The sequence below is a fragment of the Heloderma suspectum genome, chromosome 3 (assembly GCF_057233095.1).
Source record: "Heloderma suspectum isolate Gila_16-S chromosome 3, 16-S_ref, whole genome shotgun sequence".
NCBI classification, from domain to species: Eukaryota; Metazoa; Chordata; class Lepidosauria; order Squamata; family Helodermatidae; genus Heloderma; species Heloderma suspectum.
The window spans coordinates 26,308,256-26,369,342 of NC_139460.1; the positions used below are offsets into that span (position 1 = coordinate 26,308,256).

The following is a 61,087-nucleotide window of genomic DNA, read 5'->3' on the forward strand; positions in this document are numbered from 1 at the left end:
ACAACAGAATGACATTTAATAGGGATAACTGCCAAGTTCTGCACCTAGGAAAAAGAAACCAAATGCACAGTTACAAGATGGGGGATATGTTGCTCAACAACACTACAAGCGCGAAAGATCTTGGAATTGTTGTCCATCACAAGCTGAATATGAGCCAACAATGTGATGTGGCTGCAAAAAAGGCAAAGGCTCTTTTGGGCTGCATTAATAGAAGCATAGCTTCCAAATCCCGGGAAGTACTAGTTCCCCTCTACTCAGCACTGGTTAGGCCTCATCTGGAGTACTGTATCCAGTTCTGGGCACCACACTTTAAGAAGGATGCAGACAAACTGGAGAGGGTTCAGAGGAGGGCAACAAAGATGATCAGAGGACTGGAAACAAAGCCCTATGAAGAAAGACTGAAGGAACTGGGCATGTTTAGCCTTGAGAAGTCTGAGGGGAGCTATGATAGCGCTCTTCAAGGACTTGAAAGGTTGTCACAGAGAGGAAGGCCAGGATCTCTTCTCGATCATCCCAGAGTGCAGGATACGGAATAATGGGCTCAAGTGACAGGAAGCCAGATTCCGGCTGAACATCAGGAAAATCTTCACAAGTTCTGCAAAACCCCTCCAAGGGATTCCTGACTTGTGTTGTGGATAACTTCCTTCTACAGAAAAACTGGCAATATGACAATGGAACCAATGACCTAAGGAGGTAGTGGGCTCTCCCATACTGGAGGCATTCAAGACGAGGCTGGACAGCCATCTGTCAGGGATGCTCTGACTTGGATTCCTGCATTGAGCCAGGGGTTGGACTCGACAGTCTTATAGGCCCCTTCCAACCCTATTGTTCTATGATTCCAATGTGCCCAATGGATTTCAAAATGTATTGTAAGGAGCAAAAAAGGGTCTTGCACTGTCTTTGTGGCAATGAAACTGATGGCAAAATTTAATTTAGGCTGTAGTCTTATACACACTTATGTGGGAGTAAGTCCCATTGAACTCAAGGGGTTCCGTGCATAGGATTGCATGGTTAGGCTCATCCTATACCAATATATACCAAGTGAGCTCCACTATGGAAAGGTACTTTGTAATATTTTAATTGATTTCTTTTCATGGCACGCTAGTGCACCTTGGTGTGTAGTTTTGTGAATGGCTGCCTCATTCATCTTTCCTGGTGACAGCAGGTGTAGCTTTCCCTTATAGAATCATAGAATAGTAGGGTTGGAAGGGGCCTATAAGGCCATCGAGTCCAACCCCCTGCTCAATGCAGGAATCCAAGCCAGAGCATCCCTGACAGATGGCTGTCCAGCCTCGTCTTGAAGGCCTCCAGTGTGGGAGAGCCCACTACCTCCCCAGGTAATTGGTTCCATTGTCGTATTGCTCTTACGGTCAGGAAGTTTTTCCTGATGTTCAGCTGGAATCTGGCTTTATGTGCTGCTCTTGCTCAAGAAGTCACAATGACATATTTTCCCCCAGCCACCACCAACTCTGTTCTAATCACTACTTAAGAAATCTGAGAAGCTGCACAATTGCAACATTTTATTTATTCAGAGTAAGGAAGTGCTGACAATGTAAGACAAAGGGCCTCTGGACGGTTAATGTTCTCTGAACTCCAGATTGACTTCTGTAGCATTTCTGAGTTCAAGAAATGAAATGTGCAAGAGAGCCAACAGAGTTCTTGACTTACCCCTCTTTCAGATCTGGCTATTATTGTAAACCAGTGGCCTTCAACTGGTGGGTAAGTGATGACTTGATCTGAGGTGTGGCACATTCATTGTAAATTCCCAGTAACTGCGGGTCATAAACTAGCGTTAAGTCCCGGACCTTTGTAGCGCATTAGCACTAGTGAAGGGCCATCTCTCAGTGACAGAGCACATGCTTTCTGTGGAGAAGGTCCTAGGTGTGATTGCCAGAATATCCAGGTAGGGCTAGGGAAGAATCCTGCCTGAAACTCTGGAGAGCTGCTGCCAGTCAGTGTCAACAATACTGGGCTAGACGGACCCATGGTCTGACTCAGTATAAGGCAGCTTCTTGTGGAAAAAAATCAGCCACCAACTCAGATTTTCCTGGGACAAGGCATAGATTCCCGATTATTTGGCTAGTTTATAGTGCAATCCTATACACATCTACTCAGAAGTAATCCCCATTGGGTTCAGTGGGGCTTTACTCCTAGGTAAGCATGTATAGGATTGCAGCCTTAGCTGCCCTTTATCTCAGAATGAAAACTGGAGACATGAATAAACAGATGAAATATCAGTGCCTGAACACTTTAGAACACTTTTTATCTTGGCTCCAATATGGAATTAACAAAAAAGGAGCTTAAGGGCAGGGGAGGGGAAGAAGAGGAGAGGGAAAGAGGTGACTAGATAGTGTAGTCACATCATCTGTAAATACAGACTAGTTAGTCCCAGGTATAGTGTGGGAGGAGGAGTCTACAGCTCAGCAGGGTCTACCCCCTACTTTTTTAATATCTTGCCTGAAGAAGAGATATTGGAATCCCGAAAGCTTGCAACTTTTTGTGTGAGCGATCTTCAGTTGGCCTAATAAAGTTATTACAGCAACACAGATTTTGAAATTTTCTTATGATCTTTAAGAGTTCAATTATCTCTAAAGGTCCTTAAACATTCAGACTGCAAACTAACATTTTCATTAACCTTGTTTTTTTTTTGTGAGCAAGGGTGATGAAAGAGATGTGGTTAAAATCAAATATCTATCTATCTATCTATCTATCTATCTATCTATCTATCTATCTATCTATCTATCTGGTCTGTCTGTCTGTCTGTCTGTCTGTCTCTCTCACACACACACACACACACACACACAGCAACCACATATGATTTACTGGTTATTTCAAAATATTGGCTACTGCAAAACCAAAACATAAAAAACAAAATATGGCTATATTTTTATTGAATAAAGCTCTTTGTTTACAAGCTGGCAAACTGATGCAAAAAAAGTACACTCATTAAAATACAATTAAAATCACTTAAAATAATTTTCACTTAAAAAAAAGATGCAAAAATAGATGAAAACCCAAGCCTCAATCTTCTTGTTAAATGAACAAACTTAGTCATATTAAAGGGGATTACACTTGCATATTAAGTATTGATCTTGAGGTGGGGTGGGTGGGTAATTATTTCAAAACCTCCCAGAAGAATGAAGCTCTATCAATATGAGAACCTGATAACAGTATTATACCACTTTAAGGGACTACAGTATGCCAGGGCACTGAAAAATTCTATCCCCTCTTCCCAATTAAAGAACTGCAACTAAAAATGTTCCCCAGAAAAAGGGAATGACTGTTAAACCAGCTTAAATCTGTCAGTGAAGGATTTTCTAAGTAACCTGATTTTGAGTTTTCCTCAAAGCGAGAGTTTGCAAATTATTACAATCTCAACCCAAAGCATCGCCCAATCCCAGGTGGTGTCAGGGGACTTATTATACTTCACACACTTACTGATTCCTGGTCTAGGGTTGAATCCAGAGTAGAGTAGACCCACTGAAACCAATAGGACATAAGTTAGTCATGATTAACTCAAGACCCATTCATTTCAGTGGATCTACTCGAAGTATGACTAAAACTGGATCCAACCCCAAATAGGTATTAGATATTTCTTAGGCGGATATTTGTCATCAAGACAGGAGTATCTAGCCTTAGCACTGGTTGAAAGAAACATCCCATAGATACACTGACTCTGAATGCACTCATGTTGATCCTCATTGCAAGCACCTCTAATTGTTATACCCTAGGTGGGCATCTGCTTCCTAGGGGAAGGCTTTTTAATTTTTATGGAACTGCACATTTTGTGAGGGCCTTTAGTAATTAACTAGCCCCATTAGATTTTCCTTTGCTTCTTGTATCTTGATCACTGCAACTGTGGAAATATTCCTCCATTGAAGGGCTAGCCAGTGTGTGCTTTCCTGAAATGGTACTGCTGTTGTACAAGGACTGCTAACGCCTCAGTTTAATGAATTAATTAACTAGCCCCATTAGATTTTCCTTTGCTTCTTGTATCTTGATCACATGATCACTTGTTGAAATCATCCCCATATCAAATTGTATATAATTTACCATGCCTGACAGAAAATAATAAGCTTTCTCACTGATGCGTTAAGTTTGACAGATTTCACACATGGGAGGCAAATGAACACCCATGTGAAACTGATACAATCTCTGCATGGAAAGCGATGAAAGTCGGCAGGAACAGACAGGAATGGAATACTGGCAAAACAGTATAAGACTTCCAGTAAAACATTTAATCCACATCCAAAATTGCCCATGAAGACTGTATCACACCACGCCTATCTATACATTATACACCCTTGTCTCTTCCCACCTCACATCTGGGAAAAATGCATTTAAAAACTGCACTTTTCAACTATATGTTACCGGAGAGAATGTAGGATAGGAGAGACATAAGAGATTAGCACCTCAGATAATGTGTAATTTGTGCCTTGGAAGCAAACAAACAAATCATGTGAAATTGAGGTGATAAAATCCCCATGTACCATATCAGAGGCTGGTAGCTCTGATGTCTAACGGTCAGTACAGATCTACCTTCTTCCCAGTGGAGGCTGGTGGCTCCGATGTCAGTGGGGTGGTGAATCCACTCCGGGTTTCAGTCAGAACTCTAAAGGAGCTATCCAAGGTGCTTCTGCATATCAGAAATGTATGTATGAATTGGAGATGCTCTGCTCAAGGACACTACCATCTCAGGAACACATATATCAGTTTTCTTTACTGCACCTTCAGAACACAACTGAAGTTGTTAGAGGCCATCCAAGTAATGTCCACATTATAGCAAGCAAAGAAACAAGTACAATGTTCAAATTTTTTAAAAAGACACAATGGTATCACTGGCCTTGCCCAGATTTCAAAATAACTTAAGGATTAACCCCACAGCAAGCTGAGAAGTAATTTTACAGCAATGTAAAAAGAAGGAAAGTAGGGCAAATGTTAAGTGCACCTCACATTCAAGTCATGTGTGTAGGGGCAAGAGAAATCTGGTTATGTTCAGGGGCTGGGGAGGAGGCTCTGAAGATAAGAAAACAAGCAGAAGTACTACAAGGACACAACAGCCCCTGAAGATCATTTTTCAAAATGAAAAGCAGTACAATACAATACACTTCTCCCCTCCTATGAACAGTGCATAAAGCTTTTCAGTAGAAACAAAACAATACGAAGACGGATGATAATTCTTTTCTGAGAGCTGAAAGTGCTTTGAAAGAGGGATCACTGCTCGTGGGTGTGCGCTCATCCCACTTTTACATCTGGTCAGATTTCTTTTCTTCAGATTTTTGTTATTTAAAAAAACAGAATTTGCTTGTGCAGAGGCAAAAGTGGAAGAAACGTATGGGAAGGCATCAAACTTGCGGGATCTTTGTTTTTTACTAAAACCTGAGAGCCACCAATTGGGGTCTGGTGCAAAAGGCATACACTTAAGCTTAAAGAATTCTGAGGCCAGGAATTTGTTTTGAGTACCAGAACTGAATGGAGCTTACAGCTCTTCCACACAAAAATCCACTCCTGGATGCCCCAACCTTTCTTCATTTTAGCAGTATAACTTAGGATGGGCGGCAGGGCAGAGGGAGCAATTTGTTGCTACTATCATTAAAAAATTGGGAGTCAGACATCCTTGCCAATCTTCTACAAGTTACCCAGAAATCTACCGGTCAGTCCATATCTACCTTCTGCCCAGTGAGGCTGGTGGCTCCAATGTCAGTGGGGCGGTGGATCTGCTCTGGGGTTCAGTCAGAACTCCAAAGGAGCTTTACAAGGTGCTTCCACACCTTGGATAGCTCTTTTAGAGTTCTGACTGAAACCCGGAGCGGATTCAACACTCCACTGACATCAGAGTCACCAGCCTCTACTGCATTTTGCCCACCCTTGGTGTTCACCACTGGAAGCAAAGCCTCTTTCAAAACACAGTAAATTCTCTTTTTAAAAACCTGTTGTCTGTCCCCAGCTTACATTTTTAAAATGATGTATTCAAGTTTTTGAAATTCTCAGTGGAAACGTTCTAACAAATGTTTCTCCTTAACAACCTTTGCGCTTTACGTGTACAAGTATGAATACAGGCAATGCAACAATCACATAATCTGTACTACACAGGTTGCCGAAATATGGCCCACTTCCTAAGAACCGATTCATATGAAATCCTGTGGGCTTATTGCTGGCATGGTGAACTCAAGCTGAACTGGGTGACTGTTCCAACGTGCCTTCAAACTGGAAATCAACCTTGCCCTTGGAGCTTCACGAGATTCTGTCCATTCGAAATCAGAACAGGACAACTTTGCGTGAATCTGCCTTCAGGGCAAGAACAATCTTATTCATATCTTAAGTCTCAAAATACACCCCAAACCCAGTAGGGATTGGCACACCAATAATATACCATTTTCAAAAGCAAAAATGATAAAAAAAAATACCCCCCCCCCAATACAAGCCACCTCTGCCACCCAAAATCCACACATACACACACTCATCCATTTCTTGGCATTAGAAAGTAGACAAATATTTTCTTAAATGTTCAACAAGGAACACACAATGCTTGAAATTCCCCAGATTATTAACAACCCTCCCCCCTGGACCCCCACCCCATTCCACAAATCCAATACAAACAATCTGAAAATTATTACTTTTGGATCCACCTGCTGTGTTATTTGTCCAGCATGGTTTGGTTTATTTGTTTGGTTTTAAAGACCATGCAACTTACAGTAGTGGCAGAAGTAAGCATGTTCACAACACCATCATTGTAGGTTGGATTCCATTACGGAGTGGATGTCTCCGATCTTCTGCGCGAATCAGCTAAGTGGCAGCAACCTTTAACTAAGCTCTTTTCAAAAAGAACAAGTGGTCACTAAGCAGGCACCAGTTGTGTAGATATTCCTTGGAACTCTTCACACAAGACACTTTGAAGCATTCAGAATCCTTACAGAGTCCCAGAGAATCTTGCAGAGAGGTGCGTATCAAAACAGGAATTAAGCACCCTGTGTAGGCCATGATCGATTTTTCAAGGAGGCCTGTTTCCGGGGTTCAAAAGAGAGTGGTTTCACCTTTTGAGCATAGACTTTAAATAATGGCATCATGTTCATCACTGGAAAAAAGACAGAAAATCCATGTATGATCAGCAATAGGTTGAATTCAGAGCTAGTAACACATCAACAATTCTGCACCCGCCTGGTGTAGGACTGGGGAACCCTACAGTCAGATCAACAGTGCCTCAGGTTACGACTGAATCCACGAACAGCAACAAAGTACTAAGTCTCTAGAGAGGTTTGCATAATACAGGGACCACTCAGGCTACAAACAACTCCCTTTGGTTAATGCACTATATTTGATAGTTGCAATGAAAATGGCACCAGCCATCTCTTTGACAACCTGAGTGGCTGGTTAAGCCCCTCTCTTAGGGTGGGCCTTTCCAGAGGGACCTTCCCTGCGCGGCCAGTCTTTTGGAACGCCTCACGAATTGATGGTGCTCCTCTCGCCTACCCCGGCGCCTCACCCTGGGGTCCTGCATTTCTAACTCCACCGCCTCCTTCTCCTCCAGCTCTGGCATTCCAGGTGGCTGCTTTCCAGCTGATTAGCTTGCACCTGCACTATCCCCACTCTGGGACAGTTAGCCTCCTGCAATCTTGACGCTTCAGCAAACCTTTCCACTCCTCCCCCTCTGAGTCTGAATCAATTCCCACATCGTCTTGGGGTGCCTCTGCAGAGGTGCTGGGCCCAATCCCTACATTCAGCTGCCCAATACCTCTGTGCAGGGGCATTGCTAGGTTCTTAAAAGATCTGGGGCACAGGCCCATAACACAAATTTGCATATATATCTATATATATATATCTATATATATATATATCTCACCGAGTCTAAGCGGACCTCTAATATGTGTATGTGTGTGTGTGTGATGCATGTGGTATGCTTACGTGTGTGCATAGATTACATACATAAGAAGTGTGCACTGACCCCCCCCCCCCAACTCAGACCCCGATTCAGCATTTTGGAAAACATCCTGCTTCCGCTCGGGCCAGTTTGTAGTCAGCCCACTTCAGCTCAGCACCAGACTTGAGTCAAGGTTTGGAAAAATGAGTCTTTATGCTTCCTGTTGACTACCATGGGAAATTAGAAAAAAACTGTAACTTTTTTCTCTTGGTCAGAACTGGATGGTAATTTCAGGCATAGTAGCCCCCTAGAAGGGGGTTACACCTGCCCAATGTCAGAAAAAATAGGTGCAGGGTTCATATTTTGATTTTCTTTTAAAGGGAACTGCCAATAACATTGTTATTCCTTGGAAGAACTGGATAAAAAATTTCAGGATTCATTGCCCCATAAGAGATGATGCCTACCAAATTTCAGAATGATAGCCACAAGGGGTTTTGTGCAAGGGTGGCCTTGACATTTTGAAGTCTCTAAAAGAGGACATATTTCTCTATGTTTCTTGTGGACCATTGTTCTTAAAATTGCAGACGGCCTAGAGGTGTCCCCAAGTAAAAAAACCCAGTAAAGTTTCAGAAGGATAGGTGCTGCTGTTCATGTGGAAGAGTTCTCCACTTTGGAGGAGGGAGTGATTTGCTTTCCCTTCCATTCACCCCCTCCCCAATAGTTTTTGGGTAGATTTGTATGAAAATGCACAGGTCATTAGAAGTATCCCCCAGGCAAGAATCCTGCAAAATTTCTGAAGGATATACATGCCTGCAAATTTAGAATTACTAGGATTTATTTACATTTCACCAATGTTAGCAGCAGGGGAACATGGGTGGAAAGATGCTATTGCACTCATGTCCTGCTTGTGGGTTGGCCACTGTGTGAATAGAATGCTGGACTAGATGGACCTTGGTCTGATGCAGCATGGCTCTTCTTAAGTTCTTAAATAGAGAGTGCCTCTGAGCATATGCAGAATGCTTTTCTTTCACCACTGAGCACTTACAATCTCCCCCTAACAACTCTATTCCCCTCCATGCAACCATCCTTCCTCATCCTACCATCCTCCAGCAACTCCTCATAAAAACAGATGTTTCATTTTGTGCAACTCTCCTCTACCTCTTCCTTGTTGTGCACAAGCGCTCATTGTATCTTCCTCCCCATAACTTCATTTGTGCTAAGAATTCACCAGGACTCAGCCAATGAGTCTGTTTTCAAAACTCAATGAGTCTGTTTTCAAACCTAGGGCTAAGTTATGGAGAAACTCTGAGCATGTATTAAGTGCCTTTCCCTCACCACTGAAGTTCATGCAAAACCACCACCACCACCACCCACAAATGACAAAACACTGCATAGGACTGAGCTGAAAGGGTAGTCAGTTCATTAGCTGGAACTGGGTAGGCATTAAGCCTGAAGTACCATGCTCACAACTCAGGACTTATTTTTGTGTGCGCAAACCTCCCTGCAAAAGTAACTTGTGCTGGAAACCTATGCACACTTTCTTGAGGGTAAGCCTCATAAAACATAATGGGGCTTCTGAGTAGGCATACATAGGGTTGCACAAATGAGCAGTATTTATCTCCCCTCCACTTAAAAAACAAACCAAAAACTCCTATTTTTTAAATTAAAGCTTTCTGTTCATAGGTACATAGGAAGCTGCCTTATACCGAGTCAGACCCTGGGTCCCTCTAGTGTAGTATTGTTGACGCTGACTGGCAGCAGCGGCTCTCTAGGATTTCAGGCAGGATTCTTTCCTAGCCCTACCTGGAGATTGAACCTGAGACCGTCTGCATGCCAAGTATGTGTTCTATCACTGAGCTACAGCCCTTTCTATTGCTTGATAATGGCAACTGACAAACCAAACAGACCCAGATTTGTTTCTCTGCAACCCTGTGAACCCACTCTTCTCAAAGGCTTGAGTGAGGAGAAGGAGAAAAACCAACCCTTTTGTCTGTTTGTATAAAGTCAAATACAGTTCAGAACTTCTCTTGCCCATGGAAGAGAATTCTCTTTAAGAATTCCCCAATATATGCCCTGGGTGGAATAAAGAAGAGAAAGAAAGGATAGGTGAGGGAAAAAGGAATGGTGATGGGAAATGTGGGGGGTGGGGCGGCGTGGGGCATGTAGAGACAATTCCTTAAGCCAAGTGGCTCCTTTCAGAGAAATAGTACTTCAGAGGAATTTAGGAGGCTGTGGACGGTTTGTAAGGATTTCACATACTTACATTAACTTTATGACGTGAGGTGGCTGAGGGCTTTTTCTAGCTTTTCTTAAAAAAACACTAAAACCTATTTAAAAACTTCAGCAGTTCCTCGATCATGATGCCACATAGTCCTAACCCTCCTTTTGGAATAATTCAAGTCCTACAGCACTTTAGGAGAAATTAAAGTGGAGGGGGAGAAAGAAGTTTGTGGAGGCTGATTGGATAGTTTGCTGTACTGAAGCTACTAAACTTCTGCAGAAGCCAAAGATTCCAGTTTGGAGCAGTGAAATCAGATGCTGTGTGAAATACCAGTATTTCACATGGAACTCTTTCTTCCCTTCCATGTCCCTCTTCAAAATTTAATTGCAAGCAAGCTCCAAACAGTGGGTGTGTTAGACCAGAAAAGAGAGGTTTTTTGCACCTCAAAAAAACACACAAAACCCCCAAAACCCTAAACCAGAGATTAGGGATAGTGACCTCCTAATGGTCACCTTAAACACCTTCTGATTAAGATCTCTAATCCCCTGTGTCGCTTGACATTTACTTTTTGTTTTAGTCTTTGAGAAATGGAAACTTTATGCATGGCTAGCATAAAAGCCACTGGACCGAACTGTCTGAAATCTGACAGGTTCAGTCAGCTCCAGAGAGGCTGCCAGGCCCCCAAATTCCATGCACTTATGTGGAAACACTAAAAAAACCAGCCTTTCATTTTGACGGATTTTCTTGAAAGAAGCAAATTTTACCTGTGGCTAGCACTGAACCTAACTGTCTGAACTTTGGCAGGCTCAGTCAGCTCCATAGGGGCTGCCAGGTCCCCAAATCCCATGCACTTATGTGGAAGAACAAAAAAATTATAGCTCTTTGCTTTGACAGATTTTCTTAAAAATAGCAAATTTTACATGTGGCTAGCACAAAAACCACTTGGCCTGTCTGAAATTTGGCAAATTCAGTCAGCTGTATGGGGGCTGCCTGGTCCCCAAACTTTATGCACTTAAGTGGAAGCGCAAAAGAATTATAGCTCTTTGCTTGGGCAGATTTTCTTGAAAAAAGCAAATCTTACCTGTGACTAGCACAAAAGCCACTAGGGCTAACTGCCTGAAATTTGGCAGGTTCGATCAGCTCCATGGGATCTACCAGGTATCCAAATTACATGTATTTATCATACAAACCAAAAACATTATGGCCGTTCCTATTTTCCAATGCAAGTCAATGGGAAAATGTAAAAAAAAATGACCATTAGGACAGCTTAAATGATCTTGGGCACAGCCCAAAAAGATCCGGGGCCCGTGCCTAGGTGGGCCCCTCTTTAACGACGCCCCTACCTCTGTGCATCTAAGCAGCTAAGCTTTATGGGGAAGGACTGTAGCCCAGGGGTGGAGTGCTTGCTTTGCACACAGAAAGTCCTAGTTTCATTTCCTGGCATCTCCAGTTAAAAACAATGAGGTAGTAACTGATGTGGAAGACCTTTGCCTGGGGCCCAGGAGAGCCACTGCTAGAGAGAGCAGGCAGCACAAGGCTAGATGTACAGTCTGATCTTCCCAAGCCAATGCACCAGAGGGGATGTGACACTGTGGTATAAGAGAAGACGATTCACTCGCTGATCAGTGATACTCATAAGAAGGGCTGAGCTGGATCACGCCAAAGGCCCATCTAGTTCAGCATTTTGTTCCCATAGCAGCAAACCAGATGCCTCTGAGAAGCCTGCAAACAGGACGTGAGAACAATAGCACCCTCTTTCTAGTGTTTTCCAGCAACTGGCATGAAGGGGCACGCCACCACTGATCCTGCAGGTAATATACCTGCTTTTAAAGCCATCCAAGTTGGTGTCCATCACTACATCTTGTGGTCAAAACTTCCATAGTTTAACTATGCACTGGATGAAGAAGTCCTCCCTTTTATTTGTCTTGAATCCCTCACCATTCAGCTTTATGGGGACACCCCCGGTTCTAAAGACATCTCCCTATACACTTACTCCGCACTAGGCATAAGTTTATATAGCTCTATCATGTCCCCTCTTTCTCATAGCCCATGTGTTACGAACACCACGAGTGCGTCTGTGTGTATGTACATACACACACGCCAGTTCCTGGGTTTCATCTCTTTGTCACGGTCCAGTATGACCAAGAAATTGAATTCAGGGCCAAGCTATGCAAATACAATTTATTTTTCAACAGCTGCCACTGAATTCTGGGACAGAAAAGTTAATGGGTGCAATATGCAAGAAAATTGGAGAGGGGAGAAAAGTAGAATATCCCTCCCTTCATGTCACACAGTGCTGTAATAAGAATTTTGCTAGTAAATATGTACATAGAAGTAGTGAACAGATAAGGGATTTTTAAAGATTAATTTAAAAAATGAAATGAAGGAGCAGGACAAGGAAAATGTATCAAAGGAGTGTGTGTGTGTATGTATGAGAGAGAGAGAGAGAGAGAGAGAGAGAATACAGTTGATTTATTACAGCTGAAACCAAGAGAGCCTCGAATAGTCAAGAGGAGAGGAACCCCAAGATTAACCCTGCATATGACAGAACATTCCTTGCATAAATTGGAGTCAATGACCATATCGGCATTCACAACTGCGAGAGAAAAGAAGAACAAATAAAATAGTGACTGGCCTTGCTAAAAGGAATGGAAATGCCAGCAATATTTATCACATACCAATTCTATCCTTTTACTAAAGATAGTAAAAAAAGAAGAAAGAAGTATCACTGAACAGAAATGGGGTATTCCAGTATTAGAGAGAGATTCTAGTGGTAGGAAAAGAATCCAGAATGAAAGAATGTACCCTCAAAGATTAAGGTAAAAAGTAGTTACTCAAAGTTTAGATCATGCTACGTGCTCAATTGTAAGGAGGGTGTTTTGTGAACAGCAGCAGGGGGGCATGGACGTTTGCTGCTGATTAGTAAGAAAAAGGGTATGGGATCCAGCAAAGGGCTAAAATAGTTCAAAGGAGGGGATGTCGAGAGCACCTACTTAAGCAAATCAAAGGAAGTAACCTCAAATCAAACAAAAAAGCCCTCTCATTGTTACGAACAACTACAAAGCGTGTAGCAATGCAACATTTCCATTGATACAAGGGTGTGCTGGTCTTGTGTACCACAGGAACAATAACAAAGCCACAGCTGGGATGAAAGCAAACAAAGGCATTTGACCAATAAGAACTTGATTCTATGTTCCTGTTTCCACTGATGGTATAAGGGTCATGGGTCAGTCCAAGGGCACATTTGGTGTTTGGGCATCAGAAACGGAACCTAGCCCCAACTACAGAAGCAGACACATGTAGCATTGTGCTCGTTCTTGTGTTCAGCAGTGCCGCAAGAGTGCCATGGAAGGATACTTGCATGGCACAGGCAGGGCACACACACTTAAGATTTTGGGCCCCTCTAGAACTATGGAGGGTGGATGCATAGGAAGCTGCCTTCTACCAAGTCAGAAGTTGGGTCAATCCAGGACAGTGTTGTCTACATCAGCCTTCCTCAACCTGGTGCCCTCCAGATGCTTTGGACTTCCACTGCCATCAGCCCTAACCAGCATGACCAGTGGTCAGGAATACTGGGAGCACAGGCTGCTGGCTCCAATTTCAGTGGGGCTGTGAATCTGTTCTGGTTCTAACTAAAACCCAGAATGGATTCACAGGCCCACCAAAATGGGAGCCATCAAACTCCACAGGCTGGGAGTTGTAGTCCAAACTGTCTGGAAGGCATGAGGTTGGGGAACACTCGCCTACACTTCCTGGCAAATGTTCTTCAAGATTTCAGACATGGGTCTTTCCCAGCCCTACCTGGAGATGCTGGGGAGTGAACCTGGGACCTGTTGCATACAGCTTCCCCCTGCTGCTATCTCAGAGACTGGAGACAACAGTGGGGACTTCCCTGCTGGTGCATATGAGAACATGACCAGAACTAGGCACAGATGCTCACCTTAATTTGTATAGTCTTGCCCTGGAAGGGGTATGCGTGTCAAGCCTAACATCCTTATGAAGCCTCTGAGCAAGCTGGTATCTTTACTTTTTACTTACCATCTTGAAAATATGCTTCATTATTCCATATTTAATATGTGTGTATTTTAACATATTATATTTGGTCCGGAGCACAAATTTCCATCGCCTTCCCACCACTGCTGTATTTTGGTATTAGCAGGCTTATAAATTAGGAAGATCTTGGGTGTTGGCATTGTCATGTGCTCTGGCCCTTTTGCTATGCCTAACTATCTAGTCATCACAGGCCTTATGCGTTTATGGGTTTCTAACATGACTTTGCCATGGCCTCTGTGTTAGGACAGAATAAGACGTTGGTGAAGTTAAGGAAGAACTCTATACCAAAGGAAGGCTTCATTTTTAAAAAACCTGTTAAAAATTATACTACGTTCTTTTAATTCATGACTAAGAAAGGAATATCAACAAACAGGCAGCCCCCCACCCCACGTACATTGTTCGGTACTGAACACCCCTTTTCGAATGGTAGGTTCTGCATCCAACATAGCCAATGGCAAGAAGTCCCAGCGTCAATGTAATGCCACCTATGAAGCTGCCGGCACTGAACCCTGATGATGCGGCTTGAGGTGCTGCAGCTTTTGGAGTGGCTAAAAAAAGAGAGACACAAACACACACACAATGTTTATACATTTTTGCTGCAGTTTCATGTTCTCCCACATACATATTTTCTAATCTTACGTTATTTAACTTTCTAAGGGCCTATAACTGATGAGCTTGATGGATCTTGCTATTGCATCACTGCCCATTTCACACAACCAATTCTCATCAAACCATTTCTACTGAATTAATTTCTCCCAAAGCCTGTTTTAACTTTATGGTAGCCTAGGACAGGTTTTCCTTTCAGGCAATTCCTTCCTTAATGTACCTGCCTTTGGGGGTTTGTAGAATTCCAAGTTGGGCTGGGAAGGCCCTCCCAAGATCCTTTTTTCCACCATGGAGCACACCACACCCAGTAGGCACTCCTCTTTGGCTAGCTTTGAGAGGACAATTCCCATCTTCTCTCCATGCTTAATCTAGGCTGTATTAGTTGCTTCTTCTCCCGGAAACTTCGGAGCCTACTGCCAATCCTAACACTACCTGTTATGGCCCCCACTGGGTCTTCTCTACTGAGTCCATGCAAGGCAGCCTTAGTAGACTTGTCTACTTCCGGTGCATACTAGGAATATAGGAAGCTGCCTTGAACTGAGTCAGATCTTTAGTCCACCTAACTCAATATAGTCTCCATCAGGGCAGCTGAACCTCTTTCAGTCAGAGGGCCAAATTCAACTTCAGTTAAAGGGCCTCTTTCAGACAGAGGGCCTCTTTCAGTGAGAGGGCAGAATTCGATTTTGGAGAAGCTTTTGGGGCCACATTCTAGCAGTGGGTGGGCCTGAAGGCAAAGGGGACAGGGCCAAAATACCGAAAATACCAGTGTATTGTAGCGTAATGTTCTTACTGCCAGTAACTGAGCCTTGGGAGCAGCATTTCAACCTTTTAGAATGGGGAAAAACCCACAACATCTGGGAAACCACCAAATGATGGATGGTTGGTGGAAAGGGGGTGGGGCCAGGGGAAGGGGACATGTCCACCTGGGGACCCCAGAAGGTCCAGATTTGGCCTGAGGTTCTGCTCCTCTGATCTGCAGTGATTGGCAGCAGCTCTCCAGGGTTTCAGACAGAGGACCTTCCCGGCCCTCCTCAGAGATGCCAGGGATTGAACCTGGGACATTCTGGATGCAAAGCATGTCTACCATCAAACTCCACAGACTTCCAAGACCATCTGTTCCACTGCTGAATTGCTCATATCGGTATGTTTTTCATGAAGTTTACTCGAAATCCCCTTTCTTTCTATTTGAACCCACTGATTTGCATCCTACCCTCTGGAGCAAGAGAGAACAAATTTGCGCCATCACATATAGGACAGCACTTCAAATATTTGAAGATGGCTATTGTCATATCACATCTTCATTGTCTCTTCTCCAGGCTAAACCTACCCAACTCCTTCAATGTTTCCTTAAAGGACTTGGTCTCCAGGCTCCTCACCATCTTTACTCAACAGATAGACTTCCAAGACCATCTGTTCTTGTCCAAGTCCTCAATAGATGGACTTCCAAGATCATCTAGATCCAAGACCATCATTGGACTTGGTCTCCAGGCTCCTCACCATCTTTCTGATCTTCCTCTGGACACATCCTAGCTCAGATTTCCCCAACCTCCTGGTCCTGGACTGCAACTCCCATAATTGGCCATGCTGGCTGGGGCATGATGGGAATTGTAATCCAACATGAGCAAAGGGCTGGATGTGCCCAATTTTCGTCTCATCTCGGAAGCTAAGCAGGGTTGGCCCTGGTTAGTACTTGGATGGGAGACCGCCTGGGAATCAGGCTTCCTGCAGTGAGCAGGGGGTTGGACTCAATGGCCTTGTAGGCCCCTTCCAATCCTATGAGTCTATGTCTATGACATCTGGAGGGCACCAGGTTGGGAAGGCTGTTCTAGTTTGTAAATCCCAACCTGTGGTCTAAAATGGGACAGCGCAGACACCTACAAGGAACAGGTCCTTGCTCCTCAGTTTTGGAATCCTTTATGGAATTCACTTCTCAAAGAGTTCCAACAGCCTGGCTCTTTGTAGTGTTCAGGTGGTTGGTGAAAACGTTCTTATTTGGGCAGGCCTGCATGGCCCTTGCCCAATTACTATTGCTGTTACATCTTTTATCTTAACAGGTTGTTCTGCATGCCATTGGTTTTTGTTCGTACTGTTTTCTTCTTATAGCGGATTTTTAAAAAAACTATGTGTTTTTCTGGCAGGTTTTTGGGGCCATACGTAGGATACAAGTGCTAAAACAAATAGAGATGTACTTAATAAACAGAAGTCAGCCTTCCCCATGTTGGACTGCAACTCCCATTGTTCCCATTGGCCATGCTGGCTGAGAATGATGGGAGTTGTAGTTCAACACATCTGGAGGGCACCAGGTTGGGGAAGGCTGATAGAAGACCATTACTAGCACTGTTATGATCTTTGTGAAATTCAAGTGCCCATCACTGAAGTTTTCATTGTTTTTTTCCTGCAGTTCTTTAAAAATGAGAACAGTCTCGAACTTCCAAACAGGGCAAGCATAAGGCAGGTGCAACCCAGATGGTAACACCTGGAGAGCCCAGTAGGAAGTGAATGATCAGCACGTACCTGTCACAGAAATGGAAGGCAACTTGGTCACATTAGACTTGGCTGATGTGGGTTTTACGCTGGGTGATGTAGGTTTTACAGTTCTGGTGGCTTCAGTGGTTTTGTTGGTGGTGGCTGTGGTATTAGAAGGTACAGCAGCGGCGTTTGTGGTCTTCGTTGCATTTCCGGGGGTGGTGGCGGGTATAGTAGCATTGCTTGGTTTAGGAAGTCCTGCAAACGTGGTAAAATATCTATTATTTTATATCTATTAGTAGCTTTAATACACTGCCACACATATTAAAAAGGGAATGTATAACACAGAATAATAATAATGTTTTAAAATTAAATCATAAATAATAGGCATTTAAAAGGGACTTTATATCCTTTTGCCTAGCACAATGGAAAATTACTCTGCTACAATAACAGAGCACCATCATCCTTAGCAAGACTGGCTTTCCCTATAATTTTAACCCTAGTAACCCGTTTTGGATGTGTTACATCTCCTAGAAGTCAACTGCAAAGTTCCTTCTGATCTTACTGCAGCTTCCATTTTGGCAGTCCCTGTACAAAATGCAAAGGTGTCATTGCCCCTGTCTTAAGCTATCACAAATCTACACTGGATGCACCATGACAGGGGTGAAAAGAGAAGGATGGATATAGTAGAAGTGAATATGGGAAAGGGTAAAGAGCAATAGATATGAGGTCCATACAAACAATGACACTTATTCCTCCAGGCCATCACAGACAACTGTACAGAGAAGCCATAATGGGAAAAGGCCACAAAAACATTTATGTGATCATGGCCGTGTGAAAAGGGCAGCTATTAATCACATAAATTTCTATGTCAATTGTACTTGCCTACACAGCCAGTTCACGCTATAATGGCATCTGACAGCGCTTGACATTTGGGAGCTGTCACCCTTGACAGTTCCCAACTTGTATCCTCATATAATGGGATGGAGTGAGGGCAGAGAGCCGAGGCTAAAAGAACAGTGACCCATCTAAGAGCATCTATCAACTCCTTCACATAGATGAGATGGGAGCGAGAGACTTCCTGGTTCACAGCTCAAGTCATGGCCACTAAGACTACAAATTCGGTAGGTGGCCTTAGGCAAGCCAGTATTCATCACCCTCAGTTCTTTCTGCAATAATATTCATATTTGTATTTATTTCATAAACAAATGGTTATTTATTTCATGTTTTTATTATCCCACTTTTCAGTTCAAAAAATGTTTCCCAACTACATAATTAGAGAAGACTTTGTGGGAGTATGAACACATTGATGTCTGGAGAATGACACACAATTCAGAAAGAGACTATACTTTCTTTTTTGGGCATCATGATTCATATTCCCGCATAGATTATATTCTAACTTCAAAACTAAAGGGCTTAATACTTAAATCAGCAATAATAGGTCTAATTACTGTATCAGACCATGCACCAGTGTCTACAACTTTTCAAATAGACAGTGGTGTATCTCCTTTACATAGCTGGAGATTATACCCCATACTCACCCAAAGGGCAGAAATAAAAGACAGAACCACACAAACTATTATCAATTACATCAAAGACAATTCTACTCCAGATACGTCAAGTAATATATTATGGGACTAATAACAAACTGTTGTGCTATTTATATCTTAACATTTTAATATGTGCCTGGGAGGACTATTGGGCAACTCAGGGAGTCAGAGAGGTGCCACCATAACTGCGGTCACGGGCAGGAGGAGGTATGGCGTTGGGGGATTAACAGGCCAGATGAGGAGAAGAGGGGCTAGACACCTTACAGCTGTCCTCTCTTCTGGTTCTTCCCCCAACCTGATGGTTCCTGGCAGCCTTACCAGTCTGCCCTCGGGTCTGGTGGTGCTGCTGCTGAATGCCAGGTCGGCCCAAAATAAAATCTCCCTCATCCATGCTTTGATTGTGGATGAGGGGGCTGACCTGGCATGTATTACTGAGACCTGGGTGGGGGAACTGGGAGGGGTCACTCTCTCCCAGCTGTGCCCTCCTGGGTACTCGGTGCAGCACCAACACCGACTTGAGGGTCGGGGAGGGGGGGGTGCCGTGGTCTATAGGAATTCAATCTCCCTCTCCAGGCTTCCTGCTCATTCGAGTGCAGATCTTGAGTGTCTGTACCTTGTGTTGGGTACCCGGGACAGATTGGGGATTCTGTTGGTGTACCGCCCACCCCGCTGCCCATCATCAGACTCCCTGCCTGAGCTGACGGAGGTGGTCTCGGACTTGGTGTTGAGGACCCCTAGGATGATGGTCCTGGGGGATCTCAACTTCCATGCCGAGGCCGCTGTATCCGGGGCGGCTCAGGACTTCATGGCCGCCATGACAACCATGGGGCTGTCCCAACATGTCATCGGCCCAACGCATACAAAAGGACACACGCTTGATCTGGTTTTCTCGACTGGGCAGGAGGATGGTGATCTGAAAGTGGAGGAATTAACATCTGTCTCTTTGTCATGGTCAGATCACTTCCTGCTGAGGTTTAGACTCCTGGCGGCCTTTCCCCTCTGCAAGGGTGGGGGACCTATTAAAATGGTCCACCCCTGGAGATTAATGGATTCTGATGGATTCCAGAGGGCTCTGGGGGATTTTCCTGCTGGTATGGCTGGTGCTCCTGTCGAAGCCCAGGTCGCTCTGTGGAATGCAGAGATGACTCGGGCGGTTGACACGATCGCACCCAAGCGCCCTCTCCCTCTGAGCAGAGCCCGGCCAGCTCCTTGGTATACACCTGAGCTGAGGGCAATGAAGCAAGAGGGGAGACGGCTAGAACGCAGGTGGAGGAAAACTCGTGCTGAGTCTGACCGAACACAGGTAAGAGCCCACTATCGAGCCTACTCTGTGGCGGTGAGGGTGGCAAAGAGACAGTTCTTTTCCACCAGCATTGCATCTTCTCAGTGTCATCCAGCGGAGCTTTTCCGAGTGGTTCGCGGCCTGTTACATTCTGGGCCAGGGAGAGAGACGGTGGAACCCTCGGTAGCACGCTGTGACGAGTTTGCACGGCACTTTGAGGATAAAGTCGCTCAGATTTGTCATGAATTGGACACCACCATTAATGCAGTTCCATTGGCAGAGGCGTTCAGAGCACCATCTGGTCCAGTTTTATTGGATGAGTTTCAGTTACTGAGGCCTGAGGATGAGGACAAGGTGCTTGGCCAAGTCCGATCAACCACTTGTGTGCTTGACCCTTGCCCTTCATGGCTTATTAAATCAAACAAGGAGGGGTTGTCCGGCTGGGTCCAAGAGGTTGTAAATTCCTCCTTGAGAGAGGGAGTGGTGCCTGCCGCTTTAAAAGAGGCAGTAACTAGACCACTCCTGAAAAAGCCTAACCTGGACCCAGAGGATGTTAACAATTATAGGCCAGTGGCCAACATCCCCTTCCTGGGCAAGGTGCTTCAGCGGGTGGTTGTAGGACAGCTCCAGGCACCCTTGAATGAAACAGATTATCTAGATCCATTTCAATCGGGCTTCAGGCCTGGTTTTGGAACGGAAACTGCCTTGGTCGCCCTGTGGGATGACCTCTGCTGGGAGAGGGACAGGGGGAGTGCGACCCTGTTGATTCTTCTGGACCTCTCAGCGGCTTTCGATACCATCGACCATGGTATCCTTCTGGATAGGTTGTCTGGGTTGGGAGTAGGAGGCACTGCACTACAGTGGTTCCGCTCCTACTTGGATGGCCGATTCCAGAAGGTGGTGCTGGGGGATTACTGCTCTGTGCCATGGCAATTGTGCCATGGGGTTCCACAGGGCTCTATTTTATCCCCTATGCTGTTTAACATCTACATGAAACCGCTGGGGGAGGTTATCCGGAGGTGTGGGTTGAGGTGCCATCAATATGCAGATGACACCCAGCTCTACCTCTCTTTTACATCAAAACCAGGTGAGGCAGTGACTGTTCTGAATCAGTGCCTGGGCATGGTAATGGACTGGATGAGGGCTAATAAACTGAAACTCAATCCAGACAAGACGGAGGTACTGTTAGTGGGTGGTTCGTCTGCCCGGCTAGGTGATATTCAACCTGTTCTGGAGGGGGTTGCACTCCCCCTAAAGGATCAGGTCCGTAGTTTGGGGGTGCTCTTGGATCCAGAACTGTCACTTGAGGCACAGGTGAACTCAGTGGCATGGAGCACTTTTTATCAGCTTAGGCTGGTATACCAACTACGCCCTTATCTGGACAGAGATAGCCTAGCTACAGTTATCCATGCTCTGATAACTTCTCGTCTGGATTACTGCAATGCGTTATACGTGGGGCTGCCTTTGAAAACGGTCCGGAAACTTCAGCTGGTCCAAAATAGGGCAGCAAGATTGTTAACAGGGACTGGCCTGCGAGCTCATATTACGCCAGTACTTTTCCAGCTGCACTGGCTGCCAGTCCATTTCCAGGCCCGATTCAAAGTGCTGGTGTTAACATTCAAAGCCCTTAACGGCTTGGGGCCAGGTTACCTGAAGGATCACCTCCTCCCATATGTGCCTGCCCGGACCTTAAGATCATCATCAGCGGCCCTTCTCCGTGAGCCCCTGCCAAAGGAAGTGAGGTGGGTGGCTACTAGGAGGAGGGCTTTTTCTGCTGTGGCACACTGGCTCTGGAATGAGCTCCCTAGTGAGGTTCGCCTGGCACCTACATTGTATTCCTTTCGGCGCCAGGTGAAGACCTTTTTATTTTCCCAGGCATTTTAACATTTTAGCCTTCTAAATTTTTATCTTTGCTGTTTTAAATCTGTATTTTAAACTTCTGCACTGCTGCTAAGTTTTATTGTGGTTGTATTGTTATATTGTGGTTTTAATGTTCTGTATATTTTAAACTGTTTTATTGTGTGTTGTTTGGATTTAATTTTTGTGAACCACCCAGAGAGCTTCGGCTATTGGGCGGTATAGAAATGAAATAAATAAATAAATAAATAAATAAAAAATGGGACACATTAAAAGCAGTCATAAGAGGACATTTCTTAAAAGAATTCAGCATTCTCAAAAAAAAAAAGAAAGGCGAAAAAAACACAATTAGAAAGGGAAATTAAAGACCTAGAGGAAAAGCACAAAAAGGGGAGAGTGCAGCTTTTAAGTCAATTGGTGGAAAAAAGAACCTGCTTACAAACTTTAGACATATGTACAATTACAATGAATCTAAATTATGTAGATCAGAAATACTATCAATTTGGAAATAAAGCCTCTAAACTGCTAACCAATTATATAAAGAGAAAACAGAATAGAAACAGAATTCACTTGATTAAAGATAAAACTGGAAAATCATTTTTAACCCCGTAGCTATAAACGAATTATTTAGAAATTATACTTTATACATCTATAAATCTATTAATCTGGATAGAAATCAGACTACTAATAACTTCGTACAATCTAAAATAAAAAAACCTCAAAGGAACACAAACAATTTTTAAACAAAGAGATTACACCAGAAGAAATCCATCCTGGAATAAAAAAAAAACTGAAAAAAGAAAATAAGGCCCCAGGTACAGATGGATTCTCAATTTTGAACAGAATTTAATATCAATTTTAATGAAACTTTTAAATGACATTCTTGATAATAAACCTATACCAGAAACATGGGAGACTTCTAAAGTGGTTCTCATCCCCAAACCAAACAAAAATCCTGCTATTAGATAATTATCAGCTGATTTCTATATTAAATCAAGACTAAATTTTTTACAGGAATTCTGGCAACTAGATTAAATGAAATTTTACATCATTTTATCAGAGGTGATCGATTTAGTTTTATAAAAGGTTGACAAATTCCTGCATTGAGCAGGGGGTTGGACTCGATGGCCTTGTAGGCCCCTTCCAACCCTACTGTTCTATAATGCTATGAAATATCAATACCCATTAGGAGTCTGTTACATGTAATTGCACATTGTGCAGACAATAAAGCTAAAAATGTGCAATTGTTTCCTTAGATACAACCATTTGATCATTTAGAATGGGGATTTATTTACAAATTAGGTGAGATTATGGGATTACGAGGTAAATTTAATAAGGGAACAATCCTATGGCCGCTAGTCAGCGGCTAGATGGCCATAGGATACGTTGGTTTCTAGGAACCGACCTTGGAGCCCACGCTCCAAGGTCGGATCACTGAGAACTGACCTCCCCCCTCTTCCGCGCTGCCTCGCAGGCAGCGCAGAAGAGAAAAGCAGAGCAGCGAAAACAGGGCGTTCCGGGGCGGGGAAGGCGGAAAAGCTGGCACGACACATCCAACATATTGTCTGGCAGCTGCTTCCCCCACTCCGCCTTCCCACAGCTAGACAGCTGAAATCAGCTGCCTAGCTGCAAATGCAGGGTGGCTAAAGCATGGACGGGACGATCCCCTCCATGCTTCTCCTGCCCTGCATTGGATAGGCGGTCACCTCCAAGTTCGGAGGCGGCCGCCTATCCCGGTAATATTGCTCCCTAAGCCACTTAAAGCTATATACAGTTCCAACTATGCTATAATAAGAACAAATGATAGGGATTCTGTTTCAATACCAATCCACAGGGGCACAAAGCAGGCTTGTCCACCATCTCCCCTTCTTTTTGTATTATCATTGGAACTATTAGCAAATGTCATTAGACAGGCCCCTACAATACGTCGAATACAGATAGGAAAAGAAAAATTATTGACTCATTTATATGCAGACAACATAGCATTAACCTTGTCAGATCCTATACAAGACCTAAATAAAATATTAGACACGATAACTAATTATGGCAACAAATCAGGTTTCATAATTTATAAGGGAAAATCAAAATACTCTTATTAAATGTAGCAAATATGAAAAAACGAGACTGAAAAAAAGATCAGGAATCTTGGCTGATGATAAAACAATAAAATTCCTGGGGAGATGCTTTTACCAAGAACTCTATCACAAATCATGACATACTCTACCAAAGATCATGAAATACTATTTCAAACCTATACGCAAAAGTATTGCAAGCCTTCTCAAATCATGGGGAAAATTAAAGCTGTCATGGCTAGGGAAGACTGCCACAGTAAAAATGACAATTCTACCCAAAACCTTATATCTATTTAGAACTTTGCCAATTATTTAGATATTGTGTCAGTAGAAAAATAGGTGATCTCACCTGACCGATTTAATTCATGTAAATAAAAAAGCACATATACCAAATCAAGCTTTATATAAACGAAGCAGACATGGAGGATTTGGTATCCCAGAAAAAGGCATGTATTATGACACATACCACCTCATACAACTTATACAAATACTAACCAATAATTCTGATGATAGCTGGACCACATGAGAAGCGAGAGAAGAGGATATCGCTGAAATTAGAGGATTACCTTTTCAGTTTGACAAATGGAAAGCTCTAAAAATTAATGATAATCCCTTTATTCAAGCAGCATTAGAAACCTGGAAGAAATGGGGTCAAATCCTCATCCCCAATAATCCTATTTGTACATCATCCACTCTTTTAAGAACCAGATAAATTGAAAATATATGCCAATTGGAAACAAGCATGTTTATATAGACTATGGGATTTATATAAAGGCACTAGTCCAAAATCAAGTCAACAAATTAAAGAAATGTTATAAAATAGAACTATAAGCTGGCTATAATATATTTCATAGCAAGCCCACAACTCAGAGAACAAACATTATACTAATTTTTGTATAATACTAGTGTAGTTCCCACTAACAAATTTTGAGCAAATTATAGTCCAATCAAAATTAGAAACAAAAGGATAGGTCTCTAAATATATATAACATGTTGAATGAAATTACATATGGATCTACAATGGGAGTAAACAAATTTGGGAAATGGAGCTAGGATGGCAAACTGAACAATGCACATAGGCTAAAATGTGGACAAATGCACCTTTTATATCAATATCTAGTAAAATTAAAGAAAATTCTTTAAAACTGGTCCACCGGTGGTATTTCACCCCAGTGAGGATGAGTAGTATTAATAAAGCTGTATCTCAAAAATACTGGAGGGGATGTTCAATGGTTCATATTTTCACATGTGCCCCGCAGTTAATCAATTCTGAGAAAATGTATTTACATTTCAGTTTTTCACAGAATTGGGTCTATTATCTTTATTTGACGGAGCACATAAAAATTTAAGACATAAAGAGCTTTTGACTTTTATGCGGTTGGCGGTTTGACTAACTAAAGCATCATCTTGGAGAAAGGAAACAGCAAATCCATTATAGAGAACTAAGTTGTGGTCCATGTCCTTGATGGACAAATCAAGTTAGACTACAAAGGCCTGAAAATGATAAAGAAAGCTTCTACAAAAATTGGGCAGCTTTCACAGATTTTGCAAATAATCCAAATAACCTCCATAATTGCATGAATCCTGCTGGAAAAATGGCATAAATGGCATAAATGAATGAACACAATCAATAATGATTTAGAAATGGAGGTGTTTAATTTTTTATATAGACTTGGAATTCTGAAATTAAATTGAAAAAATTCATTTCTAGGAATGTAATGTACCCAGTGTTTGCTTTGTTGTTATGTTCATTGGTTTATATGTTTATAGTGAAACAATGTTTATATCAATTTGTTATATGAAACTCAGTAAAAAAAATGGAAAAAGAAGTTTCCAAGGCTGCTTACAAATTAAGACCAAAACATGAACTTATCAAACAGTATGGAGACAAAAGTCGGGCACTACCCATTCAGGAAGTACAGCCAGTGGCAACCCCCCCCCCCCATTGTTGGTGGCTCATAAGTAATGGAACAAACCAACATAATTTCAAACTGAAGGATTGCCTTTAATACTGGGATGAAAATCCTTTGCAGTCAATGACTGCCTGAAGTCTGGAAACCATGGACATGACCAAATGCTGAGTGTCCTCCCTTGAGATGCTTTGCCAGGCCTTTACTGCAGCTGCCTTCAGCTGCTGCTTGTTTCTGGGTCTTTCTGCCTTCAGTCTTGTCTTCAGTAAGTGAAAAGCATGCTCTATTGGGTTGAGATCAGGTGACTGACTTGGCCATTGAAGAACATCCCACTTCTTTGCCTTGAGAAACTCTTGGGTAGCTTTTCCTGTATGTTTTGGGCCATTATTCATCTGCAATATGAAGCGGCGTCCTATCAGTTTGGAAGCATTCGGCTGAATCTGAGCAGAAAGTATAGCCCTATACACGTCAGAATTCATCCTGCTGCTTTTATCAGCAGTCAGGTCATCAAGAAACACCAGTGATCTGGTTCCATTGGCAGCCATACATGCCCATGCCATAACACTGCCTCCACCATGTTTGACAGATGATGTGGTATGCTGTGGATCATGAGCTGTTTCTTTCCTTCTCCATACTTTTCTCTTCCCATCATTCTGGTACAAGTTAAACTTGGTCTCATCAGTCCAGAGAATGTTATTCCAGAACTGGGAAGGCTTTTTTAGGTGTTTGCTGGCAAAAGCTAATCTGGCCTTTCTGTTCTTGAGCACTACCAGTGGTTTGCACCTTGTTGTGAAACCTCTGTATTTACATTCATAAAACCGTCTCTTGACTGTGGATGTTGACAATGACATGCCTACCTCCGCAAGAGCATTCTTGACCTGGCTAGATGTTGTGAAAGGCTTCCTCTTCACCATGAGCAGAATTCTGTGGTCATCCAGTTTAGTTGTCTTCCGTGGCCTTCCAGGCCTTTTGCTGTTGCTGAGCTTGCCAGTTCATTCCTTCTTTTTCAGGATGTTCCAAACTGTTGTGTTGGCCACTCCCATTGTTTTTGCGATCTCTCTGATGGGTTTATTTTGTTTCATCAGCCTAATGATGGCCTCCTTCACTCACATGGACACCTCTTTGGACCTCATGTTGGGAGTTCCAGTGAAAAGCTACCAAATGCACATGTAACACTCAGAACCACCTCCATGCCTTTTATTTGCTTGCTTGGTCATGGGGTACCCAGGAAACAGGCCACACCTGGCCATGCTGCTGCTTGTCAGCCATTCGTTCCATTACTTATGGGCCACCAACAATGGGTGTGTGTGTATGCCACTGGCTGTACTTCCTGAATGGTTAGTGCCCCCTTTTGTCAAACCCCTTGAATTACAGCTGAAAGTCCTGACTTCGCTCCCATCTGGGTGTGTTTCCTTTCAACCAATGTGATAGTGTACAGAGGCCAACTGCCAAAACAGTTATCCTTGTTTCAATATTTCTGGCCCTGACTGTAAATGCTACATAGGATTAGTAATAAATATTAAAATATCTAGCATACCTCATGGGTAAATACATTCAGTATGGACGGATCTGCCAATTTTGTTTTCTCGTTTTTCCAATCCCATTTCTGCATCAGTTTTAAAACCCACACAAAAATTCATATACACTTCCACACATATTTCCCCTAATATACCCATTTTTTGCATGCAATACAAAATATAATGCATTTTGTATTTTATCTTCACTACCATACCCATTTTTGTGAGCACTTCCCCCAATGTACACATTTATGGATGCATTTTGCATGCAAAGAACCGCTTTGCAAAATTTGTAGAAGTGCAAATACTGGAGGAGAACTGTGTTTTGGTTCCCATACTGGTCTGGGAAGTGTGAATTAGGTAGGTTCACATTAAAATGTGAATTGAACAAATGTCTCCCCCATCCCTAGGCCTCACTCCACATTATCATGATTTCATCCCCCTGCCCCCCCCATTCTCTGTAGCTTTTGCATATCAAACTTCTGCTTCCACTTAACAAGGAAAAATGTGCTTAATATTATCCACATCAAAGGTGAGAAACTATCAGATGTCAACCAGAACTGGTGAAACGGCATTCCATTCTTTGTTTTAACCTTGTAAGCCAAGGTTAGCCTCTGTCAAGGAGATGAAATATATAAACACCTCCCTATCCATTATGGCTGCCGTTAAATTTCACCAATGAGGAAAAGAAGACTGGTTGAAACAACCCTGGGGGTAAAATATACATCAAATATACATTCCTTAACGATGTGTTTTTGAAAAGTGGGTGGAAAACAGCACAGCAGCTTGAACAAAAGCACACTTCATACATTGCAGTAAACAGCAGAAGTTTGGTGAATGTGGATTCTTTCCTGGCAACTCTTCACACATTAGGAGGCTCCTGGGAAATGCAAGTGGATTCCCAGCCATTCCCAAGTGCCTTTAGCCAATGATGAAATTTCTTCCTCATTTCCACGATAATTTACTACAACACAAGCCTGAACAAATTTGTTACACACCAAGCAGAACGCAGTTGGCTAACCACATTACGGCAGGATGCTAGATGATAAACCACAAACATATCTTTTAATGATCATTGCAAGATCAGAGCATATTAGAAGCAACGTTATCAGCAGTACTTGATAAACCATTTAAAACTGTTGCTTTCCAGAGACTGCAAAACTGGGGGTGGGGGTGGGGATGTGTGTGCATGGTCAACCCCCTCATGGACCACAAAATATGAGTGCTGGCTAGTATTTGGCTCAAGAGGTAAAAAGCTGTCACATGCCTGCTTTAACTTTTATTTGTTGCAGTAAATATCAGAAACTTGAGCTTGACCACATCTTGGAGAACTTTGGCTTATGATGCCTCTCTAGGACATCTATCCATGTTAACAGCACATTGAGAAGGAGCATTCCTGCTATAATGATGATGGGTGATGACATCCCTAAGGAAAGCTCGGCAAACTACTTAACTGGGAGACAGCGCCCTTCCCAGAGGAAATGGCAGCAGAGGGAGAAGAGAGAACCCAGGGGAGCTGGACCCATCTCCCAGTTTTGGGGTGTGTGCACATGCTCTGAATACAAAGGCTTTCTGGGGAAGCTGGTAAAGGAGGAAGGCAGAGACAGGCAAGGCAAAGCAATCTGATCTCCCCCATTTTCTGTGGGTTCCTTGGTGGGCAGGATCTGGTAAGGGAAAAGGCAACTTGAAATCTTCATTGTGCCAAAGTAAAAGATGAACTGTGAGTTTCCCATGCATGCAGGATAACATATAGAGTGGAGAGTCACAAATCTTATCAAAGAAAACTACAGGGGCACCTGATAAAGCAGATGTCCCCAATGTGGTACCCTCCAGATGTGTCAGACTGTACCTCCCTTCATTCCCAGACAACATGGCCACTGGACTGCAATGGATGACATTGGCCCTAAGTAGGCATTTGCCTGCTCGTGTGTAGGGCAAAAGTGGGCAGGGGGATGTGGGCACACACGGAAGGCTCGCCCCCAACATGCTTGTCTGACCTTCATGCACTGAGGGCGATGGTCTGCCAAGGGCTCTGCAAGTGTGTTCAGCTGGGTGTGTGAGGATGTTGGGGGTGGGGCTTACCTGTGTACCCAGGTCCCCCTCCCTACATTTGCACTACATGTCTGAATAGGGCTATTCTTAAGCGTCTGAATGTTTTAGGGCTATTTTAAAGATTTCTGATGAGACATGAGATCTGCTAGATGGAGAAGGGCCTCGGATGTAGATTTTGGCAAGATCAGAAAGGCTGTGGGAGGAGGCAGGAAAACAAGACAGTTCTGAGAGGGAATTCAGGCAAACAGGTTCAGGAAATAGCTTGTGGAAGGGATGCAGCAGGGAGGGGAAAAGGGCCCCCAAACAGGCAGATTCAAGGGACAGCTGTTCAGCCCACCAGCAGCCAGGAACTGGCTTTCTGTCACCAGGGTTGCTGGGAAGCTTGTGCAAATGAATAGCAAAATTAATTCCAGCTGCGCTTTGCTCAAAGTCAGTAGGGCAGGACTAAGATGTCATTCCCGATACTGATCCACAGACCAGCAGGGACACGTATGAGGTAGGGAAGGAATGTGTATGCCTTAACCCATTCATGGCATTTCTGTGGTGATCTGGGCTCTTACAAAGAGTTCTTCTTTAGCTGAAGAGTGTCAATTATTATTGAAAACAACAAAGAGTCCCATGGCACTTTAAAGCCTAACAGCATCCATGAAAGCTTATGCCAAAATAGTTTTGTTTGTCTTTAAGGTACCATAAAGATTCTCTGTTGTTTTTTTTGCTGCAGCAGACTAACACAGCTAGTCCACTGGAAAATAACAACAACAACAAATTGTGCCATCAGTAAGCATGATGCTTTACAGAGTGCAAGAGGTCAGGCCCCTGCCACAAGGAGCTTACAATCTATTATTCGCCACAAAGGAAGGGGAAGGAAGTGCAGGCAGGAGCAAACAGGGGAGGAATATGCAGTTGTACATGCTTACGCTTAGTAAAGGGTTCAATTACAGTAGCAGAGCCTTCTCCAACCTGGGACCCCCCAGATGTGTTGGACTTGCAACTTCAGATGTGTTGGTCTGCAATGTGTTGGAGTGCAGTCCAACACATTTGGAGGGTACCAGGTTGGGAAAGACTGCAGAAGGGCACTGGAATTAGGGGTTGAGCCAAAGGCTTTACAGGAAAGGTGGATTTTGAGAAGTTTGAAGGGGGTGAGAGGAGGCATACAGGGCAACAAGAGAGAAAGATTTAAGTATTTTGAGGTCTGACTGCACATTGGGAAAACCTAGGCATTAGGACATGGGGGAAACAAGGTATTTTACAGAATTAGCATTGCCCCAAAGCTATTAAAAAAGAATTTAACTGCATTTCACTTTTTACTATCCCCTGCAAACCTTATCTTCTATAGAAGGTGCATCACACATTACCAAAAACTACCATGCAGAAGGATTCAGCATGAAGCCACACATAGATCATCATGTCGGATGACCTTGTGTGTAGTTTTGTTGCACTGCCTGTACCTGCACCATTTGTACACGCAGCATGAAAACTGTGCAGATAAGGGTTGTCCCAGCTAAAGCTCCTGCCCCTTAAAACAGCAGCATGTCTGACAGAAATTCAGCAGGCAAAGCTTAACCCAACATGTGGCAAAAAAACCTTCCACTATTTAAAGCACAGGACAAAAAATGTTGGCAACCAAGTATTCATGCATCACCATCAGGTATGAGAATTCTTCCCAACATATGAAGCTGCCTTATAGACCATTAGTGAACCTAGCCCAGCATTAGCTACTCTAGGGTCTCAAGCAGGGGTCTTTCCCTGGCTTGGTACCTGCGATTCCTTTAACTGGAGATGGCAAGGACTAAACCTGGGACCTTCTGCAAGCAAGGCATACGCTCGACCACTGAGCTACAGCCCCTTCCTCTAAACACCTTCCATGCAGAAACATTGTAATGCATGAAAGCAGTTCCCAGTGGTTGTCACCATTTTTCTTTTATTAGCCTAATTTTATTTTAAATCTGGAAAGGCAACATTTTAGTCATGATCTTTATTTGCAGCAGAGAAAGTGAAATGAGGGCACTGAAAGCAACAAACGTGTTGCGAAAGCAGCTCTATCACATTTTGCAGCAGGCCCTAAACGAAGAAGGAAGCTGTGGGAAACACTCGTCTTTGGCACACTGTAAATAGATGAGCTGTGGTTTCAGAGAAGAAACTGTACACAGTCCCAAACAAGTCTTATCCCATCCACCTCTCTTGTCATACGAAAGCAGATTTAACAGCCACTAAAAGGTAGTTCAAAAACAGTATTAATTAAGGCTGAAGCGCCATGGGGCTCTTTCACTGACGTACTCACCTTCTCGCCATTAGGAAGTTCAGCTCCCTGGTGAAGCATGTATAAAATATAGGGACACATAAAACAGATGTGGAGAACAGATTCCAAATACCGATAAGCAAACCCTCCAAAAGAGGACTGCCTTCATTAAACATGGAAGTAAATCTTATTTCATGAAGTACTTCGATAACATTTTTTAAAAAGAGGTTAAACCCACCAGAAGTCACATAGCTAGTTCAACACTACGATGAGCCAATTTAGATGCATGAAATGGGCCCGTGGATGCAACTGTGTGAAGGGGCAGAGGAAGGTCCGACTGAGGAGCCCCTTGAATTTTTATGTATGTATTCATTCGTGCAGGTGTTGCTTCCTGAAGGCAAGTCCCCTGACCGCTGTGCCACATTTATTTGATCTCCATGCTTAATTTTACCAATAACTGGGGCGGCCCATGAACACTTCACAAGTACCAATGAATAACATGTGCGGAGTCAGAAATGGGATTGTGCACACTGGGGCTGCCTTAACTCCTATACTGTGAAAAAGTCTATGCAGGTACAGTGTGGCCTAGTTCTCATATAACGCTTACCCATGGTTGATTTAACTCATGGTCTGTTGCCCTATCCAAGGCTTGTCAGACAGATGATGATTGACCAATCTGTGGTTGGTTTTCTCAATCCTTAGGTTGTTTGTTTCCTTCCTCCCTTGCCTGCTGCCTCCTTGCATCCCAAATGCCTTTTCAGCACTGTAGTGCTGGCATGTGGAGTGGCTGGTTTTTCTGACTGCTCTTGCCCACCACCCCTGCAGCCTGGCAAAACAACCCATGGACAACCACGGTTCTCGGTCCACATGTAACAACAACCCATGGTTTAAACTACCCAGAGCTCACAACTCCCCAAACCCCCATGGGTTCACTTATTCACAGTTAGCACTGTTTGCTAGCGTGGCTGAATTTGCACAATACAATGATCCAGAATTCAACAGCCCGTACCACGGGTTAGTATTATGTGAGAACCAGGCCTGTATGTGCGTAAGCTCTGCATGTGCAATCAGGGTCCTTGGCAAGTCAAACATCTCCAATCACTCATAGGCTCTTTCACAGGTTATGCCAGGGATAGGGGACCTGGTGCCCTCCAGATGTTCTGGACTACAGCTCTCATAATCCCTCACCCACTGGAGGCTGATGGCCAATCTGACAGGTGGGTGGAAGGTGGGTCAGCAGAGGCAGAACAGTCTTTGAATCCCCAACAGCCAGCAATCCATACCACAGAAAGGATGAACTGAGGCACATGAACTTTAAGACTGTACGTGCAAAGGAGGGGGGCGAGAAAATCAAACAGCTACACAAAACCACTCCATTGTTCCCATGTTCTCTTGTTCCAGCAACAACTCCCACGACACACAGAATGAAGTTCGTTTGTGCACAGTTGTGGGGGGAGGGGAGGAATAGTCACACAACCACACAAAACAATGATGCTGCCACTGCTAAGGATGATCTCCTATGATGATATCCTCAGAGGCACACAGCTAAAGCAAGATCAAGACCATGATGGGCCCCAGGGCTAGCCGTCTATAGTGACCCTCCTTCTCTGCCTCCAGTACTGAACTCACACACGTTTGTGCATACAGTCAGGGCCAGAAATATCGTAACAAGGATAAGTGTTTTGGCAGTTGGCCTCTGCACACCACCACATTGAAGTTGAAAGGAAACACACCCAGATGGGAGCGAAGTCAGGACTTTCAGCTGTAATTCAAGGGGTTTGACAAAAGTAGGGCACTACCCATTCAGGAAGTACAGCCAGTGGCATACACACACACCCATCGTTGGTGGCTCATAAGTAATGGAACAAACCAACATAATTTCAAACTGAAGGATCGCCTTTAATACTGGGATGAAAATCCTTTGCAGTCCATGACTGCCTGAAGTCTGGAAACCATGGACAAGACCAAATGCTGAGTTTCCTCCCTCGAGATGCTTTGCCAGGCCTTTACTGCAGCTGCCTTCAGCTGCTGCTTGTTTCTGGGTCTTTCTGCCTTCAGTCTTGTCTTCAGTAAGTGAAAAGCATGCTCTATTGGGATGAGATCAGGTGACTGACTTGGCCATTGAAGAACATCCCATTTCTTTGCCTTGAGAAACTCTTGGGTAGCTTCTGCTGTATGTTTTGGGTCATTATTCATCTGCAATACGAAGCGGCGTCCTATCAGTTTGGAAACATTCGGCTGAATCTGAGCAGAAAGTATAGCCCTATACACATCAGAATTCATCCTGCTTTTATCAGCAGTCAGGTCATCAATAAACACCAGTGACCCGGTTCCACTGGCAGCCATACATGCCCATGCCATAACACTGCCTCCACCATGTTTGACAGATGATGTGGTATACTTTGGATCATGAGCTGTTCCTTTCCTTCTCCATGCTTTTCTCTAACTATCATTCTGGTACAAGTTAAACTTGGTTTCATCAGTCCAGAGAATGTTATTCCAGAACTGGGCAGGCTTTTTTAGGTGTTTGCTGGCAAAGGCTAATCTGGCCTTTCTGTTCTTGAGCACTACCAGTGGTTTGCACCTTGTTGTGAAGCCTCTGTATTTACATTCATAAAGCCATCTCTTGACTGTGGATGTTGACAATGACATGCCTACCTCCGCAAGAGCATTCTTGACCTGGCTAGATGTTGTGAAAGGCTTCCTCTTCACCATGAGCAGAATTCTATGTTCATCCAGTTTAGTTGTCTTCCGTGGCCTTCCAGGCCTTTTGCTGTTGCTGAGCTTGCCAGTTCATTCCTTCTTTTTCAGGATGTTCCAAACTGTTGTGTTGGCCACTCCCACTGTTTTTGCGATCTCTCTGATGGGTTTATTTTGTTTCATCAGCCTAACGATGGCCTCCTTCACTCGCATAGACACCTCTTTGGACCTCATGTTGGGAGTTCCAGTGAACAGCTACCAAATGCAAATGTAACACTCAGAACCACCTCCAGGCCTTTTATCTGCTTGCTTGGTCATGGGGTACCCAGGAAACAGGCCACACCTGGCCATGCTGCTGCTTGTCAGCCATTCGTTCCATTACTTATGAGCCACCAACAATGGGAGTGTGTGTATGCCACTGGCTGTACTTCCTGAATGGTTACTGCCCCACTTTTGTCACACCCCTTGAATTACAGCTGAAAGTCCTGACTTCGCTCCCATCTGGGTGTGTTTCCTTTCAACTTCAATGTGGTGGTGTACAGAGGCCAACTGCCAAAACAGTTATCCTTGTTCAAATATTTCTGGCCCTGACTGTACATACACACAGAGTCAACAATGTACAATAATAATGCAAAAACATTTTACGCTACATATTTTTGTGGAAATAATCTTCCACGCTTTCCCAGAGGCAAAAGACTTGTACTCTTCAATGACAGAGAACTCAAATACAGACACAAGCTTCCCCTTCTACAGCATACAGCACACAGACATAGAAAACATAAAACACATATTGAAGCGTGCTCTCTCTCTCTCTCTCTCACACACACACACACACACACACACACAAGACATAGGCCTGTTTCACATGTAAAGACAACCCAGAGTATGGGGTGAATATGGGTTGTTGTTGAATCGTGGATTGTTGTTACATGTGGACCCTTCATTATGGTTTAACTATGGGTTGTTAACCCATGAACAACCCAGGAAGAGAATCCATGGTTTGCTGTTGGGTTTTGAACTCCGAGTTCGTAGAATCATAGGGTTGGAAGGGGCCTACAAGACCATCAGGTCCAACCCCCTGCTCAGTGCAGGAAGCCTGATTCCCAGGAGGTCTCTCATCCAAGTACTAACCAGGGCTGACCCTGCTTAGCTTCCGAGATCAGGCGCATCCAGCCTTTTGCTCGTTGTTTATGGTTAGCAACCCATAGTGCAAGGTTCGCACGTAATGACAACTCACAATTAAACAACAACACACAATTCAATGACAACTGATAAGCAACTTGTACTCTGGGGTTGTCATTGCATGTGACTGACTCACTGCTGCATTCAGACACAACAGCCAGACAATACACACACATACATAGCCAGTGCTGGCGCAGGGCATTTTGCTGCCTGAGGACCAGCAAATGTCTCCCATTTCTCACTGGATGGATATTCTCAGAACATTCAAAATCTATCCTTTTGCAACAAAACCACTTCTTTGGACCCATATTCTCCTGTTCCAGCAGCAACTTCCACTGCCTAGAAAATCAAGTGATCATGAATGGGAGGGGAGAATCCACACAGCCATAATAATAATGGTAAGAATAATAGATGATATCCTCAGAGCCACACAGAAAAGCAGCCTTTGGAACACAGAAACAAGTTCTGAAAGCATCCAAGGATCCATACCTTTGTACTTCCATCACAAAGCATCCATCAAAGCAGGCCTACTCAAAAGCAGCATGATACAAAATTCCAGATTATGTATATCTTGTAAAAAGTAAGGAGGACTGGATTGCTCTGGAGAAAGCATGGGCAGCAAGTTATGAGTGCGCCCACAGCCCATCCCTTTGCCTGTACTGATGATGATATTCCTTGGGAAGCCAGCATGAACCCATTGCAAAACACAGACCCCGCTCCCCTACACACACATGACACATACAGAGACATACACTCACAGGCACCCCCCACATTCACACATGCCTTCACAGCCAGCCCCATTCACAACCACTCACAGAAACCCCAAGGCATACACATACACCCCCCCCCAAGACATTCTCACTTCCTCAAGGCATTCACACCCACGGACACACATCTGTTGCCCCTCAAGGCTTCAATCCTATGCATGTTTACATAGAAGTAAGTCCCACTGAATTCAGTGAGCCTTACTTCTGAGAAGACCTACATAAGATTGCCCTGCATATCCCATCAACTCCCGCCTGTCTCTCAATCACTCACTCACACACACTTACTTCCTTTGTCTTCTTTTCTCTCTCGTCATCCTCTCGTTCATAATTTTTCTGGGAAGGTCCTTTGTTAACAGAAGCAGACAGAGCTGCTTCTCTCCAGAGATGTTAGACAGAGAATCTGCTGCTCCTACCTCGCTGCCACTCTGTTTCCTCTTTCCCACCTCCAACCCCACCTCCAGCAATGCATAGGCTTTGGTGGTGGCTGAGATTGTTTGTTTGGAAGAAGACTGATTGGCTGTGGACAGACCCCCTGGCACCCTTGCAGGCATGAGCGCGATGAAGAGACAGGAACAGCCAATCTTATTCTGCAAAACATGGCCCCTCCAGGAAATGCCTGACGTGTGGTAGATAACTTCCTCCTACGGAAAGTAGAGGTAGGCACTAGAGGATCGGCTATCCTTGACTTGATCCTAACCAACAGAGATGACTTAGTGGATAAAGTAGCAGTTACAGGAACTCTGGGGGAAAGCAACCATGTTATACTTGAGTTCATGGTTCTGAAGGAAGCAAAAGCTGAGTGTAGCCAAATGCGTACCCTGGATTTTAGGAAAGCTGATTTTAATAAACTCAGAACAATGATGAGTCCCATGGCAAGCCACTCTAACAATAAAAGGAGTCCCAGGTGGGTGGGAGTTTTTAAAAAAGGAAATTCTCAAGGCACAATTACAAACAATTCCAACAAGAAAAAAAGGCGGAGGACAACGGAAGAAGGCAATGTGGCTTCACAAAAAGCTTAGAGATGACCTGAAAACAAAAATGGACACATATAGGAAGTGGAAGGAAGGCCAAGGTACAAAGGGAGAGTACACGCAGATAGCACAGAACTGCAGGGATGGCATCAGGAAGGCTAAAGCTGAGAACGAGCTGAGGTTAGCGAGGGATGCTAAAAGCAACAAAAAGGCTTTCTTCAGATACGTACCTTGTAAAAGACAGAGGAAAGAAAGGGTGGTTCAGCTATTAAATAAGGATGGCAAAATGATAACAGATGGCAAAGAAAAGGCAGAAGTGCTCAATTCCTACTTTGGCTCAGTCTTCTCCCAAAAGAGGGTCTATGACCCCCCTGGCAATGGCGAAGTAGAGGCTGAAGAGGCAGGATTGCCCCTTCATAGGCATATGGTCAAGGAATACCCAATTAGTTTGAATGAGTTCAAATCTCCAGGGCCAGATGAACTGCATCCTAGAGTAATAAAGGAACTGACAGAAGAACTCTCAGAACCACTGTCTATTATCTTTGAGAAATAATGGAGGGCTAATCATGGTGAAGTGCCAGATGACTGATGGAGGGCTAATGTTGTTCCTAACTCCTGTTGTTCCCAGGTTCCTCCTTTTCCCAGGGTAAAAAGGAGGAACCTGGGAACTACAGACCAGTCAGTCTGCAATCAATCCCAGGAAAAATTCTGGAGCAGATTATAAAACCATCCATCTGTAAGCACCTTGAAAACAATGGAATTACTCGAAGCCAACATGGATTTGTCAAGAACAAATCCTACCAGATGAACCTAATCTCATTTTTGGATCAGGTCACCTCCCTTGTGGACTGTGGGAATGCTGTGGACATCATATACCTTGCTTTCGACAAAGTGCCCCATTATATCCTGATGAGCAAACTAGCTCAAAGTGGACTAGATGAAACAACCACCCGGTGGATCCACAGTTGGCTACAGAATCGGACTCCAAGAGTGCTTATCAATGGGACCTTCTCAAACTGGGGAGAGGTAACAAGTGGGGTACTGCAGGGCTCAGTCCTGGGCCCAGTGCTCTTCAACATTTTTATTAATGACTTGGATGAGGAGCTGCAAGGAATGCTGATCAAATTTGCAGATGACACAAAACTGGGTGGGATAGCTAATACTTTGGAAGACAGAAACAAAATTCAAAATGATCTGGATAGACTGGAGCGCTGGGAAGAAAACAACAGAATGACATTTAATAGGGATAAATGCCAGGTTCTGCACCTAGGAAAAAGAAACCAAATACACAGTTACAAGATGGGGGATATGTGGCTCAACAACACTACAAGCGAGAAGGATCTTGGAATTGTTGTCGATCACAAGATGAATATGAGCCAACAATGTGATGTGGCTGCAAAAAAGGCAAAGACTCTTTTGGGCTGCATTAATAGAAGCATCGCTTCCAAATCCTGAGAAGTACTAGTTCCCCTCTACTCAGCACTGGTTAGGCCTCATCTGGAGTACTGTGTCCAGTTCTGGATGCCGAATTTTAAGAAGGATGCAGACAAGCTGAAGAGGGTTCAGAGGAGGGCAACAAAGATGATCAGGGGACTGGAAACAAAGCCCTATGAGGAAAGACTGAAGGAACTGGGCATGTTTAGCCTTGAGAAGACTGAAGGGAGATATGATAGCGCTCTTCAAGGACTTGAAAGGTTGTCACAGAGAGGAAGGCCAGGATCTCTTCTCCATCATCCCACAGTGCAGGACATGGAATAATGGGCTCAAGTGACAGGAACCCAAATTTCGGCTGAACATCAGGAAAAACCTCATGACTGTTAGAGCAATATGGCAATGGAATGAATTACCTAGGGCGGTAGTGGGCTCTCCCACACTTGAGGCATTTAAGATGAGGCTGGACAGCCATCTGTTGGGGATGCTGTGACTTGGGATTCCTGCACTGAGCAAGGTGTTGGACTCAATGGTCTTGTAGGCTCCTTCCAACCCTACTATTCTTTGAGTCTATGATTCTATTTCACTCTCTGGCTCACAGCGAAAGAGGGCTCATGAGCAGACCTGGCTTGCGACTGGAGGACAAACAGGTCGCCCTGGCCCCTCCCTGAAAACCGTTCTTTTGCCTACAGGCATTTGTGCACACATGCTGACCAGCAAGGGGAAAAAACCCAGTAGTTCCTGGGGAATGTTCTGTATATGCACAGCTTATTGTGCATGCCCAATGTTCCTCCTAGCCGAAACAGGAAGCAACTAAGTATGGACACAGTGCGTTGCGCTGTCACACTGCATCACATCGCTTTGCACGGAGGAAAGAAGGTGCAAATAAGGTCTGGAGGGGAGTAGTGGGAGGTGGGTTAGGCAGGGTTCTGACCCCTTTGCCCCTCCCAGCAGGCCATCCTTGCTCTTACCATTGGCCCTGCTGGCTGAGGCTGATGGAAATTGTAGTCCAAAACGTCTGGAGGGCACCAGGTTGTCTATTCCTGGATTACACAGAACACATGTAGGTGAGGGGCTAGCAGGCATGACCCTGCTCCCTTTCTACCTAAGTTCATTGTAAATACAAAATTTCTTAGGTTAAGATAAGAACATAAACATCAATATTTTCCATAGTTCCACCTCCCACTCTCTTTAAGGATGGGAGTGGATGGAAGTTAAAACTTTAAACTTGCAATTAGTGAGATCATTTTACAAAACACAACATATGAACAGTCATCATTTACTAAACCCAGGATTTTTAAAAATAGCAACATGAATCAAAACAGAACTTAAAAACAACAGAGATTAAAGCTGTATTAAATCATTTAAAAGCTTTAACTCATCCAGAGTGTTTAACTGTTCTAAAAGAAAGGGAAAATAGCGATATCCTTTGAAAAAACGAAAGGGTTTAAAAAATATATGGCAACTTTTGTTTTGCCAGTAAAAGGGATAGGAATGATCACTTGTGCCACATCTTGCTCTAACTTGCGCATGGCAGAGTGCCTAAATCCGGCTTCTTCCAGGCAAATAATTAATCCATGATGCAACACTCAAGCACGTTTTTGGGTTTTTTGCCCTCGATGACTTTGTTCTACATCTAAACACAGAAATGGGAGCTATATGTTTGGACCAACATCCCCAAAATAAAAGTTTTGTCGAAGTCAGTGGAACTACAACAACTTTGGATTAGAGATCAGAATATATAAGCAATCTTGGTTGAAAAATATCTGACATTTTTAAAAGTTCTTCCACATAACAAGGCAACAAGGCAACAGAAGTCTAATGTGCAAATCTCATTGGGTGCTGAACACTGAGAGCTTAGTTACACTGACAGTCCTTCAAATACTTGCATTCCTCTGGCCAGAGATTCCAGGGTGCATTTTTCCAATCTGGAGACTTCTGAACAGCAGAGTTGGAATAAATTTGATTAATGTTTATGCATTCCGAAGGTTAACTGCCAGCTGGCCATTCTACAGATGTACAATGGCAGCTAGCTGGTAGTGAAACATGTAAACTAGTTCAATCACAGTGGTAAACGGCCAGGACACCACCAAAGTAGGAGGGTCTAAACAGCTATGCACGTCTTACTGGTAATTGGATTCGGGGAGGGTGGGACAGATGGTTTCCTAAAGTGTGTGTCATGATGATCCCGCTAGGACTGCTGAAAGAGAGGAGGGTCTGAAAGGAGAGTGAGATTTGGCGCTATCAACGGCTACTAGGCTTGAGGGTTATGTGCTACCTCCACTACCTGGAGTACTCCAGTTGCTGGGGAACATGGGTGGGAGGGTGCTGCTGCACTCATGTCCTGCTTGTGGGTTTCCTGTGGGCAGCTGGCTGGCCACTGTGCAAACAGACTGCTGGACTAGATGGACCCTTGGTCTGATCCAGCAGGGCTCTTCTTACGTTCTTATGACAGGGTTTGAGAAACATCAGATCAGCACAGTTTTGTAATAGAAACGTAGGAAGCTGCCTTATAGTGAGTCCATCTAGCCCAGTACTGCTGGCACTGACTGGCAGCGGCTCTCCAGGATTTCAGGAAGGTTTTCCTAGCCCTACCTGGAGATGCTGGGGATTGAACCTGGGCCTTCTGCATACAAAGCAGGTGCTCTACCACTGAGCTACAGCCCTCATCGAAAACTGCAAAAGGCAGAGGCGGACTGGCTAGTGGCTTCAGTGGGCAATCACTTGAAGGGCCACCAGACTCAGGGCTGCAGCAGCTCAGACTAGCCATTAAGAAGTTATCAACAGTGCACGTATTACAAGACGTTCCCCATTCATGCTAAACTAGAGCCACAATCCCTTGTTAAAGAGACGTTGCAGCATCCAATAGACACAAAACAAATGCAGCCTAAGATCCATAGACCCAACAGGTAGAAGCCAAAGCGGAGATCACTGATTAGGCATTTCATGGTAATGCCCACAGTAGGTTCTCAAATTCCCAAATGTACCCATTGGACCAATAAGCATCTTCCACCCTAAGGCAGCCCAGCGGGCCCCTTCCTTCATGACTATGGAAGCCAGCTGGGAAGGGAGGTCACACAACCAGCAATTTGCGCCTAAAGGGAGAAGGTGCCAGGGCTCATGCTTATCTCCAACTTCCCACCCTTCAACTTAAAAAGCGCTGCCTCTCATTTCAAGATGTCCAGGGCACTTTTGTCAGGCTACAACGTGGGTGAAGGGAATGGGCTTCACATAGAATTGGGTGGGGGGACCTGCTTCTTTAGGGTGGCCAGATGCAAAATAGGACAGGGCTCCTGCATCTTTAATTTTTGCACAGAAGAGGAAATTTCAGCAGGTGTCATTTGTCATAAAGGTACACCTGCTGAAATTCCCTCTTTCACACGTTAATTAAAGGTACAGGAGCCCTGTTCTCTTTTGCATCTGGCCACCTTACAGTTCTTCCTTGCTGCTTCACAAGTTCCAAGGACGTGCCCCAGTAAGTCTTTGGCCCACCCTCCTGTCTTCCAGATGATGCTAGATTAGAACTCCCATCATCCCCAGCCATCCTGGCTGGAATGATCGGAACTGGAGTCTGGCACCATCCGGAGGGCACCAGATCGGGGGAGTCTGTTTGGTTCAGATTAAGACTGCACTGAATAGCAGAAGAATGCCTTCTCTCTTGGGCACAGCCTGGTCTGTCCCTTCCCACCCATTTCGTCTCCAGGGAAAAAAGGCAGGAGGGAAAGGAAAGGTCTGAATGTGCCTCCATTCACTCACTGGCTGCAGTCTCTTTCTCTCTCTCTCTCTCGCTGTGAGCTAGCTCTCAAGTTTTGTAAACAAGTTTCCACCCTTGCAAATAGCTATGGTGACCACGTATTTCTTGTTTTATGCATTGTGTACCGTTCCCAGAAACACACATATGCCAACGCATGATTACAGGGCTAGTAGCATCATTAGGATTTCACAGGAGGCAATGCCTTAAAAACTGGTTGGCACTGTCTTTCCCAAAGCTGTAGTACAATCTTTTAAAAATTGGTGCTAAGGTACCTGTTGAGGAATTATTTCTCCATTTCAGAAGGATGCCGTGAGAAAGGTAGTATAATGCAGCAGCAGCTGCAAATAATTCTTTCCCCCACTCTCCTTTTCTCTATTAATGTGCAGTCAGTGTGGCGTAGCCAGTGTGGTGTAGTGGTTAGAGTGTCGGACAGGAATTCAGGAGACCAGGGTTCTAGACCCCACTCAGCCATGAAGCTCACTGGGTGAGTTTGGACCAGTCACTGACTCTCAGCCTAGTCTACCTCACAGGGTTGTTGTACATATAAAATGGAGAGGAGGAAGACCATGTATTGCACCTTGGGCTCCTTGGAGGAAAGGCAGGCTATAAATGTAACAAACAAATAAAAATAAATAAATAGTCTCAGCCTGTTTCTCAAGGGCAGCCTGTTTACAGCCCAATCTATTTATAAATATGTCTGGCACCCAGTTAGAGAAATTTTAGCTGATTAAAACCCAAACAATTAATTGACTGAACAATAAAATATGCACAAAGTATGCTAAGCCTTAAGAAGGATGTTGTGGAGCTGGAGGGGGTGCAGAGAGGGGCAGAATGTCAAGGAACTGGAGCAACTCTCTGAAGGAATGTTACAGCATTTCAGGCTTTGTAGCTAGGAAATGAGGTGAGGAACAGGGGACTTGATAGAGGCGTATAATACGAGGCATGATGGAGAAAAGGTGGATAGGAAGAAGTTTTTCTCCCTTTCTCATAATCCTAGAATCCAATGGGATCATCCCATGAAACTGAATGGTGGGAGATTCAGGAAAGATAAAAGGAAGTGCTTCTTCACACAGCACACAGTTAAACTATGAAGTCTGTCACCACAAGATGTAGTGACGGCCACCAATCTGGATGGCCTTAAAAGGGGATTTGACAAATTCTTGGAGAAGGCTATCAATGGCTTCTAGCCCTGATGGCTTTATGCTACCTCCAGGATCAGAGGCAGGATGCCTGTGTGCACCAGTTGCTGGGGGAAATGAGCAGGGGAGTGCTACTGCACTCATGTCCTATTTGTGGGTTTCCCGTAGGAATTTGGTCAGCTACTGTAGGAACAGAATGCTGGGCTAGATGGGCCTTTGTTCTGATCCCAGCAGGGCTGTCACATTCTTACATGAATAAACAATTGTTCTGAAGAAGGAAATGGAACGTTTTGTGTGTGTGTGTGTGTGTGTGTTTAGATCATGCATGAACTTGTCTAAGCAGACACCATCTTCTAAGAGGCACACTTTCATGGACAAGACTGGGTTTTGTGTGTGTAAGCAATGTCGCTACTAAGACAGTGTGTGCCAGTATGTGTACTTTTATAAGTACATGTTAAATATTTTCAATACACTATTTTATTTTTTAAAGTGTATTAGGGACACCTTTTAACTCAATTAAGTGGTAGAGCACATATTTTGCATGCAGAAGGGTCCAGGTTCGATCCCCGGCATCTCCAGGTAGGGCTAGGAAAGACTCCTGCCTGAAACTCTGGCGAGCCGCTGCCAGTCAGTGTCGACAATACTGGGCTAGATGGACCCATGGTCTGAGTCAGTATAAGGCAGCTTCCTATGTTCCTATTAATCAACCAAACCAGTTGATTAACCACTGGAAGTGTGGTGTAATGGAAAGTCCAGCACCTAAGAAATCAAAGTTCAACCCCTTGGTCAGCCATGAAACTCACTGGATGAACTTGGGCTGTGGCCTGTCTGTCTGTCTGTCTCTCTCACACACACACATACACACACACACACACCCAACATAGGAATGTGCCTTAGATCAAGTCAGACCATCGGTCCATCTAGGTCAGTACTGTCTACGCTGACTGGCAGCGTCAAAGTTTTTTGTCACGAGTCTTTCCCAGGCCTACTTGAAGAAGCTAAGGACTGAACCTTGGCCCTTCTTCATACAAAGCAGGTGTTCTACTACTGAGCTGTGGCACTGCCCACATAATATAGTATCTTGTGGAGGACTGTGATGTGCTTTCCACACACAGGACAGACAATATCTATCTATCTATCTATCTATCTATCTATCTATCTATCTATCTATCTATCTATCTATCATCCCTGAGCAGCAAGGATGTCCTTGCTTTTCCCCAGCCCATCTTTTGTGTCTCATCTCGGTATGTGATTGTTCATAACGGATTTCGTATCCCCTAACCTGTTTGGATAAACAAATTTCTGCATTTGTCTTGGATTTGAAGGCTACAGAGGCAAGTGCTTTCATCTTAATACACAAATGGAAGAAAAGCTAAGCAAGAGACTTACTTGTTGATGAATCTGATGGGTGAGCAGTGGGAGTGGTGGAATTATTTTCTTGGGAAGCCACTGAAACAAAACACATGTACATATTGATAAATATTTGCGCTGTTTTACCTTTCAAAGCCCCAAATCTTCGTGTTCATAATTCCTAGGTAGCCATATAATATCTCCATACAAATCTAAAAAATGACATTTACACAACTTGAGCACTCTGTTGTTGTTGTTGTTCAGTCGTGTCCGACTCTTCGTGACCCCATGGACCATAGCACGCCAGGCCTTCCTGTCCTCCGCTCTCTCCTGGAGCGTGCTCAAGTCCATATTCACTGCATCAGTGATGCTATCTAGCCATCTCATCCTCTGCCGTCCCCTTCTCCTTTTGCCTTCAGTCTTTCCCAGCATCAGGGTCTTTTCCAGAGATGTACCAGTAAACAACTCTCCCCTATGAGATGACCTCCTCATAGTACAGGAGACTAGTGCCAGGTGGAACCAAAATATTACACCTCTAGCGACTTGCCACAGATGGTAGATGGAAGTTGTATTCATTTGAAAGTTTGCAAACCACTCTGGAGACATTCTGTCACACAGCCCACTAAGGCCAATGGAACTACATATTTGCATAGGATGGCTTCTTTATGGTAAAAGTTCCATCAAGCTTGGGATATTAATGATAATCTCCAAAAATCTGACCTGGAGAAATTAACATCAACCCACCTGTCTGAAAGAAGAATGCATCCCGCCTAAGCCATTTTCACAGTATGACCACTTGCTAGGAACTTGAGTGGGAGGGTGATGTTGGACTCATGTCCTGCCTGTGGGCTTCCCATTGGCATCTGATAGACCACTGCGTGAGCAGAATGCTGGACAAGATAGGGCTTTGGTCTGATCCAGCAGGGCTCTTATGAGTTGGCTGGGAGTTTGCATTTACATCTGAATGGGATTTCCATACTGTGACAATGATGCAGTCAGTAACGGCATCTGTCTAGCAGCCCATACAGCAAAGTTTCTTTGGAAAGATATATTTGGTGAAATCCTGTTTGATGGGTCTTTCACCATAATGCTGCAAACTTATGCAAACTTACTTGTGAGTAGTTCCCACTGAATTTAGTGGGAGTTAATTACTTCAGCTGAGCGATGAAGCTAGCCCAGGTTGATTCCACAATCTCAGTCCAGCAACCCACTGATTATTGTGTACAAACCTTGGGTCCTCATGCTTTCTCCTCACACCTCCCCTTGCATGGCTGACTTCAGGGAAGATATTACGGTTTGTTAAACCACAGTTTCCAGTAACATCCAAACCAAGAAATGGATCAGATTCTGTTTCATATCCTGATTTGTAAGCAGTGTTTAAACCAACATTTCCTGGTTTGGATGTCACTGGAAATGGTGGTTTAAAAAACCACAGTATGTTCCCCTAGGCTGAGCCCAAGGCCTTATCAGACTGAGATCAAGATGTCTGAACCAGGCCAGTGTTTCCTGTGTGATTGCAAACTTCCACCTGCTAGATGCAGTGCTTCACTGTTCTATGCTACCACTTACACACCTTATGCCACCACTATGAATGCCTCCTTCCACTGCTTTCAGAGAGAGAGCAAGAGAGATAAGCCTGTGCATCCTCCACAGATAAGCTCTGGGATAAGCACAGAGGCTCACCATGGAGGATATTAGACTGCTAGCGTTAAAGAGCCAGTAGCATGCAGCTTCTGTCTCACGGCTCTTTGTTCTACCTGTATAGTTGCCAGGGAATTTTGCAACCCATCCCAGGCACATGGTAAGTTGGGTGACATACCTGATCCAGAAACGACAAAGTGGAAAAAGGAAAACATGCATTTAAGATCAACAGATATACAGAGCCTGCATAGGAAGGGAGGCCCCAAAACTGGAGTAAGTAACTGGTGCTCAGTTTCATATGGCTCCCACAACTTTGCCAGCTGGCCTACTGGGAAGACACCTATCTCCTTGCCCCTAGTTGTCCATGCATCGGCTGCTCGCTGTCTTTCTTCTGCTATCTGTGGGGATTAATTCCCCCTTTATTCTACTTTTCTGTTATTGCTGCTGCTTTTTTTGTTGGTTTAGAATTTGGGGTTTTATGTATTGTGTTTGTTTAAAAACTTATTGGGAATTGCTTTGAGTTTTTGCAAGAAAAGCCACCACAAAAAAGGCAAATAAGAATAAAAAAATTAGGATTGCTAGCTCTTCCTGACAGATATTCAGTGTCTTTAATACCTGAAGGACAACAGGCAGGAATTCAACAGGTACTTCTTCACCATATAAATTCTGCACTGGGAAAAGCTGTATCAACAGTATCAGCTGAACTTCCCTGTCAGTTCAAGTTACAAGAAACCTGTCCTCTACATGCTGCGGTATCAGTTGAAACTATGCATATGAGGCATGTTTTTGCTTTTCCTCCCTGCCATATATGCCTGTGCATGTATACAAACCCATCTTGCCTTCATGCTATTTGTGTCTTTCTCCCAAACACTTGGCAAGGGATCAATGTCCCACTGCTGCAAGGCACATAGAAATTGCAGGGTCTTAAGCTCAATTTCTAACCCACCGTTTTGAAATATCTCTAAGGTCCTTCAGGCCCCTTTTGTAATATTTATGGCATCCAGAAAATCTCTCTCCCACCCTCCTCCTGTTGCTTCTCCTCAGGGATCTCCAAAATTAAAAATTGCCCCCATGACTTTTTGCCTTCTAAAGAAAATCAAGTATTTTTCTTTCTTAAAGAAAACTTGACACAGGTCCCTAGGACTCTCCTGTGAGGTTATCGGAGGAGGTGTGGGGGAAGTTCATCAGGTGCAACTCTTCCTGTCACCACACTACTACCACGGGACAAGCTGCAGCTGTGCAACCTCCGAAGTCTTAAAGCAAGGGTACAGAATTGCCTTTGGCCCAAGAGCCGACATCCATTTCAGAGAAGCTCTCAGGGGCTGCATTCCTGTGATGGGTGGGGACAAAAGGGGGTGAGGCCACAGGGGCAGAACCCAAAATGCCAGCATATTTTAGCTTAGAGCTCCTATTGCTAGTAACTAAGGAGAGATGTTTCAACCTCTCAGAATAGGGGAAAAGCTGCACAGAAGCCCGGAAACCACAAGACGATCGGTGGTTGGGAGAAAGGGGGTATAGCCATCTGGGAAACCTTGGAGGGCCAAATTTGGCGCCCAGGCCTGAGGTTTTGCACCCCTGCCTTTGTCTGCCCACCGTAATGTCAGTATTTAGCGAAATCTAATTGGATGCACTGCACTGCAAAGTGGGGATAGGCATTGACCCCAGTCAATGAATCTAGGCAGTTAGAAGAAAGCTTCAATCTGAGTCTCTGCGTATCCAATGCCCTGACTGTCTGCTACTGGCAAGGTGGGAGGAGCAACGGAGGTGATTTTTGCCTCTCTGTTTTTCTTTTACAAAGTCTTCCTCTAAACGAGCCTTTGAGCCCATCTAGAGAAGGTGTGCTGCTGGGGGCAGGGCCGGTATAGGATTTCTTATATCCTGGCCAATCCTCATCCCTCCCTGTCCACGGGAATGCCCCCTTTTCCCTCCCTCCAAGGCTGCATTTGCGACCTTGGGAAGCAGCTGGCATGGCGCTTTCTGTGGCGGCTCCAAGGGGGCAGGGGCTCGGAGTCTCTGGCCTCAGGAGAGAAACTCCAAACAATCCTATGGTCCCAGACCATAGCATTGTTCTCTCTGAGTGATATCAATGTTTCCCACACCAGTTGGATAAATGATCCTAGCCATCGTAGCCACCTTAGCCAATCAGGGATCATGTACTGAACATGATGATCACTGAGGGTAAATGCAGGTCATTCAGTGACAGCATTGCTTCTTAAATAGGCAAACAATTTTGTCTTCTTTTACGGCAACCCCTGGGGGTAAAGTATTGCCAAAGAAGTGGTGCCTTCTGACACTGATGAAAAAGCTCATGAAAATCATCCCCCCTTTTGAGTTAGCCATAATAATATTTACATAGTGCATTAGCGTGGTCAAAACATGCTAGATGCAATGTAAGGATGGCCATGCAAAGGTATATTTTGGTTCTAATACATACATCTGTTCTCTGGCACAAGGGCTGGGGAGAGTAGGTTGGAATAGTGAGAAAACAGATGGGAAAATTAGAACAGACATAGAAGGTCATACGGAGAAATACTGGGATACATACATATCACTCGACGGGGTTTTCTAGTTTTTAATTTTTAGAAAAACCTAACAAGTTGCTTTTGCCAACCAGGAGTACAAGAACTTTCCTTGTCCAAATGAAATCTGAAATTTTCTGTATTCTTCTTGGAAAATGACCACTGCAACTATCATTTGCTCCTCCCCCCCCCCAATCACTTCCTGGCATATAGAAGGGGAAGAAATGGAAGCAGTGACAGATTTTACTTTCTTGGGCTCCAAGATCACCGCAGACGGTGACCGTAGCCATGAAATTAAAAGACGCTTGCTCCTTGGGAGGAAAGCTATGGCACACCTAGATGGCACAGTAAGAAGCAGAGACATCACCTTGCCGACAAAGGTTCGTATAATCAAAGCTATGGTTTTCCCAGTAGTAATGTATGGCTGTGAGAGCTGGACTATAAGGAAGACTGAGCACCGAAGAACTGATGCTTCCGAACTGTGGCGCTGGAGAAGACTCTTACGAGTCCCCTGGACTGCAAGGAGGTCAAATCAGTCCATCCTAGAGGAAATCAACCCTGACTGCTCATTGGAAGGACAGAGACTGAAGCTGAAGCGCAAATGCGAAGAGAAAACTCCCTGGAAAAGACCCTGATGCTGGGAAAGATTGAAGGCAAAAGGAGAAGGGGACAGCAGAGGATGAGATGGCTAGATAGTATCACCGATGCAACTTGAGCACACTCTGGGAGAGAGCGGAGGACCAGAAAGGCTGGTGTGCTATGGTCCATGGGGTCATGAAGAGTTGGACACGACTTAACGACTGAACAACAACAACAACAACAACTCCCAATAATGCCTACCTCATGTCATTTACCCCAAGTCATGCGGTCACAACATTTTGTGTTTGCCTGCCTCTGTTCCACATGATTGTCTGCTGATGGTAGATTTAGGAGGAGAAATGTGAAATGCTACAATGTCATAAATGAGGTAATTTCCGTTAAATGTCATGGAGTGGGAAACTAGATTCCCAATGGCTATTTACCATCAAGTCTAGTTTGGCCTTCAGCATGAGGCCATAAATCAGCTTAGATAGAGTTATGCAAGTTATGCTTATTTCTGGAAAGTTTCCCATTTTTCCCAGATAGACCCTGAGATGTTGCTGAAGTTGTAATATAACTTAGGAGGAAATTGTGCTACCTACCTTGCTAAGAGTAAATCTCAGCTGCAATGTATTCAGCTACACATTAAATTTTGTACAATTCCATTCAATGGGGCAATAAGGGCTGATTTATTGCTCTGAGAATGATAGTGTAAATCCCAAAGTATCTTCTTGCAGCAGCTAGCTAATATTTTTCCATCCAGCCTGCTTAGCAGTGTCATGCAGTCCATTACAAGGAGAGGCCATCTCAAACAGGGATGGTCAACTTCTCAGGGGTCATTCTATCCTCCAGTCACTAATCTGTGGACTGGACAATCCAACACTCATGGAAGATCAGGCTTGTTGGCACAATTGGTAGCAAAGGCTCTACAGCAGGGATGGGCAACTTGTGGCCCTCCAGATGTTTTGGTCTACAACTCCCATGATTTCTCACCACTGGCTGTGCTGGCTGGGGCTGATGGGAGGTGCCAGCCAAAACATCTGGACGGCTACAAGTTGCCCACCCCTGCTCTATAGGTACAGAGCACATGACTTCTGATGGCATGAAGTCAACAGCCGGGGTGCCAAGGACCGACTGGGGATCCTGAAAGATCCTCTTAAGAAGCAGATGAGCAGTGACTGTCTGCCTTCCCACACCCAGCATTCCTCAGCCTGCCAGGTGGCTGGGGAATGCTGGGAATTGTAGGGCTTTCTCCGTCTATTAATGCACAGGATTGTGCCTTAAATATGTGTAACAGGGTGCATTCTTTCTTACCTGATACCCTCCACTCCCTTTGCTCTGTTGTCTTCCCTCCAAAATTGAAACTGTGAGGTCCTTGAGACAGGGATCTGTCTTTTTGCTTATGTTACTTGCTAAAGAGCCAGGAGCGCGACAGAAATAATACTAATAGTAATTGTCGCCCCTAAAAGTGGAACCTTGTGCAAAATCTTTTACCACATCTGGATTAAAGGGCTGGGGCTGATGGGAGCTGCAGTCCAATAACCATCAGATGAGGGCTACAAGTTGCCCACCATAACGAAACAGGAAGCAGGGTTGAGTTCTATGGAACTTACTCTTCAGTAAATATGCTTACAATTTGCAGCACTGCTTGGAAGGAAGTTCTTTGGAAAGCAATGTGATTTGCTTCCAAGGTGATCTTTTGCCTCAGCAAGACAAAGCTTTGTTTACACACTCTGGCCTTTGCTTTGATTTTATGGAGATTGTTCACTGGGCTTGCCAGTTCAAACCTCCTCCCTGGAAGCATTCAAGGACCAGAATGTAACAAGCCCTCTATTTTAGGGCCTTTTAAAAATCACTGCACTGTTTATTACTTGCAGCAGAGTTAATAAATATGCAATGTGGATGTCCCAGCTGTGAACAGAACTCAGTGACCTCGAGCCACACTAAGCCTGTGTTTTGCAATGGGTACAATGCAGGATTTGCTGTCCTGGATTTAAGGCTGGGTTCACAAGATGGTCCCTTTGCTGTAGGGAAAAAAGTAATTAGGTGGGACCTGCAACAGTGTGGAATTCTTGTCTGGCTCTTCTTCACAGGGTGCTTCCAGACTGAGGATTCATAGCACCACTAATCAAAAGGCAAAAATCCTTAACTTATTTTTTTTCTGATACGTAAAATGATGAAAGAAGCAGTGGAAAAGCATGGAAGGCTTACGAGTGGAAGATATCGGCAGTCTGGCCACCCACCCACCCCATAAGACTCCATAAAATGCGGCAAGATGACTGCAGGATAAAAGCATTATGTGGCTAGACATGGGCCTGTTTTGTGGATCCTTCCCTTTTAGTTTTCTTTACCTAAATACTTTTTGCACATTTGCAAACTTCAGGGTTCCCTCACAGGCCTGCCAATATTTCCCCTCTTGTGTGTGGATGGAGCCAATTTGGCTGCATAAGAAATGGCACTTATATCTGAACATTAGAAATAGAAAGAATGTCACTGTTATATATTAAATAAAGGAAGTCTCCAGTATCTTGTGTCTCTCCTCTGAACACACAAAGAATCACTGATCCATAGACCAGTTGTGTCTACTTTGACTGGCAGCTGATCTCCAGTGATTCCAATAGATTCCAGCCCCGCTACACACACACACACACACACGTTTGACTGGAGATTCGATATTTGGTTTGGAATTGAATCCAGGACCTTTTACAATGCAAATCATGTGCTCTACCACTGAGCTGCAGCCCTTCTTCCAGTTTGCAGTGAAACCTCGAAGATGTGAACCGCAGGTCACCAAGAGGTCTGCAATGATTTCATAGTAAGAAAGCAAAAATGACAGAAAAATTTTGTGGCACCTTAAAGAATAACACAGTTATTCCGCAATAAGCTTTTGTGGACGCTGTCCACTTGATCAGATGTACGTCGTGGCCTGTGCCCACGAAAACTGATGCCAAAATTAATTTGTCAAGTCCTAAAGATGCCATGGGGCGCTCTGTCGTTTTTTGCTGCAACAGGCTGACACTTCTACTCGTCTGGAAATAGTAAGAAAGAACTCCGTTCGCTACAAGGGCTGAGTTGTACCCCCATGGCCCACTCTGAAACAGGCAACCCACTTTTGGAGTAGTCGCCGGCGACTTGACCAACGCGTGCGGCATCCACCCTTCCGCAACCTGGGGCCCTCCAGAAACTTGGGACTACAGCTCCCACCAGCCCCAGTCCGCGTGGCCAATGGTCCGGGATGATGGGGAACCGTTGTCCAAGGCATCTGGAGGGCAACAGTTTGGGGAAGGCTGGAGTGACCTTGGGATGCATCAGTTCCGAAAAGGAAGCGTGTGAGGGAGCCTGAGAAAAATAAAATCTCACGGATGAACGCAGTAACTTTTTTGCTTGCGGGTGTCTGCGGGGTGGGAAGCGGGCTGCGCTTCCCGAGATGACTTACCCAAGTCCGCGGCAAAGCAGAGCGAGACGAGCACGACCACCGGCAGCACCAGCAGCGACTTCATGGTTGTCTCGCGCGGGAAGCCCCCAGCTACAGCCGAGTTTCTCGAGCGTGGAGGAGCAAACAGGAGTAAACGCAGCAAAGACCGCGCTCGCCGCTAGCCCGAGTCCCGCGCGCCGCCCGGCCGCCGCTCCCTCCGTGCGCAACGAGGCGCGGCTGCTACTGTGAGGCGCCCGGGGCTGTTTCCCACGTGATGGAGGCCGAGGAGGAGGAGGAGGAGGAGGAGGGGGACGGGAAGACGGCGGGCTTGGGCGGGGAAGCCGCCGAGGCGCGCAATTGGCCCTTTGTCTCAGGAAGCGGCTGCTCCGTCTCGGCGGGCAACTTCTTCGCTTCGCCGGCGCGCCCCTCAGATCCGGCAGCGTGCGGGGCTGGCCCAGATGAACAGGGGCACGTTGCCGCCTGAGGGGGCGCAGCAAATGGCGCCCCCAGCCGAAGGCGAGGTGCGCGGTGCCTAAGCCTGGCCAAGTCATTTGGGAACATGAGACAGAAATGCCCACGAAAACCTTTCCCCATGCGGGGTGGGGGGATGAAATGCAATAACAATTCATTAAATAACAATTCGCTGCCCTAAGTGACACCCCGGAAGCACCTCGCTTTGCTGCCTCCCATTGGCTGGCTTCACGCAACGGGTTGTGTGTTGTGTGAACCCAGCCATGCTAGCAAACCATGGTTTGTTCACCGTGAAGAACCCATGAAAAGAATCCATGGTTTGTTGTTGGGTTGTGAACTGTGATTTATGCGTGGTTAACAAACTGGTTTGTTAGCAAAGCTGGGTTCGCACAACACAACAACCCAAGGTTCAATAACAACCCATACTCAACCTCGAGTCTTGGTTGTCGTGTTGTGTGAACCCAGCCATTGCCTAACGATAGGCCTGGCCATGCTGAGAAACTTACCTACAAATATATTATTAATCATAACAACTAAGAGATTTGTGTATTCTTTTACCTTTATATCCAACTTTTCCTCCAAAGAGCTCATGGCCACATACATGGCTTTCTCCACACCCACCCCATTTTATCCTCACAACAACTTTGTGGGGTAGGTTTGGCTGAGAGAGAGGGTCCAAAGTCACCCTGTGGGCATGACGGCTGAGTGGAGATTTGAGCTTGGGTTTCTCCAGTCCTAGTTCCACACTCTAACCCAGCCTTCCTCACCCTGTGCCCTCCAGATTTTTTGTACTTCAGTTCCCATCAGCCCCAGGCAACATGGCCAAGGCTCAGGAATTCTGTTATCCCAGAATTCCTGACCATGTTTGTTGTAGTCCAAAATATCTGGAGGGCACAAGGTTGGGGAAGGCTGCTTTATTTAACCCAAGGGTGAGGAACTTCTGGTTCTCCAGAAGTTGTTGGACTCCAGCTCTGTTGGGGCCAGGCAGCATGACCCATAATCAGGGATGATGGGAGTTGTAGTCCAGCAATATCTGGAGGCTCACAGGTTTCCCACCCTTAACTACTATACTGTACTGGGCCTCCAGAACCTCTTTGTTGCCAGGGCTCAAGTCTTTGCACGTAATAAAGCAGTAGCCAAGGACAAAGTGCCATACGTATGCAGAGTGCCCCCCCCATGGTTATCTATACTGGTGGTGGGAACTCTTTAGGTGAGGAATCGATGACTACAGAGAGACGCAAGCATGGAAGTGGTTTATAATAAGAATATAAATGGTGTGGAGACAGTAGATAAGATTTTTCTCCTCCTATAATACTGCAACTCAGGGTCCCTTAATGAACTCAGCAGAAGTTTCAGGACAAACTAAAGTGCTTTTTTACACAACAAACAGGGAGAACAATACTATGGCCCCTAGGGGGCCATTGTTGTTCAGTCATTAAAGTCCTGTCCATCTCGTCAGTGTCCTCCACTCTCTCCCAGAGTGTGCTCAAGTTCATATTCATTGCATTGGTGATGCTATCTAGCCATCTCATCCTCTGCCGTCCCCTTCTCCTTTTGCCTTCAGTCTTTCCCAGCATCAGGATCTTTTCCAGGGAGTTTTCTCTTCGCATTAGGTGGCCAAAACATTTGAGCTTCAGCTTCAGTATCTGTCCTTGCAATGAGCACTCAGGGTTGATTTCCTTTAGGACTGACTGATTTGACCTCCTTGCAGTCCAGGGGACTCGTAAGAGTCTTCTCCAGCACCACAGTTTGAAAGCATCAATTCTTCGGCACTCAGCCTTCCTTATAGTCCAGCTCTCACAGCCATACGTTACTACTGGGAAAACCATAGCTTTGATTAGACGGACCTTTGTCGGCAAGGTGATGTCTCTGCTTCTTACTATGCTGTCTAGGTTTGCCATAGCTTTCCTCCCAAGGAGCAAGAGTCTCTTAATTTCATGGCTACAGTCTCCATCTGCGGTGATCTTGGAGCCCAAGAAAGTAAAATCTGTCACTGCTTCCACTTCTTCCCCTTCTATATGCCAGGAAGTGATGGGGCCAGACGCCATGATCTTCGTTTTTTAATAGTTCAGATTCCTGGATCCAAGGCCAGAGACAGTGCTCCAACCTTGGACCCAGGAGTCTGAGCTCCACTCCCCCTCCCAGCGACCTTGGAGAGGACCAGGACCTTGGAGTTGAGGGAAAGTGACCTTGGAGAGGAGGGAAAGGGGGCGTTTCTGTGGGCATGGAGGGCAGGGGACTGGGGAGGCCAGCTTATGAAGAATCTTCCAGCTTCCTAGCCTCTTTTCCTCCCGCTCCACAGAGCCCCAGCTAGACAGGCAAAAAAGCCCATCTAGCAAAAATGCAGAGCGGGGGAAGTGCAGAAGCGAAGATCATCTCTGTCCTCCTCCCACTCTTCATAGGATGCCTGACGGGTATCCCGATAGGATCACGCCCTTACGCAATTCGCTGCCACATGATGGTAGGAAAGTGTTTTTGGGGAAAGTGTTAGTCAATGTCATGGAAGCCACCTTGAACGTCATGTTTTGGTGGAAAAGCAAGATATAAATAAAAAGAAATAAATACAGCTAAAGGAAACCTATATTTGGAGGCAGTATACCTCTGAATACCAGATGCTGGGAACAGGTAGCAGGGGGAAGATTATGGCTTCCATACCTTGCTTGTAAGTTTTTCCAATGGCATCTGGCTGACAGCTGTTTGAAGCAAACCCCAGCAGGGTTGTTCTTATGTTCCTAGTCTCATAGGGTGGCCAGATCCAAAAGAGAGCAGGGCTCTTGTACAGGACTCCTGTGCAGAAGAGGGAATTTCTGCAGGCATAGCTCATTGGGAAAGCAACTGTTAAAGGTACAGAAGCCCTGGTCACTTCTGCATTTGGCACCTTACCCACACATCTGGGATTTGGTTTACAAGCCAAGTGGTCATGGCTTACAAGTCATACAGAGTATGATTTCCAGAACCACTCATTAACAAGCACTTCTACAATGATCCACCACAGTTTTAATAGTCGGCATTAAAAACGACACTCATTTTGAAGAGAGTGCAATGGCAACTGACATTTACCATGATTTCCCTTCCTGCCACAGTCTCAGTTCCTTTATTTGTAAAGCTGGTGTGCTTGTAGTCTTTCTCACAAGTTTGTGGAGAAAACAAAACTAGAGGAAAAGATGCCTCATTATTATTATTTTGGGGGTTGGTGGGTGGGAGGAGTTTAAACGGCCACCAGGAAATAACTGATCTGCAGTTAGTGACTCATTATTTCCCAGCAAATCTTCAGCAGCATGTGAATCACCACTTCCTTTGTTTTTTGCATAGCAGTAGAAAGCAGTACCCAAATTCACTTTAATCTTTTTCAAACTAGGGACCCACCTGAAATACGGTGTCCACTTTTAATTTTTTAACCATACATACCCATTTTCCAGCTTTTGTCTCTAGAATGACTGACCACATGAAATAGAGAACAGGACTCTTGAACCTTTAATAGTTACGTAGAATGGGGACTTGAAGCAGGTGCATTTTGTCATGCAGAAGTGAAAAAAGCTGTTCCTGTTGCAATTGCTTCTTTTGCATATTCCTTAAGGCAGGGGTGGGCAACTTGTAACCCTCCAGGTTATTTTTTCTACAACTCCCATCATTTCTCACCATTGGCTATGCTGGCTATGTCTGATGGGAGTTATAGGCTAAAGCATCTGGAAGGCCACAAATTGCCCACCACTGAGCTAATGTGTAGAAGGCGTTTCCACCTTGACCTAGTTAGTTAGCTAGTTTATTACTTTTTTATCCCAGCCTTCCTAAAAGGACCTCAGGTAGCATATATGGTCCCCACTTTTTTTATAAGAATGTAAGAAGAGCCGTGCTGGATCAGACAAAGGGTCCATCTAGTCCAGCATTCTGTTCACACTGTGGTCAACCAGGTGCCCACGGGAAACCCACAAGCAGGACATGAGTGCAATAGCACCCTCCCACTCATGTTCCCCAGCAACTGGAGGCAGCATAGAGCCATCAGGACTAGTAACCATATTAGCCTTATTCTCCATGAATTTGTCTAATCCCATTTTAAAGCCATCCAATTTGGTGGTCATCACTACATTATGTGGAAGTGAATTCCATCGTTTAACTATGCACTGTGTGAAGAAGTACTTCCTTTGATCTGTCCTGAATCTCCCACCGATCAACTTCATGAGATCATTGGCAGAACAGCAAGAACCTGACAAGGGCTGAGCTGTGTGGAATCCTAGTTGAAGGAGCACGCTTCACCCTGGATAAATCACACTGGAGACTCGGTCAAAGGAATAACAAAGCTTGTATTTATTACAGGAAATAAATGTTGTATAGGAGGGTCCCCAACTCAAGATGGAGGGAGACCAAAGATGTGTCTCTTCTCTGAGAGGCAAGAGCATAAAGAAGAAGGAAGGAGGAAGTGAGGTCAGCAACCCAAACAGTCTAGGAAGCCTGGAATTCCTCTGTCTATTCTCTTTCCATGCAGACACATCTGTCTTTTTTCTGTTCTTTAGGTGCTAGCTGAGTTGCACTCACAATTCCAACAGGGGTGACCCCGGGTTCTAGTATTATGCACAAGGGAAATCCACAAGCATATCAATGCAACAGCAGCCTTCTGCCCATGTCCCCCAACAACTGGGGAATACTGCCTCTGATATTGGAGGTAGCATATAGCCATCAGAACTAGTAGCCACTGATAGCCTTATCCTCCTTGAATCTGTCTAATCCCCTTTTGAAGCCAGGTTGGTGGCCACTAAATCTTGTGGTGGTAAATTTCATCATTTAACTTTGTGCTGTGTGAAGAAGTCTTTCCTTTTATCTGTCCTGAATCTCCCACCAATTATCTTTGTGGGATATCCCTGGGTTCTAGTATTATGAGAGGGGGAGAAAAATGTCTCCATATCCATTTTCCCCATACCATGCATAATTTTGGGCACCTCTATTATGTCTCTCCTTAGTTGCTTTTTTTTTTCTAAGCTAAAGTGTCCCAGTTGTAACCTTTCCTTGTAGGGGAGTTGCTCCAGCCCCTTGATCATTTTAGTTGCCCTTCTCTACACCCTTACCAACTCTACAATATCGTTTTTGAGGCACAGTAACCAGAACAGTACACAGTATTCCAAGTATGGTCGCACCATAGATTTGCGTAAGGGCAGTATGATATTGGCAGTTTTATTTTCAGTTCCTTTTCTAATTATACTCAGCATGGAATTTGCCTTTTTTTAGAGCAACTGCACACTGGATCGACATTTTCCTTGAGCTAAAGATCTCTTTCTTGATCAGTCACCACCAGTTGGGATAGTTTTCTCCAATGTGCATCGCTTTACACTTGCTTATACTGAACTGCATTTGCCATTTTGATGCCCACCTCTCCGTATGAAGAGATCCTTTGGGAGCTTTTCACAATCCCTTTTTGTTTAAACATCCTAAATAATTTGGGGTCATCAGCAAACTTGGCAACCATAAGATCATTAAGTCCAGGGTCTAAAATTACCTAGCTGTAGCACTGCTCACTCTGCCTAATATCATACATGGATAATGTTTATTTATTTATTTAGGGTGCAATCCTATCGGGATAGGTGGCCACCTCCGAACTCAGAGGCGACTGCCTATCCAATGAAGGGCAGGAGCATTGTGGAGGGGATCTTCCCCTCTGTGCTTCAGCTGCCCTCCCTTCACAGCTAGAGATCTGATTTCGGCTGTCTAGGCACAGGAAGTCAGAGCAGGTGTGTGTGTGGGCGGATTCCAGATGACACATAGGAAGCGTTGGAACCGCCCTGCGGAACACCCCACTGTTGCTGTTCCGTGCTGCTCTTACAAGCATGAAGCATGGGGCCGATCCATGCTGCCTACAAGGCAGAGGGAGTGGAGGTTGGTTCTCAGGGAACTGACCTCGGAGCGCGGACTCTGAGGTTGGTTCCCAGGAACCAACCTATCTGCTGACTAGCTGACATTGGCTTGTGCCCTTATTTATTTAAAATATTTGTATCCCCCCTATATCATTAAGATCTCAGGGTGGGATACACTTGTTCACACTTGTGCAGAAATAGAAAGAGGCAGGCTCAGAGATATTGACTAGATCCATTGTTGCTGGATTATTGACTTGGAACACTCATCTTGCAATTTGAACATTCCTGGGTTCTGTTTAGAACTCCCATTCTAAATGTGTAGGGGCCTTCCCATTTAACCACTTCCTACACTCCTCTTCTTTCTCTTACTTCATCACCGTAGGCAGGTTTCTCCAGTATGGTGCCCGTGGGCAGCAATGTGCCCCACAGACACCCCTGTTGGTGCCTCCCTGTCTCTTCTGATTTTTATTTTATTTCTTAAGATTTTAAAACATTAATTATTTTTATTAATTGATTTTATTTAACTGGGAGTCTGGTATACTGTAAAGCGAATGGCTGTGCTCCAGTGCCATCTTTATTTGGGTTCAAAAGAATGTTTTTGTGTTTTGGAGCTCAGACACCACCACCCTCTTGTACTTACATTCTTGGGCAAGTTACTTTTCTTTTAGTTTCACCAGTTTGCCTTCTGGAATATGAGTGTTTTGTGACTGGCCATGCCCACCAGGGAAGCCTTTTTATGGGCAAGGCCCCATGGAAGCTATTTTGTGAGAGTGTCCATGACACTATATCAAAATTCCAAATGTGCCCACAGACCAGAAAAGTTTAGGGACCCCTGCCTTAAGCCATTTCACAATATGTTCTTTAGTAATTTCTCCTCCTTACTCCAGACATATGAGATGCTCATCACATCTAAACTAAGGTGAAAGGGCCCAGTGCCCCCCTTTCTCTCCTCTTCCTGTTCTGCTCCCTTGCAAAAACAAAATATCAACAGTCTTTTCCACTGTATTCTGTTACCCCAGTGGCACTGCAAGATGGGGCAGGCAAGCCCATGTAGACAAATTGGGAAGACAGAGGGGGAAGCCTCCCCCCGCTGCTATAGGTTCTGTTGTAATGGGAGGAGAGAGGTGATACGCAACTGGAAGTCACTACTGAGCAGCAGATCAGCAGTATTTGGGGCAACAACAGCAGTAAAGCAGAGAAAGCCCACTTTTTTTTCTTGCCATCCAGCATGTTCTCCTACTCAAGCTCTTGCTGGCATCGCTGGGAACTCTACCACACCCCTTCTCCAGGTTAGTGCCGCAGTGAGCAACTCTGAATTCTCATATATTTGCATACAAGAGGGCAAAGGATCCCATACTTCATGCAGAACCCCTTGATCCTCCTATCTCTGGCAACCAAGGGTAGTTTATACAACCAGCAGAATAAAATGGTAAAGCTTTTCCAGGCCTGTACCACTTCAGCCTACAGGTAGGGGTTACAGGTTGACAAAGTTCCCCATGAAAAAGTTGTTCTCAATTTATTTATTTATTTGATTTATTAGCCACCCATCTGGCTGGCTATCCAGCTAGTCTAAGCGGCGTACAATACAAATAACAACATGAAATACAGCAAATTTACATAATCAACTGAACAAAACAACATT

General features: G+C 44.6%; 1 protein-coding gene across 4 annotated transcripts; it reads right to left on the minus strand.

Annotated features, from left to right (window-relative positions):
* Positions 1-1,092: 1,092 nt before the first annotated feature.
* Positions 1,093-53,400, minus strand: TMEM123 (transmembrane protein 123). 4 transcript variants are annotated; one of them, XR_014788968.1, is made up of 7 exons: positions 53,153-53,400; positions 45,017-45,076; positions 17,253-17,462; positions 14,527-14,680; positions 5,823-7,075; positions 3,558-4,591; positions 1,093-3,480 (listed from the first exon to the last, which is right to left on the minus strand). XR_014788968.1 is itself a non-coding variant. In XM_084842666.1 (5 exons), the coding sequence occupies exons 1-5, from the start codon at positions 53,214-53,216 to the stop codon at positions 7,051-7,053; spliced, it is 513 nt and encodes a 170-aa protein (XP_084698792.1). In that variant the 5' UTR covers positions 53,217-53,400; the 3' UTR covers positions 2,864-7,050. The 4 variants fall into 4 exon arrangements, 1 of the variants encoding a protein (XP_084698792.1); XR_014788967.1 differs by having other exon boundaries at positions 3,558-5,722; XR_014788966.1 differs by having other exon boundaries at positions 3,558-7,075.
* Between the last annotated feature and the right edge of the window lie 7,687 nt (positions 53,401-61,087).

What these genes read in the sequence shown, in the direction of transcription:
- TMEM123 (XM_084842666.1), bottom strand. Translation starts at nt 53,216, where the DNA reads ATGAAGTCGCTGCTGGTGCTGCCGGTGGTCGTGCTCGTCTCGCTCTGC. An exon ending in CTGCTTTGCCGCGGACTTGG is followed by an intron (nt 45,077 to 53,152) that starts GTAAGTCATCTC and finishes GTTTTGTTTCAG; the next exon opens with TGGCTTCCCAAGAAAATAAT. An exon ending in CCCATCAGATTCATCAACAA is followed by an intron (nt 17,463 to 45,016) that starts GTAAGTCTCTTG and finishes CCACGTTTGCAG; the next exon opens with GACTTCCTAAACCAAGCAAT.